Source organism: Rhinoderma darwinii, chromosome 3 (genome assembly GCF_050947455.1).
Source record: "Rhinoderma darwinii isolate aRhiDar2 chromosome 3, aRhiDar2.hap1, whole genome shotgun sequence".
Taxonomy (NCBI): domain Eukaryota; kingdom Metazoa; phylum Chordata; class Amphibia; order Anura; family Rhinodermatidae; genus Rhinoderma; species Rhinoderma darwinii.
In genome coordinates this window covers 382917395-382989483 of record NC_134689.1, presented here as the reverse complement: position 1 = coordinate 382989483, position 72089 = coordinate 382917395, and the positions used below count along the sequence as shown (strand labels likewise).

The 72089-nt window shown below is 46.1% G+C and overlaps 1 protein-coding gene across 1 annotated transcript; it reads right to left on the bottom strand.

Moving 5' to 3' along the window:
- Positions 1-40361: 40361 nt before the first annotated feature.
- On the bottom strand, positions 40362-53556 carry LOC142748321 (uncharacterized). The gene is made up of 11 exons (XM_075855413.1): positions 53452-53556; positions 53122-53164; positions 52317-52391; positions 51872-51931; positions 51392-51439; positions 50485-50541; positions 48175-48294; positions 46421-46477; positions 44870-44956; positions 43215-43500; positions 40362-40723 (listed from the first exon to the last, which is right to left on the bottom strand). Exons 3-10 carry the CDS (start codon positions 52383-52385, stop codon positions 43264-43266), a joined length of 735 nt encoding a protein of 244 aa, XP_075711528.1. The 5' UTR covers positions 52386-52391; positions 53122-53164; positions 53452-53556; the 3' UTR covers positions 40362-40723; positions 43215-43263.
- Between the last annotated feature and the right edge of the window lie 18533 nt (positions 53557-72089).

Here is a 72089-nt window from a genome sequence, read left to right as displayed (position 1 = left end):
ATGGATGAACTTCTGGATGTTTCTCCCATCTTCACACAGGATCCTTGGAGTTCAGCCAGAGTAACCATTGGGTTCTTGGTCACCTCTTTTACCAAGGGCCTTCTCCTCCGATTACTTATTTGGTGGGGCGGCCAGCTCAAGGAAGAGTCCTGATTGTTCCAAACTTCTTCCATTTAAGAATTATGGAGGCCACTGATCTTGTGAACTTTCAGTGCAGTAGATATGTTTTTGTACCCTTCTCCAGATCTGTGCCTCCACACACTTCTGTCTCTGAGCTCTACAGTTCTTTCCTCCTCATGGCTCAGTTTTTGCTCTGATATGCATTGTCAGCTAGTATAGACAGGGGTGTGTCTTTCCAAATCATGTCCAATCAAATGAATTTACCACAGATGTACTCCAATCAAGGTGGAGAAAAATGTCAAAGATGATCTAGAGAAATAGGAGGCCCCTAGAGCTAAATATCATGTGAAGGGTCTGAATACTTAGGTCCAAGCAAAATTTGAGTTTTTCATTTTTAATAAATTTATAAAAAAATTTCAAAAATTCTATTTTCACTTCGTCATTATGGGATATTAAGTGCAGAATGATGGGGGGAAAGTTTTTGTTTTTGTTTTTTTTAGCACAAGGCCTCAACATAACAAATTGTGAAAAAAGTGAAAGTATCGGAAAACTATCCGGATGCAATGTATGTATATATGTATGTATTTATATGTGTGTGTGTATATATGTATGTATGTATGTATGTATGTATGTATGTGTGTGTGTATATATATATATATATATATATATATATATATATACTCACACACAAAAATACATGCATCTTTTAACCCCATCCCGCACCTTGACGTAACTGCAAGTCCATGTGAGCAGTAACTTCACGCACCTAGATGTGCAGTTGCGTCCGTACTTTAAATGTTAACTGGCATTTTTTTTTTTTGAGGCGTATGAGATGCTCACATCGGACACAGAGACTGCGAGTGATGTAGGTTCATCCTTTGCTCGGTCCTCCTCTTCAACTGATACAGAGGAACCGCCTTGCAGTCACAAGAGGGTTAGCGTTCAGGTTACACCTACACCTGAGCCTAATTGGTTACCCCAACCTCCTACACCCCCCAAGTAATGGACTTTACTGCTGCTGCAGGGGTCCAAGTACAGATAACAAGGTTGTCAGAAATATAATTTTTCCAGGTGTTTTTATCTGACAGCCTTGTTGAAAAAAATTGTTGAGCAGACGAATTTATGTGCTCAACAATTTATTGCTGCGAATCCCAGTACATTTTATGCCAGGCCCCACAGGTGGCATCCCACCAATACAGAAATACTGGTGATTGGTCCTAAATATGGGCCTCGTTTTGAGGCAATTCAAATGTATCCATTACAATGATAATTCCAGGTGCCCCCCCAGGATGACCCCAATTTCGACTGACTCTTCAAAATTAGACCCCTTATTTCTTTTTTGGCCCCAAAATTTTCCACCTTATACCCCCCTAGACAAGAAATTACCATTGACAAGTCCCTGGTGAATTTCAAGGGGAGGGTAAAATTTAGGCAGTATTTGCTCAACAAGTGTGCCAGGTATGGCATAAAAACTTATAAATAGTCTGAGTCTGGCTGCACGCAGTTTTAAAATTCATGAGGGGAGGGACAGTCACATTGAGCCCCCAATCTGTCCCCCCATCCTGACCACAACTGGGAAAATAATGTGGGATCTCCTGCACCCACTAATTGATCAGGGGTACCACCAGTGGCGGATTATCATTAGGGTGGTTCGGGCGGCCGCCTGGGGCCCAAGGCTCCCGGGGGACCCATGGCCGGCCGAACCGCACATGATCGCACGGGCTCCCTCATGCCCAGTGGTGTTGCTAGCAACGGAGGGGGCCCCGGTGCTAGTGGCAGCCACATCAGTGGCGTAACTATAGGGGTTGCAGCGGTCGCAATCGCGACCGGGCCCAGAAGCCAGGGGGGCCTGCGGCCCCCCCGCACCACATCAATGAGAAGTTACTATATTAACTGGGGCTATGTAATAAACTACATGGGCCCCTGTTACTATAGTAACTGACAGTACTTACCCCTCCTCTTCCTGGAGCGCATCGAAGGTTGCCGCCATCAGGAATTTCAGGGCCCCATACAGCTACATTTTCTGGGCCCCCCTACCGTGGCACCACCTGTTAACGGTGCTCCGTCCAGCACTATATCATGGTACCCAGGGCCGCCATCAGGGGGTGTATTAGGGGTACTGATGTGAGAGGCCCGGCCAAACCTAATTGAAAGGGGGGCCCGGCAACTGCCGCGACTTGCCTTTGGTAGGAAAAAAAACAGGCCCCTGCAATGGGGCCCGTTTTTTTCACCAAAAGAATGTCGTGAGCTGCGGGCCCCCCTTTCAATTAGGTTTGGCTGGGCCTCTCACATCAGTACCCCTAATACCCCCCCTGATGGCGGCCCTGGGTAGCATGGGGGTCGTCATGGGGGCCGTCAAACACCGCCGCCCGTGCGACCGATCGCGTGCACCGGCAAACTCCCGCGTGTGCGCACTCGCGAGGGCGCACCCGCGATCGCCCGCGCACCCGCGACCGCCTGGAACCGCGCACCGAATTTTGAGGCATATTTTGACCTGCCCACACTATCTTGCCGCATTTTTTGCTGCGTTTTTTGCCCACGGCGATTGAGGACAGCAGACAAAAAACGCAGCGAAAAATGCATTTTCTGCCTCCCATTGATTTCGATGGGAGGTCAGAGGCGGAACAACGGCAAGAAAGGACGTGCTGCTTTTTCTTTTTTCTGGCTCCCATTGATTTCAGATTAAATCAATGGGAGGCGGTTTTGGAAGTTGTTTGGTGCTGATTCTGGCGCAGTGTCCGAGTCAATATCAAGGCCCAAAAACTCTGTGAACTGGGCCTTATTGTTAGGGCTTATTCAGACGATCGTGTAATACATCCGTGCAACGTGTGTGATTTTCACGCGCCTCGCACGGACCTATGTTACTTTATGGGGCCGTGCAGACTGTCAGTGATTTTCACGCAGCGTGTGTTCACTGCGTAAAACTCACGACATGTCCGATATTTGTGCATTGTTTGCGCATCAAGCACCCATTGAAGTCAATGGGTGCGTGAAAATCACGCCCAGCTCTTCCGCAGCAGTATAAACTATGAATGAAAACAGAAAAGCACCACGTGCTACAAACATACAAACAGAGTGTCATAATGATGGCGGCTGCGCGAAAATCACGCAGCCGCGCATCATACGCTGCTGCCACACGGAGCTGTTATGGACCTTTTGCATGCGCAAAACGCCACGTTTTTTTTGCACGCAAAAAGCACACGCTTGTGTAAATCCGGCCTTAGGGTAGGAACACACTAGGCATGAACACTGCGGATTTTATGCAACACATTTTATTGTGGAAAATCCACAGCGTATTACAGTCGCAGCAGAGTGGATGTGATTTGAACAAATCTCATCCACACGCTGCAAAAAAAATTGACCTGCAGTGTGACTTTTTAAGCCGCATGTCAATTTATTCTGTGGAATCGCTGCTCCTCTGTTGCGGAAATGCCGCGGTTCTGCCGCAAAAATCACAAATGAGAAAAAAAAAAAAGGCACTTTTTTAAATTTATAAAAAAGTTTAGACTTACCCCGGCCGTAGTTTAGGTGACGCATCTCTCTCTTCTGAATGTAGCCCCGCCTCCTGGGATTTGTTCAAATCTCATCCACTCTGCTGCGACTGTAATACGCTGTGGATTTTCCACAATAAAATGTGTTGCATAAAATCCGCAGTGTTCATGCCTAGTGTGTTCCTACCCTAAGGCCGGATTTACACAAGCGTGTGCTTTTTGCGTGCGAAAAAAACGTGGCGTTTTGCGCATGCAAAAGGTCCATAACAGCTCCGTGTTAATGGGAGCCAGTCGCGGAAAAAAGAAAAAGCAGCACGTCCTTTCTTGCCGTTGTTCCGCCTCTGACCTCCCATGGAAATCAATGGGAGGCAGAAAATGCATTTTTCGCTGCGTTTTTTTGTCTGCTGTCCTCAATCGCCGCGGGCAAAAAACGCAGCAAAAAACGCTGCAAGATAGTGTGGGCAGGTCAAAATCTGACTCAAAATTCTTTAAGGAATTTTGAGGCTGATTTTTTCGGCCTGCAAAATACTCTGTGTGAACAGGGCCATACACAGCACTTTGAGACATTTTACTCACTGTGTCAGAAGAACTGCTTCCACTCCAGTCCTCGTCAGGCGATGTCTTCGGTCCAGATGTCCAGTCCTTCACCTCCAGGCTCCAGAAAATGGCGGGGACCGTAGAACTCCTGCCGCCGCGCAACAACTGGACTCCTCCCCCTCTCCTTGCGCAGCTACGCTCTGGAGGAGGAGGAGGCCGAGGCGGCGGAGGCGGAGGAGGAGGAAGAGGCGGAGGCGGGCCATCAGGTAAGTAGTCTGTGCGCCGCTCTCCCTGTGTGGCTGTCCTTGCCAGCAGTTCGGCGATGTTCCTGTGGTGCGGGCACGAGCAGGTTGCGCACCGGCACGCCCGGTCGTTCGCGCGCGCGCATGCGGTTGTTCGCGTCTCTGGTCCTTCATGCGCGCGCTTAATCGGTCGCGCGGGTGCGCGTTTGCGGTCTAGCGCGCGCAAGCGGGCAGTGTTTCACGGCGGTGTTTTACGAGAGGGGGGGCCCGCAGCTCACGTCGGTGTTTTGGTGAAAAGAACAGGCCCCATTGCAGGGGCCTGTTTTTTTCTACCAAAGGCAAGTCGCGGCAGTTGCCGGGCCCCCCTTTCAATTAAGTTTAGCCGGGCCCCCTACAGTAGTACCCCTAATACCCCCCTGATGGCGGCCCTGGTTCTGAGATCACAGCGCTGTGCGCAGCGCGTAACATCCCGACACTTGATGGAGTGAGGACCTGCGGCTGAAGAGGAGGTAAGTTTAATTTTAGTGTCTTGCTGAAGCTGATGGGTCAGGGTCCGACATCCAGGATTCCCGCCAATCAGCGGTTTTGAAGGGGTTGCAGCCGCTCGTACGAGAGCTACTTCCCCTTCATTCCGGTCACTTTCTCACACTGAATCGCCGACACGGACGTGTTAGCGATTCACAGTGTGAGCAAGTGAGGGAAATGAAGGGGAAGCAGCACTCGTACAAGCTCTGCACCCCCTTCAGGACAGCTGATTGGCGGGGGTCACGGGAGTCTTACCCCAACCCATCAGCTATTCATTGCCTACACCGTGTGTTAGGCTTAGATACAGGGCCCCAGCTTATACTGCATAAGAATACTGTCTGCTGCACCCTGTATCTAAGCCTACCTTAGGCTTAGATACAGGGTCCAACAAACAGTATCACACATGCACATGGGCCCTGTATCTAGGGCCCTGTATCTAAGGCCCTCTTCACATCATCGCTGCCCTTCCATTGAGTGGTTCCGTCTGGTTAACCCCTCAACGGAAAGGCAAACGGAAACCTTACCTTCCGTTTGCATCACCTTTGTTCTCAATGGTGATGGAAACTTTGCTAATAGTTTCCGTTTGTCACCGTTGTGAACGGGTTCCGTTGTTTTGGCAGAAATCAAATGCGCAGTCGACAATGCAAAACAACGGAATCCTGCCACAACGGTGAGCAACGGAAATCTTTAGCAACATTTCCGTCACTATTGAAATCAATGGTGAGGGAAACGGTAGCGGAGGTTTCAGTTTGCCTTTCTGTTGAGGGGTTAACCTGATGGAACCCATCAATGGAAGGGCAGCGGTGATGTGAACAGGCCCTTACTAATGTTTTTTTTTTTGTGTTTTTTTTTTTACAGGTTCGGTTGTTGGACTACGTCGGATTCGATGACCGCTTTTTTATTCTCAATAAAATGATTAATGAGGGTTGTGTGGGGGTGTGTTATTTCAATAAATATATTTTTTCTATGTCTTTGTATTTTTTTTCAACTTTATCGCTACCAACTTACTAATGGCCACTGACAGGTTGACAGCGTCCATTACTAAGGCGGGGCTTAGTGTTAGACGGTGAAAAGGCTAACGCTAACCCCCATTATTACCCACCGCCACCAGGGGTGCCAGGAAGACCCGGGTACAATACAGTACCCGAATATCTGTAGTGATGGCCGGGCACTAGAGCGGCCGCAGGCCGGTATTATTAGGCTGTGAAAGGCCAAAAACGGTGACCCTTCCCAACCTGGTAATGCTAGCCTGCTGCTGCTGTGTTGTATCTGGCTGGTTATGAAAAATGGGGGGGACCCCACGTCATTTTTTAAAATAAATAATTGGACAGCACGATGTGGGGTTCCCCCATTTTTATAACAAGCCAGATACAACATAGCAGCAGGCTAGCGTTACCAGGGTGGGAAGGGCCACTGTTTTTGGTCTTTCACAGCCTACTAATGCCTGCGGCCGCCCCAGTGCACCTCCGTCACTACAGATGGTCAGGTACTAGATCGTACCCGGCTCTTCCTGGTTGCGCTGGGTACCAGGGTAATAATGGGGATTAATGTTAACCTCTTCATGTCTAACATTAAGTTCCCCCCCTTAGTAATGGGCGTTGTGAATCAGCCAGCGACAATTACTAGGGCGGTAGTTATAAAGTTTAAACAAATACAAAGACATAGATAAAATATTTTATTGAAATAAAAATTCCACACAACCCTCGTTATCCATTTTATTGAGAATAAAAGAAAATGCAGTTATCGAAGTAGTCTTCGAATCTGAAGTAGTCCAACAACCGAACTTGTAAAAAAACACAAACACACAAAAAGAATTAGTAACACATCAAAAAGGAAAATAATTCTTATACTTAACTTTCCTGGGTCCAGGCCCTGGAAGGTTCACTTTCCAACAAGACAATGACCCTGCAATGTCAGCGAGCTGGGCCCTATATCTAATCCTATAATGTGTGATACTGTCTGCTGGGCCCTATATCTAATCCTATCATGTGTGAATACTGTGTGTTGAGCCACTGTATCTAATCCTATAATGTGTGCTACTGTCTGCTAAGACGCTGTATCTAATCCTATCCATAGCTAAAGGGTCGTAGTGCTATAGATATGCTGTCTCATGCATATATATATATATATATATATATATGTATATATATATATATATATATATATATATATATATATATATATATATATATATATATATATATATATATATATATATATATATATATATATATACAGTGGAGGAAATAAGTATCTGATCCCTTGCTGATTTTGTAAGTTTGCCCACTGTCAAAGATATGAACAGTCTAGAATTTTTAGGCTAGGTTAATTTTACCAGTGAGAGATAGATTATATAAAAAGAAATAAAGAAAATCACATAGTCAAAATTATATATATTTATTTGCATTGTGCACAGAGAAATAAGTATTTGATCCCCTACCAACCATTAAGGGTTCAGCCTCCTCCAGACCAGTTACACGCTCCAAATCAACTTGGTGCCTGCATTAAAGACAACTGTCTTAAATGGTCACCTGTATAAAAGACTCCTGTCCACAGACTCAATTAATCAGTCTGACTCTAACCTCTACAACATGGGCAAGACCAAAGAGCTTCCTAAGGATGTCAGGGACAAGATCATAGACCTGCACAAGGCTGGAATGGGCTACAAAACCATAAGTAAGACGCTGGGTGAGAAGGAGACAACTGTTGGTGCAATAGTAAGAAAATGGAAGACATACAAAATGACTGTCAATCGACATCGATCTGGGGCTCCATGCAAAATCTCAGCTCGTGGGGTATCCTTGATCCTGAGGAAGATGAGAGCTCAGCCGAAAACTACACGGGGGGAACTTGTTAATGATCTCAAGGCAGCTGGGACCACAGTCACCAAGAAAACCATTGGTAACACATTACGCCGTAATGGATTAAAATCCTGCAGTGCCCGCAAGGTCCCCCTGCTCAAGAAGGCACATGTACAGGCCCGTCTGAAGTTTGCAAATGAACATCTGGATGATTCTGAGAGTGATTGGGAGAAGGTGCTGTGGTCAGATGAGACTAAAATTGAGCTCTTTGGCATGAACTCAACTCGCCGTGTTTGAAGGAAGAGAAATGCTGCCTATGACCCAAAGAACACCGTCCCCACTGTCAAGCATGGAGGTGGAAACATTATGTTTTGGGGGTGTTTCTCTGCTAAGGGCACAGGACTACTTCACCGCATCAATGGGAGAATGGATGGAGCCATGTACCATCAAATCCTGAGTGACAACCTCCTTCCCTCCACCAGGACATTAAAAATGGCTCGTGGCTGGGTCTTCCAGCACGACAATGACCCGAAACATACAGCCAAGGCAACAAAGGAGTGGCTCAAAAAGAAGCACATTAAGGTCATGGAGTGGCCTAGCCAGTCTCCAGACCTTAATCCCATCGAAAACTTATGGAGGGAGCTGAAGATCCGAGTTGCCAAGCGACAGCCTCGAAATCTTAATGATTTACAGATGATCTGCAAAGAGGAGTGGTCCAAAATTCCATCTAACATGTGTGCAAACCTCATCATCAACTACTAAAAAGTCTGACTGCTGTGCTTGCCAACAAGGGTTTTGCCACCAGGTATTAAGTCTTGTTTGCCAAAGGGATCAAATACTTATTTCTCTGTGCACAATGCAAATAAATATATATAATTTTGACAATGTGATTTTCTTTTTTTTTTTTTTATATAATCTATCTCTCACTGGTAAAATTAACCTAGCCTAAAAATTCTAGACTGTTCATGTCTTTGACAGTGGGCAAACTTACAAAATCAGCAAGGGATCAAATACTTATTTCCTTCACTGTGTATATATATATATATATATATATATATATATATATATATATATATATATATATGTATATGTATATATATATATATATATATATATATATATATATATATATATATATATGTATATGTATATGTATAGAAAAAGCTTGAAATATAGTAACGGCACCAGGACTCCAAGACAGATGAAAAACAGGGTGGATTTATTCACCTCAAGACACAGCAACGTTTCGGTTCAACAGGAACCTTTCTTAAGCTATGACAAACTCACAATGGTGTCAAGTTTAAATAGAGGGAACATACATCTGCTAACAATCAAGTTATTAAATGTACAAAACCCATTACATGTGTGAACACAATATCCAACATCATTATAAATATTAGTGCAAAAGTGCATCTCTTTGCATTTAAAAAACCAGGCATGAACAGTGTTAGGCTGGGTTCACACGAGCACATTAACGTCCGTAATGGACGGACGTATTTCGGCCGGAAGTCCCGGACCGAACTCAGTGCAGGGAGCCGGGCTCCTAGCATCATAGTTATGTACGACGCTAGGAGTCCCTGCCTCTCCGTGGATCTAATGTCCCGTACTGAAAACATGATTACAGTACGGGACAGTTGTCCTGCAGAGAGGCAGGGACTCCTTGACCTGCCTAAGTAGAGTCGTGTGTTAATGAACCTTCCCTTACCCATCCTATCCCTCCACCCCCACCTTTAGGAAAGACACGTGACACCGAGGTTGGATGTGAAATGGCCACAGCAGCCGTTTATTAATTTCACAGTTTTATAAAAACAATTTAAATCCGAAACATTCGGATAACTAGTTAGGAATCCACCAGAGAATTCCTCCTAATAATTCACATGACCCAACATGGGTCAGAATCGTAAATAACAATTTTAACGTTAACATTAACCCGAGCAGAGGAAGTCCTTGAAGCCCTTTCAGATATTCCTTTTTTAAGAACACACCGAGTTAGCCATCTGCAACCACCAATTACCTCCAGCCGTAAACCAGCTCGGAAGCACCGTTCACCTCTGCAGATGGATCCAACCACTAGAAGTCCACTTCAAAGGGATAACGCCCGATGAAGCCCTCAAGTGATATACTGACCACTAGAAGTCCACTTCAAAGGGATAACACCCGATGAAGCCTTCAAGTGATATACCTTCCACCAGAAGACCACTTCAAAGGGATAACACCCGATGAAGTCTTCAACCATGTACCTTTTTTGGGGGACGCATACCCCCGATGCGACCCCCCCACCATTATGTACTGACTGGCCTCAAGGACTCCCCCCGCCAGCTGCCATGACAGCAGAACCTACTCCGGAAAAAGGAAAAAACATGTTAAATAAGCACACAAATAAAACACAACACTCATAGACGGACGTACATAAAGACCCACAGGGGTAACAAACCAAGGGCGGGAGGGTGGGAGCTTGTCTTTCCCTGTGTTACTCCTCCCGCTGCTTCCGGCTCAATGCCGAAAACAGCGGGAAGCTCAGCAACGGCCCCCTGACTCCTCCTTGTCCCTCCTCCAACTCCCTCCAACTCTCCCTCCACCTCTCCCTCACCTATTAACCCTTTCCCTACCAGGGCGGTCATGGAGGCTTCCCCTTAAGCCCTGCAGGCTGCGTCCAGCCTCTTCTTGACCTGCCTAAGTAGAGTCGTGTGTTAATGAACCTTCCCTTACCCATCCTATCCCTCCACCCCCACCTTTAGGAAAGACACGTGACACCGAGGTTGGATGTGAAATGGCCACAGCAGACGTTTATTAATTTCACAGTTTTATAAAAACAATTTAAATCCGAAACATTCGGATAACTAGTTAGGAATCCACCAGAGAATTCCTCCTAATAATTCACATGACCCAACATGGGTCAGAATCGTAAATAACAATTTTAACGTTAACATTAACCCGAGCAGAGGAAGTCCTTGAAGCCCTTTCAGATATTCCTTTTTTTAAGAACACACCGAGTTAGCCATCTGCAACCACCAATTACCTCCAGCCGTAAACCAGCTCGGAAGCACCGTTCACCTCTGCAGATGGCTCCAACCATTAGAAGTCCACTTCAAAGGGATAACGCCCGATGAAGCCCTCAAGTGATATACCGACCACTAGAAGTCCACTTCAAAGGGATAACACCCGATGAAGCCTTCAAGTGATATACCTTCCACCAGAAGACCACTTCAAAGGGATAACACCCGATGAAGTCTTCAACCATGTACCTTTTTTGGGGGACGCATACCCCCGATGCGACCCCCCCACCATTTTGTACTGACTGGCCTCAAGGACTCCCCCCGCCACAGCGAAACAGGCCTTGACCACCTTAAGCCTGTGAGTTCCGCCACACCACCACCGCCCTTTCTATTCCTTCTGCTATCGCCAAGCTCCAAAGATCAATGCCAACCTCGGTCAGATGAACCCCATCACTCCTCCAGAAGTTCCCCACTCCTGACTCCAAATCCCTGTGCCGCACGCAAATGCCCCCGTTTTTTGCTACAAAACGGGACACCGCCCGATTAACTTTAATGCGAGCCTTATTGACTCTCTCCACTGACCTAGCCAACCGCCAATGTTTCCTTGGGACTATGTCCGACCACACTATCACCAACTTGGGATAAGAAACCCACAAACACAACATATCGTGTTTGATATCCCGCACCAACTCACGAAAGGGGCGGACTCCTAAGTCATTCCCACCCACGTGCAACACTAAGACCTCCGGAACCCTATCAAGCCGGGCATATGTCTGGAATTCCGCCAACACCCTGCTCCATGACATACCTCTAAATCCCAGCCAATGCACAACCGCATCCTGTCACGGAATGCGCAACTGGCGACCGTCCGGGCGGACGTCCGCCCTCAAAGCCCCCCAGTGCACGTAAGAATGACCCAGCAACCACACCAAACACGGAGGTGAATCTGAAACGGAAAAAACAATTAGACACCACCATATAAAACATTTCTTAAGCGTTAACAACAAACCTCATAACAAATGGGGGCGGATATAGGACTTAAATCTGTTGGACTCCCAACGACCAATGCGCCGCACCCCTTCATCATCCAACCCCCAGTGCCCCGCTTCAGTTGCTGCGCCAATCCTGAAGGAATGAGATGAATATGAGCCCGCCGCGACACCAACCGCCTTCAGACATTTTTTAAATACAGCTCCAAACTGAAACCTGGACAAAAACGACCCGTCCACATGACGTAACAAAGGCAAATCTGGAGACCCCGCTTGTGGCTGAAAACCCTGCATGCACTCTACTGGGCACATAACCGACCCCGGGAGGGCGAACAAAACTATCAGCTTACCCTTCCCTAATTGGTCAGTTTTTGACCGACGCAACCATACCTCCAGCCGATCTGCGAATAGGCTCACCTCCCCAGATCTCAGCCCCCCTGCCTGTTTGGTACTTGGCGGCACCAACTCACCTATCCTAAATGCCCCAAAGAAAGCTAACGAAAAAGCTAACCGAAACAAATCCATTTCGTCTGAAGAACGACAGACCGATGCTAATGAACCGCCCAACGAGCTAAGCAAAGCAAACGACACAGGCCTTCTACTATCCGCCTCCACTCTACCTCTGCGCAACCCCTTCAAAGCCTGTAACACCAGAAATTCCTTAGATACATCCTGAAAGCCTCGCAACTTAAAACCAAACGCCACCGCAGACATGAACCGGTTCACCTTTGCCAATGAAAACCCCCCCTCCCAGGCGTCCCCTAACCAGTACAAAAGTGCCACCAACCTGTCTCTATCCGTATTGACGTCACCCAACTCTCTTACCCACTCCTCCCACTGCCTCCAACAAGCAGAATAAGCACTCCACGTCGTGCGTGCCAAAGACCTTTGTACCAGTTGTTCTACGGGACCGAGACCAGATCCCAAAGATGTTCCGGACAAGCCAAACCGAGACGTTCCGCTCCCGGTGCCAATTCCCGAAACCGGCCCCACTGCGAGCGAGAAAGAGCATCAGCGATACAATTCCGTACTCCCGGCACATGCACCGCCACCACCCACGCGTTTAACGACAAACACACCAACACTAAATGTCGCAACAATTGAACTACCGGAGGAGAGGACGCCGTGATGTTATTAATGGCCAGCACCACCCCCATGTTGTCGCAGTAAAAACGAACCTTCTTATCCCTGAGCCTGTCCCCCCAAATGGTCGCCGCCACCACGATGGGGAACAGCTCGAGCAGGGCCAGATTCCGCGTGAGTCCACTGGACACCCAACTAGCCGGCCATTGACCTGCGCACCACGGACCTCCCCCGTAAGCTCCAAAACCGCCCGCCCCAGGCGCATCCGTAAAAATATTCAAATCACTCGTATCCTGCGCTGTGGCCATCCATAGCGAGCGACCATTGTACTGGCCCAAGAAGTCATCCCAAACCTGAAGATCAGCTCGATGCTCCTCCTTGAGCCGCACAAAATGATGCGGCGCACGCACTCCCGCCGTTGCCGCCGCCAACCGTCTACCAAACACCCTCCCCATTGGCATAATCCGGCAGGCGAAATTCAACTTCCCCAGCAGCGACTGAAGCTCCCGCAGCGTCATTTTCCTCAGTCTACAAGCCCGCCGTACCTCCAGCCTCAAAGCACCCAGCTTATCCGCAGGGAGACGACACTCCATTGCCACCGAATCTATTTCAATTCCCAAAAAACAAATCGTCGCTACCGGGCCCTCCGTTTTTTCTGGCGCCAAAGGGATCCCAAAATCCCTCGCCACCTTCTGTAGTGCATAAAGCAAATTACCGCAAACCGGCGAACCCCCCGGGCCAACGCACAAGAAATCATCTAAGTAATGGATCAACGAGTCGACCCCGGCTACTCCCCTCGTTACCCACTCCATGAAGCTACTAAACGCCTCGAAGTATGCACAAGAAAGGGAACACCCCATTGGAAGGCACCGATCCACGTAAAAAGCCCCATTCCAAAAACAACCCAACAGCCGTTGGCTTTCTGGATGAACTGGCAACAACCTGAACGCCGCCTCGATGTCGGTTTTTGCTAGCAGCGCGCCTGGACCCGCAGCCCGCACTAAACCCACCACCTTATCGAATGAGGTATAGACTACGGAGCACAACTCGTGATCAATCCCGTCATTTACCGACGAACCCTTGGGATACGATAAGTTTTGAATCAAACGAAATTTTCCGGGCTCGCGCTTAGGAACAATACCCAACGGGGACACAACTAAATCTTTTACTGGTGAATCAACAAAAGGCCCCGAAATGCGACCCAATGAAACTTCTTTTAACAATTTTTCCGACACGACCTTGGCATGCAAGTAAGCCGATTTTAAATTCCTCCGCGTCACCGGAACCTCATAAGGAGGCGGAGGAATAACAAAACCAACGCAAAACCCCTCGTAAAGCAACTTAGCCGCCGCCCTATCCGGATACTCATTTAGATAAGGGGCCATCTTTTCCACCCTCACCGGTGACACCCCCTTGACCAGCCGCGGAGGACTGGTTCCCTGACCTCTTTTTTCGCAGACATTTTGCCGCCCCGTGTGATGCACCATTACACTCGGAACACACGTGCTTGAACTTGCACGTGGCCCCGAACTTACACTGGCCTTCATTAAATTGCCAGCAAAAACCCGCCTTTCCCCCGCCGCCTTGTCCAACCTGACTAGACTGGCCTCCTTGGCCGGTGCTCCCGGGAAAGGACTGCCTAACCGGAGCCGTAACCCGTAACCAGAGAGCAATATCCTTCTGGTCCCACCGAATCGCCGGCCGAACCGCTTTCCGCTGACGGAATTGCTCATCGTATCGCAGCCACGCCTGACCCCCATACGCCCTATGAGCCTCACCAATGGCATCAAAATAACAAAACAACGCCGAACAATTTTCCGGCGCCTTTTCCCCTATCACACTGGCTAATATGGCGAACGCCTGCGACCAATTAACGAACGTCTGCGGGATAAGCCTATACCGCCGCCGTTCCTCCTCGTCCTTTTTACTCTCGTCCCGCTTGCTCTTATCCAAATAAAATTTAGCGAGCGGCAAGAGAGAAAAAATCTCAACATATTCGTCCTTCCAGATCCGCTCACGCACCTCCTGCTTTAAATGCTCCCCCAACGGACCTTCGAAACAAACATACACCTCCCCACGAGCACGATCATCAATACGCACCCGATCGCCATCTTTTTGTGCCTCGGTCTGTACTGACACCGCGACCGCCTCTCTAACCGCCGTCACGGGCCGCGCCTGTAACAATCCCACGTCCCTGGGGCCTTCCCAAAGTACCGCCGGGGACACTTCCGTGACTACCGGCGCCGCCGCCCTATCTAGGCGCCCGACCAGCTCTCTCAAGCAACCCACTAAGTCTGCCAGACCCGCGCCATCGCGCCCGCCCGCGTCACTACCGGCCACCGATGCGACGCTAGCAGCCCCCCTGCCGACACCCGACATAAAAATCGCTGGATATGACAATGATGGAGTTATACACTCACCAGGCTGCACAGGCGCTGTGTTCCCATCAGCCGGACCATCCTGACCTCGACGATACGCGTCCAGTTCACCTTCCTCCAGCTCTTCTCTCGCAGACGACTGGCCATTCCACCGACATCTTCGGAACGGAGATGATGAAGCGCTGACCGATGGGCCGGCAACCTGCCGCCCGACCGCTGGAACCCAGACTTCCGTCCGGACCTGTTGCCTCGACGTCGCTGCAGATCTAGGCGTCCGTCTTGATGATCCTGAAGAAGCCTGCCCCCTGGCCGGAACATCACCAGGCGGGGCGGCCGTACCTTGTCCTCCAAATCTTCCATCCGATGGGGGAGGGGTGACAGGGAGCCCGGCCTGCGACTCCCTGCTTACCGCCGGACCCCGTCGCGGCTTGGGATTCCTGCCAGGACGCAGGGCCTGGGAAGGGGCGGTCCTCCCAGCTGCCTGGCCTGCAGCGTCCATGATCGGGCTCCCTCTGCGACGCCGTGTCCGCGGGACTGCCTCAGGACTGAGGCGCTCTGGAGGTCGGGACCGCCGGGAGGGACGGGTCGACCCGGCCTGAGTCGCCGTCACCCCGGCAACGCTCTCTGCCTGCTCCGAGCAGGAGCGGTTGTTGCCGACTCCCCCCCCGCCGCCATAGTAATGCTAGGAAGGGGGCCGGGGGAGGGGAGCCTGTCCCCTGCAACAGACCCCGAACGCCGGGCCTGACGTGGCGAAACGGCGTCCGGGATCCTCGTTATTGCAGCCACGGTCTCTTCCAGCCATCCGGGACCGTGGTGCACAGCAGCGGCACGCAGCCGCTCTAATAATACTGCCTCCAACATGGTGAGTAGCGCGGGCAACGGGGAGCTTGTCTTTCCCTGTGTTACTCCTCCCGCTGCTTCCGGCTCAATGCCGAAAACAGCGGGAAGCTCAGCAACGGCCCCCTGACTCCTCCTTGTCCCTCCTCCAACTCCCTCCAACTCTCCCTTCACCTCTCCCTCACCTATTAACCCTTTCCCTACCAGGGCGGTCATGGAGGCTTCCCCTTAAGCCCTGCAGGCTGCGTCCAGCCTCTTCTAGCATCGTACATAACTATGATGCTAGGAGCCCGGCTCCCTGCACTGAGTTCGGTCCGGGACTTCCGGCCGAAATACGTCCGTCCATTACGGACGTTAATGTGCTCGTGTGAACCCAGCCTTACATTTATATTTAAATCCCGTATAAACAACATGAATAGTGACAAATAAGGAGAATTAGACTGATAAGGAAGGAGGTAGGGGCCAATTGTATCCAGGTGTAAATCAATACACTTACAGTAAGAGGTCAATCTGTAATGTCCGCATAGCCAGCGTATGGAATAGGCGCGCATCAACTGCGCATGCTCCAAGATGGCGTCCAAACCGGATATTCAATCCGGTGGAACGCATCGAACAGAGCAGTTGTCACTGCGCATGCGCGGACATGGAACTTGCGTTCCAGCCATGACACGCAAGTGAAAATATCACCACAACCGCAAGGTAAATGGAAAGAATACCAAAATATAAATGGCCTGCAATTAGAGCATCATCTGTAGAATAAAATGAGCACTGCGATGCATCATCAGAAAAAATAGATAACGCAACGCAGCGCTCATAATACGCAGCAATTCATCTAAGTTAGTGACATTGAAACTGCAATCGCAGAGTCTGGGAATGCCCACAATCAACTAGTATGCAATGTGACAATAGTCACCATGAACACAATTAGAGGAACCTCTCTTGGCAAAATAATGCTCATCCCAACCAGGAATGTAAGATATATCGGACAAACCATGTCACGATGAAGAAAAACCATTGGTTCCACAAGTGTAAATTAATTAGTGACAGTGTGACAAACACTTATAATGATAATATTAAGTTAAGAACATAAAAGAAAAGGTTTTACAAGGAAATCTTGAGATAAACCCTAGCTCCAGTTCAAAATTGCAGTACAACCCAATAATTTAATACATAACATCACAAAGGTCTAAGCAGGACATTACAATGACAGATTGATAGAAAAAATTCGGAATATAGTTTGATGATCCCAGTACACCGGCCTCTGCTACCTTCCAACATCCTTAAGAAAGGTTCCTGTTTTAAGAAAGGTTCCTGTTGAACCGAAACGTTGCTGTGTCTTGAGGTGAATAAATCCACCCTGTTTTTCATCTGTCTTGGAATCCTGGTGCCGTTACTATATTTCACGCTGTTTTTCTATCTAAAAAGAAGGGGAATTGATTCATCCCCTGGTGACGAGCACATGGCCTGATTTCCTGGATCTGTGGAGTGCTGTGTTTACTTGCTTCTGTTTATATATATATATATATATATTCATACACGCACACAATTTGAGGGAGGGGGGGGTACATATGTTTTGGGGCTATTCCCCCTGATGTTTTAAGTCCTTAGTGACACCCCTGGCTGCTAGTTCTGCATTGTTGGATCACTTAGGAGACCCAGCGATGCAGCTGAAAGTTGAGGGCCATCGGCCATGAGAAGTTTGGGGGGAGGGGGGCCCATGAGCCTTTAGCTACGCCCCTGGCCACATTCATTTGTATCTGAGTCCTCAGGACTTAGATATGAATGAATACTATAGGCTTCAGGTCACGTTCGGCTTGCAGCCTATAAGGTGCTGGGAAGACTCCCTACGCAGGCCGACGTGATGAGGTACCGCATCACGCCGGTCTGATCGCATGTGTCTAGTCCGGAGGATTCACACGCGTCCGGCTGGAGCGGCTGCCATGGGGTAAGGTAAGTACACTGTATTTATTTTTTTAGGTGGGGACTATCGCTGTGTATATGTAATGTCCGAGACTGCGGGCTGTCAGCTCTGTTCTCCCCCTGACAGCCGCAGGCACGAGTTGGCAAGCGCTGGCCCCAGCCTCCTCCTCAGGAGAAGCCAGTGCTCTCATCTACTCACCGCAGCCGGATCCCGTAGGTTGCGCGCGCACGCTCGTGCCCGCTCTTAAAGTGACAGCGCGCGCACTGGACCTCGTTCATGAACCTTGACCTGTGAGTACTCTAGACTATATGAGGGGTCCAGCCCCCTAGTTCTATGCCTAAGCTTTGTTGTGTATTCCTAGTTTGTCTTGCATATGGCCCCCTAGTGTTTTCCTGCTCCCAGTGTTCCTGTTCCTCTATCCTATACTTGTATCCTGATCTAGTGCCGTGCTGTGCTGTATACCACGCTTGTCCTGCTTCTCCACACCTGATGTCCACCTGCTGCCAAGTTCCTGCCAAGCCTGCCTTGCTACTGTCCGAGCTGCCACAGGTACCCTATACGAACTATAGACTTTGACCTGCATCCTGTTGGCCAGCTGCCTTACCGCCAAGAGGGTGCGGCCCAGTGGGTCCACGAACCCTACGTGACAGTATATATTCAAGGAGGGGGGGATTGCTCCGTTACGCTATATACAAGGGGGAGTGCTGGGTGGCCCTATATACAAGGGAGAGGGTAGCTCTTTGTGGGCCTGTATACAAAGGGGGGGGGGGAATGCTCTGTGACACTATATACAAGGGGGGAATTCTGTGTGACACTATATACAATGGGGGGGAGGGATTGATGTGTGCACCATATACAAGGGGGGAGCGCTACGTGGCCCTATATGCAAGGGGGAGCACTGTGTGACACTATATACAAAGGGGGGAGCGCTGTCTGACACTATATACAAGGGGGGAGTGCTGTGTGAAACTATGTACAAAGGGGGAGGGCTGTGTAGCACTATATACAGGGGGGCTGTGTAGCGCTATCCACAGTGGTATGTGTGTGGCGCTCTTTATAGGGGGGGCTTTTTGGCGCTATTTACAAGAGGGGGAGGGCTGTGTGGCGCTCTCTACAGGGGGGCTGTATGGCACTATCTATAGGGGGCTGTGTGTAACACTCTCTACGGGGGGATGTGTGATATCTACAGGGGGCTGTGTGTGGCGCTATCTATGGGGTGTGTAATATCTACAGGGGCTGTGTGTGGCCCTATGTACAGGGGGCTATGTGAGGCACTATGTACATGGGGGCTGTGTGTATGTGGTATTTTACAGTGTGTGGTATTATTATATTCAGGCGCGCTGTGTTTGGTGCTATTATATTTAGGGGCACAGTATGTGGCACCATGATAACTTTATTTTTTTTTATAGGTGTGGAAATGTTGGAAAAGTGAGGAGCCGAAGACATCTGAGTGGCAAATTCTGCAGAAATGAGTCACGGCCGGGAAAAGTCGTCATGAGCTCTGGACCGGATGGAGAAGAAAAGAGGAAAAAAACTACTAGAATCTGAGACGTCGTCACCTGTGAGTCACTAGATTTATAGAGAATCTGTCATCTCTCCTGACATGTTTATTATAGGAAATCCTTGTATTTCACAAAAAGTCTTTCTGCAGTCCAGGACTGTATGCATATAGCAACATCTACCCCAAGAGTCTCCCCCCCCCCATACTAAAATAATATAACAACCGACACGTAATTCTCTTTTAAAGTGGGGTTGACCCGGGGTTCGGCCACAGCTTTATTAATACAATAAAAATTTAAATAACATATTTACAAAATATATAAACACAATGACCTTAACAGAGGTCAATAAACAACCTTTATGCCTGCCTAAAGCAAGGACATGTAGGTAAATCCCCTTCTACTACCGCCCACTGTGACATAAAACACCATAATACAAAATATCCCAAGACACCATTGTGCCCAGAACAAACCAGTAAACAACTCTTTTTTTTTTTTTTTTTAAATTTCACTCTTTATTCAACTTTTGTGAAACATGAAATACAATGCCAACAATGAGGCCAACATAGCCGTACATAAATGTCACAGAATATTATGCATTACAGTGTTGACATTTTCACATAGTAACATACCATTTTAGAAAAACTACAACTTATGAACCAAACAAATAAATAATATTCCAGGAAGCAATCACATATTTTCAAGGTCATAGGTATCAGAGATTCCAAAAGTCGTTTAATTTCAAACACCTTCAAGGTTTAGGGTTGAGTTTCCATAAACATCCTAGTGAGGGAGAGTCCCGGAGTTCAAGTAGTCACACCATATAGACCATTTTACAGTGAACTTTTCAACCTGGTTGAGTCGTACCGCCACCATCCTTTCCATAACATAATCAAATTTAACCAAGTTTACCAGTTCTGCCACCGTTAAGGGAGCCGAGGACTTCCATGACCTAGCAATTATCAACCTAGCAGCTAGGATAATATGACCTACTACATATCTGAATTGTGCAGGGATATCCGACAAGCCTATAAAACATAATGCTAAGGCAGGAGAGGCAGATATCTGAGTAGCCAATATAGAGCTAATAAGGGCAAACACCACCTTCCAAAATATAAACACCAAGGGACACTGCCACCACACATGCATATAATTCCCCGGGAAACCGCATTGCCGCCAACACAGAGGAGAGTACTGAGGATTAAATTTGGCTATCTGGGAGGGAGTTCTATACCAGCGTAAGATAATTTTATGTGCAGTTTCCCAATGGCTAGCTCCCCTGGAAATTTTTCTAACCCAATGAATAGCCTTATACCAATCTTTGAGCGGGACCTCTTGTTCTAAATCCGCTTCCCATTTCAGGAAATAGCCGGGTTTTGATGCGGACACTGTGCTACTGAACCCAGAGTAAAAGAACGTTATGCCCCTAAGTTTCTGGTTCTCATTTGTAAAGAATCTATATGCAGTAGCTGGAAAACAGGGCGCGTCTAATGCTAGGGAGTGTAAAGCATGACGGAGTTGTAAATATTTATAAAAATCCCTCTGGGGGATTCCATACTTGAGGACCATTTGTTGGAACGACAATAGAATGGCGGAATCATACATAGAACCTATAGTGTTCACCCCAGCTAGTATCCAGTTTTCGACATGAAGGTCCGGCACTAACGAGGAGATATATCCCAGCGGTAATAATTTCAAAGCCACGCATTCTGTTATAGGTTTGGAAGCCACTAAAAATTGCCATGAAGACAAGGATGTAGTGATCGAGGAAAGGCGAACCAATGGCACCCACCTGGAGGGTCTACCCACATACAGCAAGGAACTCAAGTGTTGAGCTGCAGCAACCCGCTCTATCTCCACCCATCTAAGATCTGTATTCCCCTTCCACCAGTGCTTAAGATGAGACAGAACTGTTGCGTGGTAGTATTTTTTAACATCCGGGACTCCCATTCCTCCACTAGAACAATGCCTAGTCATAGTGGAAACACGAATTCTAGGTTTCCGTCCCGACCAGATAAAGTTAGTGATAATTCTCTGTAAATTCGTGAGATAGTTACTAGGCACAGAAATAACTACAGTACGAAAAAGATACAACACAATTGGTAACACCATCATTTTCACCACCGCCACTCTCCCCGCCCATGATATCATTGTCTTTGTAAACCCCTCTAACATTTTACATATTTTAGACAAAATGGGCATATCATTTTTAGAGAAAAGTGCGGAGCTGGGGCTAGTGATATACACCCCCAAGTACATAATACTGCCCTCCTGCCACTTATATGGATACTGAGATGTCAGCCTACTTTTAGTTTGAGAATCAACCCCCAGGTTCAATATCTGTGACTTTGAAGCATTAACCGAATAGTAAGAAACTCTTCCAAACTCCGCTAAAGAGTTTTCTAACGCAGGCAATGACGTACAAGGGTCAGTTATGGCTATGAGAACATCATCTGCATAGAGGCCTATCTTATGTTCCGCAGATCCTACTTTAATACCTTTTATGTCAGAATTGGTCCTAATTACTTCCGCCAACGGCTCCATCACCAAAGCGAAAATGAGGGGGGACAGAGGGCACCCCTGCCGTGTACCATTGCTAATTGTGAGGGGGTCAGAAAGAAAGCCAGAGGTCGAAACCCTAGCCGAAGGACTAGAGTACAATGCCGATATTGCGGAACCAATATTACCCGTCAGTCCAAAACGCGACAAAATGTGAGACAGATAACTCCAATTTACCCTGTCGAACGCCTTCTCCGCGTCCAAGGTTAACAGCAGAGAAGGCGTTCGAGAGGCCTCCACCCACTGCACAAGATCAATAAACCTCCTCTCTCCCATCCGGAGCCTGCCGCCCGGACACAAATCCCACCTGATCAGATTTAACCAAGTTTGGAATTATATTGTATAATCTATTGGACAGGATTTTCGCATAAATTTTTATATCCGAATTTAGTAATGATATTGGGCGAAAATTTGCTGGGTCAGTGGGTTCTTTCCCCGGTTTTGGGAGAGTAACTATAGTGGCAGACAACATTTCAGCAGGAAATGCGCCCTCCGAGACCGCTTTATTAAACACTGCTAGTAAATGTGGGGCTAGAATAGAGGGGTAACACTTATAGTAATTATTAGTAAATCCGTCCGGACCCGGTGCTAGTAAACAACTCTTTGACCACCATGTGGAATTCCTTTTTCTCCTTTTGTTTATTATTATTATTATTATTATTATTTTTATATTTTTTTTAATTAATTTCTTTTATTTATTTATTTTTATATTTTTTTTGAAACAACACCTTCCAAATAACCGTAAAGTTTGAGGCCTCTTTTTAAAAAAAAAAAAAAAAAAAAAAAAATATATACACATTCCACCACCCACCAACCAACTCAGCCTTTAATATAACCATACCTAAGGGAGGGAGAGAGGGAAAAATCCTGGAAAAGAGGCCGCACTCCAGGTAACCAGCCCCTATATACCTTCCCCCATTACCCTAAGCCCACCCCTTCTCCTCCCCTAACGCCCCCTAAGTAACTCTGACTCACCGGTGCATAAGGCGGGCCCAATTTTGGGTAACAGCCCAGGGCCCATGGTCTACTTAATCTGCCACTGGGTACCACCTGTACATTGATAACTGGTACACAAGTGTATCCCTGTTCAAGTGTCTGGCGGAGCAAAAAACGGAGCCGTGGGTGCATAAATGCATTGTGTGTGGTTGTGTCCCAGGATTGCACCCTTTTGGTTGGAGGTAGTGGAGTTTCTTCACACTCACTTTGAATTCCTGCAACTTCTTACCCCTCAGATGTGTCTTTGGGGTATCATGAATGATGTTATACCAAACTACTATGGTAAAATATTTTTTCGTTTTGTTCTTTTCTGTGCTAGAAAGATTGTGATTATGGCTTGGATGGCCACGAAGGGTCCTAGTTTGACACACTGGAAGCAAATAAATGAAGATGTGCCTATGTTTAAAAAATGATAGAAAAAAAGGAGGAGGAGAACCTCCAGCTCACCTTGTGAGTACAAAATGGGTGTACTGAAGTCTTCGCACGGATCCTCGCGTCGGCACGCGTCGTGTGGAGTACAAGAGAAAACAGGTGGTTTGGATCCAGCGTAGCTGTAACTAAAAAGGAACTTGTTCCAAGTTTAATGAATTGTATTAAAAGAGGTCAATCGGCATGATGTCCTCGAGTGCTGGGAGAGAAGTGGGAGGATAGATGAAGCCTACGCGTTTCAAACGCTAGCTGCGTTCTTAGTCATGGCTGTAATGAACTGACTGACAGGTCTGATGTGTTTATATGTAGCATGTTTTAATTGTGTTCCAGGTGGTGGCACTTTCCTTGTACGAGGACCGGAAGCACTGTGACTACACGCCCCCTTCTCTCTGATGTACGGTGAGTGTAATTATTATGGGCTTTTAATATTGAAGCGTCGGTATGGGATAGTTTTAACCTGAGCGGTTCATTTTCATGTATCCATATTACAATATTACGAGTGTAAGGCAAGAGGAGCTGGGTTGCGGTGTCACAGTTGTAATGTTAGTCTCCTTGGAGACGAGAGAACACTTCCGGTTAAATTTGCATAATGTTGTTTTGCGTTTCAGGGTCATGTGAGTCTGCTGGAACGCAGACCGGAAGCGTTGCTACTCGCAGATGCCACGGAACAGACATCATGCTATGTGACAGCCCGATCGTGAGTATGTTATTCTTGTTTTGATGTGTGTTCCTAGAAAGTGTGTGCAAGGAAATGTCTATTCAATGGATAATTTTAGGAAAATAGTTTGTTCGTAGATATAAATGAAATTATGAATGAGATAAACACGGGTTTTAATGTGTTATATTGCCCCTATGATAGAAAAATGGAGAAGATAAAGAAATTGGAAAAAAATGGCAATTGCAAAATAAAGATAGTGAGTTGATTGTATTTTTACTGTCTTAAGTTATGTATTTTTTTATATATATATTTTTTTATATATATTTTTGTTTTCTTAGAAGTATAGGTTTGTATTTTTTCTTTCCATTTTGTGGTTATCTCTTACTATTTTCTGGGCTAGATGTACGTTTGTACTGGCTTGTCAGTTAGAAATTATTATTTGGGTGGTTAAGCCATAATAGAAAAATAAGAAGAGCATTAGGATGGGTATGCGGTATGGGAAAATGGAGGGGGTTGTGAGCTAAAACCTTTTTGCTAAGCAAAAAATGTTGCTTTCTATCCTCACGATCGAGGAAAGGATATACTGGGAAAAATAAATAAATTTTATTTGTTAATTGTTGCTAAGAGTAAAAAATTTTAAAACCAAAAAAACAACAAAAAGGAAAACAAACAAACAAAGCAAAAACTGGAGATCAAACAGTTGAACTGGATTGGTAGTGTTTTTATCAGTGATTTGTATGTGTGTATGTCTCTTGATAAAGTTTGTCGAGAGAGACTATAAAAGAGCATATATTTATGTACCAAGAATGAGGTTGGGGAAAGTACAGAAAGAGTGGTATTAACTTTAGACGTAGAAAAAGCCCACTGCGAGTAAATTGTGATATATTGAATGATAATTGGTTTGGGCTGATCAATTGACCAAACATGAAAATGAATGGTGATTTTTTGTGACTGTCTATCATCTGTGGCCAGATTTAAATTTAGGTTGGTGATGGGTAGAAACTATAGTACACCTGCCTGTTTTGACATATATTGTATTAGATATTTTGAGCATCATATTTTTTTGTTTATTAGTAGTGGAACATAAGTTCCTTTTTTAAGTTCAGGCCATTGGGGACTCTGGTGTTAAGTCTATATATCCAGAAAGCCTCTCTCTGGTGGACTTTATGCTGTAGATCACCACCTCTTTTTGGAGAATGTACTTTTTCTATGGCATAGCAGGTTAGTGACTTTATTGTTCTGTTGTGACATAGTATAAAATGTTTAGCCACGTTTGATATGTTGCAAATATTGGGGTTTCGTATGTAGCCTAGGTGTTCTAGGATACGGGTTTTAAATTTTCTGCTGGTGCAGCCTATGTATTTCAAGTTGCATGTAGTACATTCGATTGCATAAATAACTGAGGTGGTGTTACAGTTGATGTAATTATGTATTTTAAACGTTTCAGAGTTGTTGAAATTTGAAAAAGATTTGATTGGTTGGGCTAGAGTACATGTTTTACATGGGTGTTGGCCACATCTGAAAAAACCTTTACTTTCTAGCCAAGTTGTTGTGTGTTCTTCTGATACAAACATAGAGGGAGAGAGGATGTTGCCCAGCGTAGGTGCTTTTCGTGCCACTATTTTACAGCCTCCTTGTAAAATGGACCGTAGTCCATCGTCTTCCGTCAATATGGGTAAATGTTTGTTTATGATTTGTTTAATTTCCTCAAACTGGTTGCTTTGTTGTAATACTAGGACTGGTGTATTGGGATCTAGCTTTTTCTTTTTGCAAGACTGTTCGAGAAGATCGGCTCTAGGAATTCTTTTGGTGATGTGATTGGCTCGATTGAGAGACCATTTTGGGTAACCTCTATTTTTTAATCTTGATTGTATTTGTTGTTGTTCTTTTGTATATTGTTCTTCTGAGCTGCAGTTTCTTCTTGCTCTATACATTTCGCCAACTGGGATGGCCATAATAGTTTTCTTCGAGTGGTTACTATTGGCGTGTAGTATGGTGTTGGCAGTGGTAGGCTTGCGAAAGGTTTTAGTTTGTATGATTGATCCTATTTTGCCCTCCAAGACTAGATCTAAGAATGTTATTGTAGTTCTGTCATGATTGTGAGTAAAGTGTAAATTGTATGGGTTGCAATTCAGAAAGTCGACGAATCTTTGAATGTTTGAAGTGTCGCCCCTCCATATAAATAGGAGGTCGTCGATATATCGACCAAACCATGCGATGTTATGTCCAAATGGGTTATCGGTTGAAAAAATATACTGTTCTTCCCACCATGCCATGGTTAAATTGGCTATGGATGGGGAGAATTTTGCCCCCATTGATACCCCTCTTAATTGTAGGTAGTATTTATCATTGAACTGAAAGTAGTTATTTGTCATTAGGAACATAAGGATATCAAGTATGTAATTTTGGAAATTTTTGGTAAAGGTGCTGTATTTGGCTAGATGGTGTGTTAGTGCAGCATATGCGGTTTGATGAGGAATGCTTGTGTAAAGTGCAGTGACATCGCAGGTGAGCCATGCGTTATTTTCATTCCAAACTCTATTCTTGAAAGAGACTAGGACGTCTTTGGTGTCTTTTATAAACCCCGGTGTTCTTTGGGCTAAAGGTTGAAGTACCGTGTCTAGCCACTCTGATAGTCTTTCTAAAAGGGAGCCTATACCCGAGACAATCGGTCGCATAGGTGGTGGAACCTGATTTTTATGGGTTTTAGGAAGAGCATGGAAGATTGGTGTGATTGGTTGTTCCACGAAAATATAATCTGCTTGTTTCTGATTGATGTGTCCTTCTCTTATACCCTCATTTAAGAGGTTTTTCATCTTGTTCTGAATTTTTGTTGTGGGGTTTTTTTCCAGACATCTATACGTATTTTCATCCGATAAGAGATTTAGGATGGAGTTTTTGTAGTCAGATTTATTCATTACAGTTATCCCTCCTCCTTTGTCAGACATTTTGATAGTTATTTCTTTATTGTTTCTGAGCGTTTTTACTGCGTTTTTTAGACGGAGGGGAAGATTGTGTTCAATTTTTGTGTCTTTGAGTCTATCAGATAGATTATGGAGTTCTTTCTCTACAATGGTCTGAAAACAGTCCATTGACTCTGTCCTTGATTGTTTGGGATAATATTTAGGATTGTTTGTGTGGAAGTCAATATTATTATCTATGAGCATATCTATATCCTCTGTGCGTAGACCATCTAGGCAAACCATTGTTTGTAACTCTTCAAAAGACAGATCTTTTGGTGCTTGATGACACTCTTGATGAGTTTTTCTAGGAGATTCTGATGTTGTATTTATTGCTGGAGATGGTAGCAATATATCCTCCTCTTCCGGATTCTCGAGAATGTCATATGTTTGTGTGAGAAAATGTCTTTTGACGGTTAGATTTCTGATAAATTTATTTACGTCAAGAAGAGTGGTGAAAGGGTCGAAGTTGTTGTTGGAAGCAAAATTAAGTCCCAATGAGAGTACTTCAATTTGTGATGATGTAAGCGTGGTGGAAGATAGGTTGGTGACGTTCATATCTACAGTTGGAACTTGTGGGACCGGAGGTGACGGCTCATGACCTGATCTTGTCGGTCTATGTTTCTTGCCGCCCCTCCTTCCTCGTTTTTTGACATAACTTGTCTATCATCTTGTCTATAGTTGTATTTTGTACGTGTCCTGGTGGAATCGTCCTCCGAAAGTCCATCGTATGAGTCTGGCTCTGTGGAACTGAAACTTACTCTGTGAAGAGTGTCTCTTTGTTTTTTGCGCTGGTTTCGTGGTTTGAGAATAGGTTTGGGTCGAGTTCTATTTCTGTCTCTGTTGTTCCAATTATAGACTTCATTTGAACTATAATCTCTTGTATCTCTTTGAAATTTTGTTTTTTTAATTTCTGCTATTGCTCGATCAAGCTTGTCTATGTATTGAGAGGTGCGGGTCTCAAGAGTTACAAGATCTGGTGAGTTAGGGAAACTATCTATTTTGGACCTGGTTTCAGAAATTTTGGTTTCTAGTTCTGTTAATTTTATTTTTTCTTCTTCTGTAATTAACATCATAAGTTTTATTGAACAGTCCGATAAAGTTTTGTTCCATTCTTTGTTAAAGGTTTCTGAATAATTAAACAATGGTATTTTCCTTAGCCTTAGGCCTCTTGGAATCATGTTCTTGGTTATATAGTTGTTCAAGGTGGTCAGATCCCACCAAATTTTGGCTTGTTGGGCCATATCTTTCTCGAGACCATGAAACAGATTTTCCAAGTCCTGGTCCTGTATATTCGTGTTGTTTGAATTTCCAAAAACTTTCACGGCCATTTGGGCTCTAGTGAGAGGTATTTCTAGAGTCATTCTGGTAATTGAGATTGATACTTTCTCCCCACTGATAATGTCTCCAGTTAGAGTGTGAGTAGTTTAAAATCAGAAATAAGGTTTTAGCCACTATATAAACTTTTTGGTAGAAAATTTCGTTAATGCTTTTGTTTCTAGATGGCTCCCGTATATAGGACTCTCCTACAGCACTGTTGTACGCAAGTAGTTTGATGCGTTTGTCGTTTTCATAGGAAAAAAGTTATTTGTATATCTACGTATACAGGTTTCCAGTAATTGGTGAGCACGTGAGGTGCGTAGCCGAAAAATATATAGAAAAAAAGGAGGAGGAGAACCTCCAGCTCACCTTGTGAGTACAAAATGGGTGTACTGAAGTCTTCGCACGGATCCTCGCGTCGGCACGCGTCGTGTGGAGTACAAGAGAAAACAGGTGGTTTGGATCCAGCGTAGCCTACTTTAATACCTTTTATGTCAGAATTGGTCCTAATTACTTCCGCCAACGGCTCCATCACCAAAGCGAAAATGAGGGGGGACAGAGGGCACCCCTGCCGTGTACCATTGCTAATTGTGAGGGGGTCAGAAAGAAAGCCAGAGGTCGAAACCCTAGCCGAAGGACTAGAGTACAATGCCGATATTGCGGAACCAATATTACCCGTCAGTCCAAAACGCGACAAAATGTGAGACAGATAACTCCAATTTACCCTGTCGAACGCCTTCTCCGCGTCCAAGGTTAACAGCAGAGAAGGCGTTCGAGAGGCCTCCACCCACTGCACAAGATCAATAAACCTCCTCGTCCCATCCGGAGCCTGCCGCCCGGACACAAATCCCACCTGATCAGATTTAACCAAGTTTGGAATTATATTGTATAATCTATTGGACAGGATTTTCGCATAAATTTTTATATCCGAATTTAGTAATGATATTGGGCGAAAATTTGCTGGGTCAGTGGGTTCTTTCCCCGGTTTTGGGAGAGTAACTATAGTGGCAGACAACATTTCAGCAGGAAATGCGCCCTCCGAGACCGCTTTATTAAACACTGCTAGTAAATGTGGGGCTAGAATAGAGGGGTAACACTTATAGTAATTATTAGTAAATCCGTCCGGACCCGGTGCTAGTAAACAACTCTTTGACCACCATGTGAAATTCCTTTTTCTCCTTTTGTTTATTATTATTATTATTATTTTTATATTTTTTTTAATTAATTTCTTTTATTTATTTATTTTTATATTTTTTTTGAAACAACACCTTCCAAATAACCGTAAAGTTTGAGGCCTCTTTTTAAAAAAAAAAAAAAAAAAAAAATATATACACATTCCACCACCCACCAACCAACTCAGCCTTTAATATAACCATACCTAAGGGAGGGAGAGAGGGAAAAATCCTGGAAAAGAGGCCGCACTCCAGGTAACCAGCCCCTATATACCTTCCCCCATTACCCTAAGCCCACCCCTTCTCCTCCCCTAACGCCCCCTAAGTAACTCTGACTCACCGGTGCATAAGGCGGGCCCAATTTTGGGTAACAGCCCAGGGCCCATGGTCTACTTAATCTGCCACTGGGTACCACCTGTACATTGATAACTGGTACACAAGTGTATCCCTGTTCAAGTGTCTGGCGGAGCAAAAAACGGAGCCGTGGGTGCATAAATGCATTGTGTGTGGTTGTGTCCCAGGATTGCACCCTTTTGGTTGGAGGTAGTGGAGTTTCTTCACACTCACTTTGAATTCCTGCAACTTCTTACCCCTCAGATGTGTCTTTGGGGTATCATGAATGATGTTATACCAAACTACTATGGTAAAATATTTTTTCGTTTTGTTCTTTTCTGTGCTAGAAAGATTGTGATTATGGCTTGGATGGCCACGAAGGGTCCTAGTTTGACACACTGGAAGCAAATAAATGAAGATGTGCCTATGTTTAAAAAATGATATTTAAATGGAAACTGTCCTGATAAATTCGATAAGATTTGCTCCAGATGGTTATAGACTTTGGAAACTGCAGTTTAAATGTTACATACAATGCTGACTGGGTTGGGTGGGGTCGGGAAGATCGGCGCATGGGATGAACGTAGTATGAATGTTGGTTTCTATTGTTATGCATTGCAAGATCGACTTTACTCTTAATTAATTGCAGATTCACAGTACATATGTGATGCTTCTCTTTAGGTAATGTCTCTGCTGTCGCTTGACAATATATCTACTGTATTGGTGCCTTATGTGTTTTTTTTCTTGTACTTATTTTGTACTGCAACAAAAGGAACACAATTTGAAAATAAAACCTTTTTTTAAAAAAAATGGTGCCGTGTGGGACGGTCCACAAGAATCAAAAGTACCTGCCAAAGACACTTCTGAGCCAAACCCTGCAGCTTGGGGAGAGCGGGGCGCTCCATAGTGAAGGGGTACTTTTATTTTTAAAGAGGCTCTGTTACCACATTATAAGTGGCCTATCTTGCTTGTACATGATGTGATCGACGCTGTAATGTAGATTACAGCAGTGTTTTTTATTTAGAAAAACGATCATTTTTGACTGAGTTATGACCTATATTAGCTTTATGCTAATGGTTCTCTTCTGGCTCCCAGGACCTCTCCTCAGGACCAAACCCTCTCCAGTCCACCAAATAGAAAGTCCTTCCTCCTACCCTTTTGCAGTCCAGGATCTCTTTTACATCGAATACATCAGAAGGACCGCTGGGGGCAACTGTGGAACTAGAAGTCTTGCTGTAGCGGTTCAGGACCACTGGTTTCAGGAGGGACACATGGAAGGAGTTAGGGATTCTGAGGGTAGGAGGCAGCCGCAGTTTATAGATGACAGGTTGATCTTTTGCAGAATCTCGAAAGGATCAAGGAACCTTGGGGCGAACTTGTATGAAGGTACCTTCAAGCGAATGTTCCAAGAGGACAGACAGACTTTAGTCCCCGAAAGATACTAAGGTGGCTCTCTTCTCTTAGTATCTGCCTTTCGCTTCATGCGATCCACTGCCAGCAAAATAGAGGACCGGGTCTGTTGCCAGATTTGCAGGAAGTCCCCATATGCAGAGTCAGCAGCGGGTACCTGAGATGAAGTCAACACAGGAAGAGGGACTCTGGGATGTTGACTGTACACGATGTGAAACGGAGTGGAAGTGGTGGACTCGTGTGGTTGTATGAAAACTCGGACCATGGAAGAAGCTGTACCCAGTTATCGTGTGGTGAAGAGATGAAGTGGCGGAGATAATTTTCAATGATCTGGTTGATCCTCTCAACTTGCCCATTGGATTGGGGGTGATAGGCAGAGGAAAAGTCCAAACTCACATCCAGGAGTTTACAGAGGGCTCTCCAGAACTAAGAGGTAAACTGAACCCCTCGGTCGGACACAATTTGAAGAGACAAGCCATGCAAGCGAAAGATGTGCTGAATGAAGAGACTCGCCAGTCGGGGAGCAGAAGGTAGGCCGGTCAGCGGGATAAAATGTGCCATCTTAGAGAACCGGTCCACCACCACCCAGATGGTGTTGCATCCTGCTGAGAGAGGAAGGTCTGTGACGAAGTCCATAGCGATGTGCTGCCAGGGGGCACTGGGTACAGGCAGAGGTTGAAGCAGGCCGGCAGGCTTGGAGTGAGTCACTTTGTTAGAGGCACACACAGAGCAAGCAAGCAGAGACAAAGTCCAGAACATCTGTAAAGGATCTGCCAGGCACAGCTTCGGGGTTAACTCCCAGAACTAATCAGTCAGCACCTGAGAATACATCCCTGAGACTGACTCCTGCTTCCACCATTCAGGCTGGCAGGCTTAGGAGTGGGAGAACCTATCGTAACCTGGCCAGACTCAGCTAGCTCCCGCCCTCGGTCTATTTAAGCCTGCCCTTCCTGTCCCTCGGTGCTTGTGATTCTTTCCTTGTGGTTTCCTGGCCCAGCTACAGCTCCTGCTATTTTTGATCCTGCTCCATACAGACCCTGGCTTACCGACTACTCTTCTGCTTTTCGTTTTGTACCTCGCACACTCCTGGCTTGACTCGGCTCGTTCACCACTCTGGTTGCTCACGGTGTTGCCGTGGGCAACGGCCCCTTTTTCTTGCTTGTGTTCCTTTGTATGTTTGTCGTGTTTGTCGTGCACTTACTGAGCGCAGGGACCGCCGCCCAGTTGTACCCCGTCGCCTAGGGCGGGTCGTTGCAAGTAGGCAGGGACAGAGTGGCGGGTAGATTAGGGCTCACTTGTCCGTCTCCCTACCCCCTGCCATTACAACATCTTTAGGTAGCGTGGGCCACCAGAAGTGACGGGCAATCAGGTCTTGGGTTTTACGGACACCAGAGTGCCCATCTAGTTTAGAACTGTGTCCCCAGCGGAGAATTCTTTTTCTGTCTGCCAACCGAACAAAAGTCCTCCCCGGAGGGATATTTCTAAGCTGCAGAGGATTAGCGGTGACAACGCAGGATGGGTCTATGATAGTCTCAAGAGACTCCACCGTGTCTTCCGTCTCAAATGATCTGGACAGGGCATCGGCCCTCACATTCTTGTCAGCGGGACGGTAGTGGAGCAAAAATTGGAAACGGGTGAAGAACAGCGACCACCTGGCTTCACGGGGATTTAGTCTTTGAGCGGACTGAAGGTAGGTGAGGTTCTTGTGGTCGGTGAAGATCAGGATGGGGTGAGCAGCGCCCTCCAGAAGATGTCTCCACTCCTCCAGGGCCAATTTGATAGCCAATAGCTCCCGATCTCCAATGGAGTAATTGCGCTCAGCAGAAGAAAACAGTCTTGAGTAGTAGCCACATACCACTGCCTTTCCTTTGGAGTTCCTCTGGAACAGAAGTGCACCTGCACCAACAGAGGAGGCGTCCACTTCTAGTGAGAACTGCCGAGACACGTCAGGGTGATGGAGGATTGAAGCTGAAGTGAAGGCTTTCCTGAGGCTAATGAATGCGGACTCTGCCTCTGGAGTCCACACCTTGGCGTTCACACCCTTCTTGGTAAGGGTAGAGATGGGAGCCGTCAGAGAAGAAAAGTTCGGAATAAACTGCCGGTAGAAATTGGCGAATCCCAGGAACCATTGTATAGCCCTTAGGCCTTGAGGACGTGGCCATTCCAGGACAGACTTTAGTTTCTCAGGGTCCATCTTGAGGCCTTGATCCGAGATAACGTAGCCCAGGAAGGGCAAATACCTCTTTTCAAAGGTGCACTTTTCCAACTTGGCATACAAGCGATTCTCTCTTAGTCGCAGAAGAACTTGACGAACATGCCTCCGATGGGTCATCAGATCTGAAGAGAAAATTAAAATATCGAGATAAACTACAACACACATCATTAACGAACTCCTGAAATACTGCGGGAGCGTTACACAGTCCGAAGGGCATCACTAGGTATTCGTAGTGCCCATCGCGGGTGTTAAATGCCGTCTTCCATTCGTCACCCAGCGAATCCGGATTAGATTATAAGCCCCCCGCAGATCTAGCTTAGAAAAAATGTTGGCTCCTCGTATGCGATCGAAGAGCTCGGAAATAAGTGGCAACGGGTATTTGTTCTTGACTGTGATCTGATTGAGACCACGGTAGTCAATGCAGGGTCGAAGAGATCCATCTCTCTTTTTAACGAAGAAGCCTGCCCCGGCCGGGGAGGAAGATTTTCGAATAAAACCCCTCTCCAAGTTCTCCTTGATATAGGCTGACATCGATAAAGTCTCTGGCAAGGAGAGAGGATATACTCGTCCACGGGGAAGAGAAGCATTGGGGACCAATTCAATGGGACAGTCATAATTCCGATGAGGAGGCAACGTCTCAGCCTCTCGTTTGCAAAAGACATCCGCAAAACTGGCATACTGAGATGGTAGACCGGAAAGTGACTGAGGCAGAGGGGGCACAACTGGACGGACTTGTGACAGGCAATGGCTATCGCATCTGGAACCCCATTGAAGAACCTCTCCAGAATTCCAGTCAAGTGTCGGGGCGTGTAGACAGAGCCATGGCAGACCCAGCAGGATAGGATTGATAGCCTTGGGTAGCACCAGGAAGGTAATCTGTTCTGAGTGAAGAGCTCCGACCTGTAGTGTCAATGGCTCTGTGATGAGCATGAGCGGATCAGGCAATGGTAGACCATTCACGGAGGTAACAGCCAGGGGTCTCTCCAGACGGACTGTGGGTAGACGAAAACGATCCACCAGATCCTGCTGGATGAAATTAGTAGCCGCTCCAGAGTCAAGATAGGCGGAGGAAGGATGTGATGTCTCTCCGGTGACGATGGCCACAGGAATCGATAATCTGGAAGGGGTTTTAACATTTGGAGACGTTCCACCTAGAGTTGCCTCTCCAATCAACCCTAGGTACTGGAGTTTCCCGGTTTCTGTGGGCATTGGCGCACAAAATAACCCTTGAGGCCACAATACATACATAGTCCAGAGGAGCGTCTGCGCTGCTTCTCCTGTTCAGATAACCGGACTCTGTCTACCTGCATGGATTCTTCAGGTAGCGCACTAGGAGTGGACAATAGTGGTCTCTGGACTGATGGTGCTGGTCTGTGGACCCGGCTCTCCTGTCGAACCTCTTGAGAGCGCTCCCAGATTCTCATATCAACCCGGGTGGCTAACAGGATGAGGGCATCCAAGGTAGAAGGAAGGTCGCGGGCTGCCAGTTCGTCCTTGATGTGAGAGGACAGTCCGTGCCAGAAGGTCGCCACCAGTGCCTCATTGTTCCATGACAGCTCAGCTACTAGGGTACGGAAGGAGATAGCATACTCCCCTACAGTGGAGCCTTCTTGCTTGAGGGTCAACAGAGTGGCTGCAGCAGAGGATGTTCGACCTGGCTACTCGAACACGGCACGAAAGGACTGCGGGAACAAGGCTAGGTCCGCGGATACAGGTCTTTGTTGCTCCAATATTGGGTTCGCCCATGCGAGGGCCTTGCCAGCGAGGAGGGAGATGATAAATGCCACTTTGGCCTCCTCGGAGGGGAAGAGATGAGGCCGTAGCCTAAAATGCACCATGCATTGATTGAGAAATCCTCTATCTGCTCTGGGGTCACCTTCGTAGCGAGGAGGAAGAGGCTGAGGAACTGTGGATCCGGGACAAAGAGGAGCACAGCAACAGCTTCAGGAGGAAGAACCGGAGGTGGAATAGCGAGTCGATCCATGCGGACCATGATAGAATTCACCACCTCAAGGAGTTGATCCTGACGTGTGCGTAGGTCATACATCTCTGTCTGAATCTTCTGGACTGTGGTCTTGGGCTGGCCAGCAGGTTCCATGGCCTGAGCGTACTGTCACGGACACAGGGTATGTGGACCCACTAGGCCGCTCCGCCGTAGCGGGGAGGCAGCTGACCTGGTCACAGTCTATGCGAAAGTCAATGGCAGACAGTAATGCTTGGGTACCTGAAATAGTCCGGAGGGTGGCTGTGGCTACAGCACGGATGGAGGCTGGTGCGGCAGGTGGCGCCAGACGTGGCGGGCAGTATGCGATGAAGCAGAAGACACTGGACGTGGCAGACGACACTGGACGTGGCAGACGACACTGGACGTGGCAGAAGACACTGGACGTGGCAAACGACACTGGATGTGGCAAACGACACTGGACGTGGCAAACGACACTGGACGTGGCAGAAGACACTGGACGTGGCAGAAGACACGACTCCAACGCTGGTAGGCACAGGAACTGGAACAATACGGAATACAGGAACGGGTAACAGGGCATGGGTAACAGCTGGAACGGGAAACACTAAGGGACCATTTGCGAGACAGACTGGGATAGACTAACAACGCTCAGGCAAGGATTAGAAGGCCTGGGGCCTTCTTATAGACCAGGAAATCGTTGCAGTTGATGATGATGACGACTTCCTATTTGCGCGCGCTGGCCCTTTAAGGCCGGGCCCGAGCGTGCGCGCGCACCCTATGGGACACAGCTGAATGGAGCGGAAGTGAGCGCTGGCGTCTCCTAGGAGGGAGACGGGAACAAGCGCTCACGGATCCATGGCTACGGGCGTCGGGAGGTGAGTAAACCCGACGGCCCGCGGCCATGGACGCTACACACTGCAGATAACGATATAGCTATATCGCTATTTGCAGTCACATAAACATACTATCACGCTACTCATGTGTCCTGACAATGAATATACATTACCTCCAGCCAGGACGTGATGTGTCTCTGAACTCAGAAGAAATAGCCTAATAAATGTTGAAGTGTTTTTCTTCACTTGCATGCTTTGTGTTTGAAAAAGCAGTCCTATAAATGAGGCATTTGTGAAAAAAATGAAATGTTATTTTTCCTGTCAGATTTCCACAAGATTCTGCAAAAAAACTATGGGGTCAAAAAAGTGATCACACCCCTAGATAAATTCTTTCAGGGCTGTAATTTTCAAATTGGGGCAATTTCTGGGGGTTTTAGATCATTTATTCACCTTCAGTGCTGTTCCCAAGTGGCTAGGTGCATAAAAATAAGTTCCTCCTAAATTTGAGAAAAATTACATAATTTTTAAACCATTGTGATATACCCAAAAAGTGACAAAAGGGTTAAAAATTGTTGTCAAAATCTAGTAGACAAAGGGTAAAACAAATTTAATAACCTATTTATACAATATACTACATATATTTCTCCCATGTTGGAGTTGAAAGTAGGATTATTTTTTTTCCCGCCATTCTTGGTGGTTTTTAATACATAAATGTAAACTGTATTGACATAAATTTTACATCAAAAGAAAGTATAATATTTGACGAAAAAACATTGTCAGAATTACTTAGATATGTAAAACCATTGGCGAGTTATTCTCAGATAAAGTGACACATACCAGATTTAAAAAAAATCTGGCTTCGTCCTATGGCTCTAAAATGGCATGAAGGGGTTAAAGGTGTTTTCTAGCTTCTGACAACTAATGACCTATTCTCCGCATAGGTCTTCAGTACATGATCTGTGGGGGTCTAACACCCGGGTCCCACACAGATCAGCTGCTCTGGTGCCTCCGTGCACCGGATGTACATGCCGGAAGCAGTTAGCTCTGGCCACGGAATAGCGGCCGAGCTGCAGCACTGCAGTTCTGCTCCTATTTAAGTGAATAGCAACAGAGCTGCAGTTCGGCAGCACGGCCTCTATGCTATGTATGGAGCCAACTGCTTCCGGGCTCTGTACATAGCATTATGTGCCACAACATCCGGTGCCTGCAGGCCACCCGAGCGGCTAATCGGTGAGGGGTCCGGGTGTCAGACCTGCACTGATGACATACTGATGACCTATCCGGTGGATAGGTCATCAGTTGTCAGAAGGTGGACAACCCTTTTAAGGAAGTTGCAAAGAGCAGGAACGAACAAAGCAAAATTCACCATGCTGGGTTGCTTTTTTCAGCTGTTTCCTAGGTTTTAATCCTGAAACTTTGTCTGATTGGGTTTTTTGTAGTTTCAGCAGTATTTCCTCACAACTATCTAATAATCAAGAATGTGCGATATACCAGCAAGTTTCATGGTAAAGGGGACATATATACAAAAACACAGAAAAAGGCCATACTTACAAATGGACACAGCCAGGTCAGAAACACTGATGAAGGAGAGTGAGCAGGTGCTTTAAATAATAATAGCTACTCCCACTAGTCTTGAGGGGAGTGGTGTGTGATGCATGGGATGTGTAGTAATAAATAATAAATGAATAGTGTATGTGCAAGTGTAATAATATAAGTGAAATATAGGGGGCATTAATGAGTAAAGTGCCTCAATAACAAATAATGAATAATGGAGTGCAAGTGTGTGAAACATGGAGGGATAGTGTGTAAGTCATGAGGCGCAATGTGTATAGCCAGGTAGAAGCCTATTTGTGACGCCTTGATAATTCATAGAGCGGGCTACCCTGCTTGCTAAGCTAAACAACAACACACCATGATCTCCCAGCATCAAAGACCCGGCTGTGTCCAAAAGAAGCAAATATAAGTAATAATGAAAAATACCTGGGTTATTAGTGATCATTTTGGCCAAAAGGACGCAAGCTCGCAATCCACGACAAGGATCCCCAGACTTGCGAGTCCCTAACTCCCTAACTGGAACGAAAAGCTCCTGATGCACAGACAAAACAGATAAAAACAAGGGGACATATATACAAAAACACCGAAAAAGGCCATACTTACAAATGGACACAGCCAGGTCAGAAACGCTGATAAAGGAGAGTGAGCATCAGGAGCTTTTCGTTCCAGTTAGGGAGTTAGGGACTCACAAGTCTGGGGATCCTTGTCGTGGATTGCGAGCTTGCATCCTTTTGGCCAAAATGATCACTAATACCCCAGTTATTTTTCATTATTACTTATATTTGCTTCTTTTGGACACAGCCGGGTCTTTGATGCTGGGAGAGCATGGTTTGTTTTTGTTTGGCTTAGCAAGCAGGGTAGCCCGCTCTATGAATTATCAAGGCATCACAAATAGGCTTCTACCTGGCTATACACGTTGCGCCTCATGACTTACACACTATCCCTCCATGTTTCACACACTTGCACCCCATTATTAATTTATTGTTATTGAGGCACTTTACTCATTACTGCCCCCTATATTTCACTTATATTATTACACTTGCACATACACTATTCATTTATTATTTCTTACTACACATCCCATGCACCACACACCACTCCCCTCAAGACTAGTGGGAGTGGCTATTATTATTTAAAGCACCTGCTCACTCTCCTTCATCAGCGTTTCTGACCTGGCTGTGTTCATTTGTAAGTATGGCCTTTTTAGGTGTTTCAGTTTACTATAGTAATGTGCTAATTATATAATAATACGCTATGTTTAGGTTGTAAGGTTTTAATTAATATAGCATGACTGCAATATTTTTCCCACACAGTTGGTATACATGTATAAATAGAAGCAGTCACAAACATGCTGGTCTTGAAAATCCTCTTTTCATCTGGAGATGGTCTATAACTGCTGTACTTTAGTCATGTTGGTAGTTTCCATAAATTGGTGGCAGGTGGCATTCATAATATCTAGGTATGAACTGTGACTCGCAGGACAGGCACAGGCGGCGACATTTATCATTCTTTGTAAGGTTTTTCACAAAGACTCCGAATCTGGATTGGCACTGTGACTCAGCCAAGCCACAGGCAGGAACATTTTTCATTCTTTGTGGTTTTATTTTTCAAATACTCCAGTTCTTGATTTGCACTGTGACTCAGCCGAGCCACAGGCAGAGACCATCTTTTGAGAGGTTACCACATAAAAATTGAAGTAATAGCACTGTGACTCAGCCGAGCCACAGGCAGAAGCCATCTTTAGAGTGGTTACAGCATAAAGATTTAAGTAATAGCACTGTGACTCAGCCGTGCCATAGGCGGTGACATTTGCCATTCTTTCTGAGTATTTCATAAACACTTCAGGTCGAGTTTGGCACTGTGACTCAGCCAAGCCACAGGCAGCAATATTTTTCATTCTTTGTAAAGTTATTTTACAAAGACTCCTGGTCTGGGTTGGCACTTTGACTCAGCCGAGCCATAGGCCATTATTTTTTCCTAAATACTTCAGGTCTGTGTTGGCACTGTGACTCAGCCGAGCCACAGGTAGCAACATTTTTCATGAAGTGATATTTCAAAAACTTCAGTACTCTTTTGAGAGGTTACATAACAAAGATTCCGGGAATGGAACTGTGACTCGGCTGAGCCACAGGCAAGTGACATTTGTCATTCTTTGTGAGGTAATTTTGTAAAGACTCTGGTTCTGGATTGGCACTGTGACTCAGCCAAGCCACAGGCATTGAAACATTTTTCTTTAAGGTGGACCTAGATTTGCTTGTACTCCTTTCCTCAAAAGAGACCAGTACAAATTCATTGGAATTTTTTGGTGAGGAAGAGGTCAGTAAAAGTTCCATATAAATGAGTCTGTAAGGTTGGTCTTGTTTTCTCCCTAATGCAATTTAAGAAATTTCAAACATTCCAGGTCCAGTTCCCTCAATTGTCGGTGCAGAATCAATAATATTTGAACCACTGGAATCAGTAATAGGGTTGGTCATGGCAGTTTTGTAATCCTGACTACCACTATCCTGTCACAGGTCAGAGGTGAAGCATGGGTTGGATGAATAAATTCACTTTATTTGAGTGCTGCTTCAGGTTCTCTTTTTTGGATAACTATCCTGTCACATGTATACATTAGCACTTGTGGAGGACGTGATGTGTGGTGTCCTTGATTTTGTGTGCAGGGATTCCATTTGTGGTTTTTTGGAAACATTAGAGTTGTGTCTTGAGCAAAGCAGAGCTGCTCATTATGGTGAATGTCTGAAGATCTTCAAATTATTTGCAGTTGGTTAGTCCAAATCTGTCTTTGTGTAGAGAATAAGTCCAGGGTCCTCTGTTCTCTAGAACCACTGCAGCCATGGACAATCCAAGATGACATCGCCTGATGTTGAGGAATGGTAAATTATAATACAATATCCACGGCTTCATCCTGTTGTAGAGATAAAACACAATGATAACCTTGATGAGGTAGGAATACATTATCAGATCAGTCACATTGTATAGTGTTCTACTTTATAACACTAGCTGGTCAATAACATGAGTAGTTACAGATTGTAAAATATTAACAGGTTCCCGACGGCTGGCTGTGTTTTTACGGTCTCTGAAGTCCGCCGTATGGACTAATTAGGAAGGCACTTCAGAGAGTGTTTACGCCCGGTCTTATGCACACAGACCTGTGCCCTGACTGTTGCCAACAGCCCTGAGCACTGGGCAGAGTATCAGGGACCAATCTGTTGGTCACGGATCATGTGATCGCTGTGAAAATCTATCACAGCGATCACATTTGTTTTTTATTTTGAAAAGTTCTGGCTGTGGTCAGACTCTGAGACTGCATCAGAGATGGCATCAGAAATGGAACCTGTTGTAGGCCGTGACGATGATAGCGTCACTTCAGGTTCATCTTCAGGGGACGTTATCCCTGACGCAGTTGACATTGCTGAACATGGAAGCACCGGAACTAGTAATGCTGTAGCACAGGACAGCCTGGTCCCTCCAGTTCAGGCTCTCGTATGGGCACCTGCTCCGTCTTTTAGGCCTAGAATCCACACATTTTCTGCCAGTCCTGGCATAACTGTGGACAATTCAAATTTTTGCCCAAATATATTACTTCAGTTTATTTATTACTGACGACCTTCTAAATATAATTGCCCACTAAACCAATTTATATGCCACGCAGTATATAAGGCAAAAACGTTCATTCACCCATGCTGGAGATTGGATGCCCACCAATTTGCCTGAATTAAAAAAAATATATTGGTTTTGTAAAAAAGCCCTCCATTAGATCTTACTGGTCAACAAGACCCGCCCAAGCCACCCCAGTGTATTCTGCAGTAATGCCCAGGTCTCTTAACGAAACGTTAATGAGGTTCCTCAACTTCAATGATGACTCACAGGCCCCCCCCCCCCAGTACTGATGCAAACCGTGATCGGTTGTGTTCAAAATAATACCGCAAATAAATTTACTCAATAATTTATTTCTGCACTTTTACACCCCAGGGCAGAACGGAAGCGTGGACGAATCCCTCCTCAACTACCATGGAAGACTTAGCTTTTCGCCAATATCTACCTTCCAAAAGGGCAAGATATGGCATTAAGCTTTAAAAATTATGCGAAAGTGTGTCAGGATATACCACCGCCTTCAGAATTTATGTAGGGCGGGACTGATCAATAGATGCTCCAGGATGCCCCCCTGATCTTTCCACCAGCAGTAAAATTGTGTGGGAGATATTGCAGCCTCTGCTTCACAAGGGGCACCACATGTACTGCGATAACTTTTATTCCAGTTTGCCCGTTTAGGCATTTGCATGCTGCAAGGACTGGGGCATGTGGTACCATGCACAAAAAGTGTGGGAAGATAAGCAGCTGCTCATGTAGTCACCTCTGTGCCAATTAGGTCATTTAATGACTCCACGACTCAGACGTTGACCAGCGTCCACATCACGACATTAAATGAGTCGCACCAAGCAATCGCACCACACGCGCACACAAATATCAATAAAGTGTTTACATTTTACACTGTCCATATCCTGTCCGTATCCGATCTATAGCATAAAATCCGCTGACCATTTCTCTAGTGATACCAGCTACACGCGACCGTCATAGCGATAACGATTATCACGAGAGAGGAACACCTAAAACATTTCTGTTGGATGGAAAAGATTTCCATCAGTCAGAAAAGTCGTTTACGATTTAGGTCGCCATAAACGATCATTTCCAACTAGTTCCACTAAAAAGTCAGTATTAGTTAACGCATTCGATTAGGTTTAGGGATTTGTGATTATTATTACATGTTGCGCTCATTTTGTGATTTTTGACGCGATTTTTGCAGAATCACAGCACAATGGCGCGGTTTTCCCACAATTGTTTTTTAAAATCGCTGCTAAAAATGCACTTTGACCGCGACATGTGAACACAACCTTAGAGTTCGTATAGGGGGATGGAAAATTATGAACCTATATAATCCCCAAATTAATTTGCAGGCAAAAATTGGCATTTCAGCGGTTTTGGCGTTTCTTTAACACACGCACCGCGGTGAACATAGACGTGTGTGGTATGTCTGAACTCCTCACATCTTACAGTTTTATGTACACTACATTTTATTTGTATAAGGGGTTCCGCTGGGGTACGAAATTAAATCACAAAGTTGAATTTTCATGCAATTTTTGCTTATAGTCACGGTTTGATGTAAAGCTAGTTAGTCACAAGGTTACGTGAAGGTGGAAACGGCTGCCAACACCCCGTCAAGACAACCGGTATGAATACTGCACATCCTGGACTTTTATTTTTGGATGTGTGGCGCATCTCATTTCTGCTTGGATGACAATTTTCGATTTTGGTACCAGATATAAAATAATCTGCCCAGTAAATAAGTGATACAGTATAACAAGTCTGTAGAGATACAAGAAATATACTGCACTTACCTTGAATTCTCCCACTTAATATGATGAAGTTGGTGGCGCAGCGGAGTTGTTAGTTGGTGGCACAGCGGAGGGCCCCCCTTATTCTTCGAGCAGCCCTTCTGCACCGGGACCTGAGACCATGATACAGACGCCTGAATAGTTTGGTTGACAATGTGCATCTGAATGTACAGGTTAGGTCTACAGTTATGACATCGTCAGGTGGTGCTGTCTGTGATGGCTCTGGTATAGGATTATGTTGGTATGGGAGGAAAGCATTTCTATTCACTTCCATATGCTCTTTAATAACCTGTGATAAATAAAGCAGTTATACATTAGTGTTATGTGTGACCTGCAATATATCTAACTTTAGGTTCGGTTGGATATTCGTTTAGATTTATAGATGAATTCCTTTTACAGGTGCCCCAAGGAGAATGGGGAGCGTCCAGATGTAGTAGACAGGGGCAGCTTTCTATGGGTAATACACAGGTAAGAAAGAGAGAATTATTCCCTGCATCTTCCCTTGCCCATAGAGAATATGACTTTGTTTGGGTATCCCTACAGGGGCATATTTACTAATATTAGGGCACTGCCAAGTAGTATGCCAGTGTTTCACTTGAATTCAGGACGCAACATATTTTTCAACATGGCACATGCTACTAAGGCTATATTCACATTTGTGTTTGGCGTTCCATTTGGAGGGTCTGTTTAGGTTTCTGTCACAAGAATAGTGCAGTACGCAGAACTACTCCTGCCGACAAAACAAAGGAAACCTAGACAGAACACCGCTGGACCCCATTAGTTATATCAATAGGGTTTGTCAGGCGCCACTAGGGGTGTACTGGGGGTAGTTAGTACCGGCAGTTGTCTCGCTGTACCGGCGAAGTGACTGATCACGTGCTGTTACCTTTATTCAGTACACAGCGCTTATTGAGCACGGTGTATGGGAAATCAGAGAAGACAAACCCCCTGACGTGTCTGTTTTACTAAATCAGCTCCCCATAAAATAATAATACTAGAGCATCTTTTATTAGAGCTCTGCGTTGTGATGTTCCCCTTCTATTCCTCCTGGAAATGTATGAATAAATTGACAAGTAGTGCTATTATTCCCTTTGTCAATGGCCACAGTCTGATCCTGTCTAATCAGTGCTGACAGCTTCAGAATGTGGAGGGACACGCCTGATTGACAAGAGGAATGCTATCCCCCATATTTATACATTTCCAGGAGGAATAATAAAGGAACGGCAAAATGCCCAGCGCTAACAAGAGGTTCAACAGCATTGTTATTTTATGGGGAATAGAAATGTAGTTACTAAAACAGAGATGTCAGGAGAGCAAACAAGTCCTTTATAACAGGACGATATGACCGGTATTATATACATAGGAGGGATAAGAGATTATCTACGGGATTGGAGTTTAATCCAAATGAAATATTATAAGATTATACTTCATGGAAAATTCAACGCGACAGTTATAGATTTGGGCAGCAGTGGATTTGGGATCACTATAAAGCAGGTAATGGAGAGCTATATATTTTTCTTGGTATAAACCATCATTCCTGACGTCTTCTCTGTTGTGTGAAATGTATATTCCAACCAGTGTTCACTGTCGGTAAGCGCAGCGGTTACTACAAAGCATTGCTTGTCTGGTGCCTGTCATATGTGTATTATAGTACATACCTCAGGGTTTATGATGAACCAACGATCGATCGATTCATAATTGGGTCTCCCGATCAGATCTGGTATCTCAGGCCCATGAAACCACTCCTAATACACAGAACAGAAGAAATACATACATATTGTTACACACAGTCCTCTGAAAAGTAAGAAAAGAGGAGAAAAACAGAAAAAGAATCTGACCTCTGGGATGATAAATCCAGGAGGAAATGAGGAAAATCTTAGCGGTTTCTGAAAAACTGTGTGCCTTTCACCGCATGTATTTTACTGTTAATTACCGCAATTATTCAATGCATGGTAATTACCGTTAAAATTAAAAATAGTCAAGCAAGGGCGCACATAAAAGAGAGAGAGACCAACATGGCTCCTATGGCGCCCAGCCCTGGTTGGTCCTATTCTCTTTGCTGCTGGATTGGTCCTATTCTCTGTGCTGGACTCCTCTCTCTCTCCAGAGGAACTACATTGTTAGCAAGCAAAGGGGTGGGGAATTGGCCCAAATAACTGGGAAGGGAATGGACAAACACCACTCCCGTCTATGCTGAGTAGTTAAATTGGGGCATCATGATGCAGGGCCGAGGATGATCTTTGGTATGGGACCCCTCTTTTCTTTTATGGCACTGTATTCAAGAGTAAGATTACGTGACTGGTGAACTTTTTTTGTGATAAAGACTGAGGGGGAATTTATTAACCTTTCTACAAGAGTTTTCTGACGTAACAAAGTTTTCAAAAGGGCCCAAAAGTTTCAAAAAGGGGGCGTAACTTCGCAAACATGGGAGGGATCACAGTGACCCAACCAATTTTTTTATATTTTACGCCAAATAAATTATGTCAATTATAGTGGTAATCCCAACCTGTGGTGCGTAGCAAGATAGAGGCCTCTGTCCCGGGGCACAAATCTTGACCTCCCTATCGGACTACCCCCCCACCCTTTGGACAATTAAAAAAAAGAAAATTTTTTATATGCACCTTACTACTCCTCTTCTCCCCTCCAGGTCCCATCAGGCTCCCGCTGCGAGTGGTGGCCAATACAACGTACTGACGATGGGCAGTGTCAGGACATTGAATGTCACGCAGCAGTAATATAAAGTGGTGCGTCGCATATAAGTCGCTGATGCTGCTTGGCGTCAGGACCTTGTATGAGCGGACGCACGCTGGGAGGGTAGAGGAGAAAAGAAGAGGAGCGGCGAGGTGAGTATCCTGCTTTTTTATTTTCTTCCAAGTGGGGATAGATGGAGCACGGTGACGTTCATTGCGCCACACGGCCAGTGGGAAGATGTATTAGACTTATTCAAAGGAGTGCGCCTCTTAATAAATCTGTCGCATCTTACTCCAGCGGAGCAGAAAGCTAAGACTGGTGTATAAAACGTCAGTTTTAGTAAATCTGCCCGTAAGAGTATTCATGATTACTATGACTGCTTCCAGGTATCAGGTATCTACAGATCGGTGGGGTCCCAGCGGTCAGACCCCACCAATCTTGCATTTATCCCCTATTCCAGTTGGTAGGTGAAAAATGCTGTAGGCTGGAATACCCCTAAAAAGAAAAGTAGATCAAACCTGATCATATACAGGAATCTGCCCTGGCAGCAGCAGTTCTGGAGTAGATCGAGGGACCTGTTTAGACAAAATCCAAGAATAAATTACAAAACATTTAATCACAGGGTAGATATAAGAGTAGATGTCAAGTTACACGAAAGTTAAAAGATAATTTATTTGTTAGAGAAGTTCTCCACCTTATACAAGCAGCCACGAACCCCCTGGATGGACTGTAGGAGGACTATAGCATTCTTACTAAGTCCACCATTGGGGAGATTCCAACAAAAGACTAAACAGGAATTTATTAAAGGGGTTTTCCCACGAGCGTCGTTTGTGACATATCCACAGGATATGTCATAAATGTCAGATAGATGCGGGTCCCACCTCTGGGACCCGCACCTATATCTAAAACATGGCCCCTAAACCCCATTGTACCTCTGTGTGTGTCGGCTGATTTCCGACCATGAAGGTGAAAACACCTTAGCTCGCAGAGCTGCGCTGTTTTTGTAACCCCCATATAACTGAATGGTGGTTACGGAAATGTACTATGGGAGTTATGGAAACCACGTAGCTGGCATGCTACGCTGCTTCTATAACTGCTGTTCACTACTATGGGAGTTACGAGCTACAAGCGAGCTACCCTGTTTTCGTAACTCCCGACCATAAAGTCAGGAAGTGGCCGGGAGTCAGCGATAGTAGACAAAGCTAAAACGGGGTTTAGGGGACCCCGTTCTAGAGATAGGTGTGGCTCCCAGAGGTGGGACCCGCATCTATCTGACATTTATGACATATCCTGTGGATATGTCATAAACGTCCCTGGTGGGAAAACCCCTTTAAACACTGAACGCCAATATTCTTGCAAAAAAATCTGTAAATTTTGGCACTTGCCTGTTTTGCACAAATATTTGTACGTTTTTAAACTTGCATCTGGTACTTTGTTAACAGGTGAGCGTGGATTATCAAAAGGGGGTGTAGTCACCACAGCCGGAAAAAAATTCATGATTTACTCCAGAAACTGGCGTAATTTATGGCACAAATCTACGCCAGCTCATTGCTTGAGTATATTTGACTCTATGGTTCATGGATGGCCAGAGATTCCTTATTCAAGGCCATGTAAACCTTAGAAAGGCAATTTTTTATCAATGAAAATGTTCGTCAGTGTGATTAGTGAAACTTTCTAAAAATTATTTTTACTTTTTGAGATACAGCTACTCTATTTTCTCTATACAGAGCAGCTGTATCGTTCGCTGTTACCTGAATCTGTCAATCCTGTGGATCTGACGGGTTCATTGTTAGCGGGTCCTTCGTGTCTGTGACATGCAGGATCTACCTGTAATCTATCACATCTAAGTTATGAACCTAGATGTGATAGATTACAAGTGGATCCTGCGTTTCAAAGACATGAAGTACCCCCGTGATCACTGAACCCGTCAGTCACGTGGACCTGACGGGAGCAGGATTTAGTGAAAGATACAGCAGTATAGAGAATACAGAGCAACTGTATCTTAAAAAGTAAAAATCATTTTTAATAAAAACTATTTAGAAAGTTGCACTAAGTAAAGTAAAGGTTCAGTTTTACACTCCAAAATTTATCTTTGGATAACTTATGGAGTACCTGGACCCATAAAAGATGCTTAAGGGTGTGTTCAAATGTAGAGGAGCCTCTACTAACCTGACTACAGAGGAGACTGTTTGTAGTCAGAATCCACTAGTTACCACAGAATTCTATACACCAGAGGCAAAATATCAGATTAAGATTAGAGTAGTTATGTTACCTGATAATGTACAGGAGCAATCCCTTGATTTGAGGCGATGGACCAGCTGCTGGTGGCGGATGTTGTGGTAGCATCAGATCCTGAACTCTCGTCTATATCTGATGATGAGCCATCATTTATCTGAGTATAATATGAGATAAAGGAGAGACCCATAGTTAGAGTTACCCTATATGTTACTGTGGTAGAGTAAGGAAATGCTGAGGAAGCTCAGAAAAAGAGTTTAATAAGGACTTAGTTCCCCTTGGCAGCTAAAACACCCTCCACTCTTCTGGGAAGGTTTTCTACAAGATTTTGGAGCTTCTGTGGGAATTTTACTGATTTATCCAGAAGAGAATTTGTGAGGTCAGACACTGATATTGGATGAGAGGCCTGGTTGCAATCTCCATTCTAGTTCATCCCAAAGCAGGGGCGTAACTACCATAGTGGCTTCTACGGGGCCAGCGGCGTGAGGGTACATTCAATAGTATCTGTGTATTTACCTACTCTGTCATTTACTAGGCTACAGGCTACGTTCGGCCTGCAGCCTATCAGGCGCAGGGACAGGATCCCTGCGCAGGCCGGCGTGGTAACGTCACTGATCCACCGGCCTACACAAGGATCTCATCGGCATTGAGGATGCTTTGGAGCAGCTCCGTTCGTTGCAGGATTGGGTCCTAGGTGAGTATAGTTTTTTTGTTTCATTTATTTGGAGGGGCACTATCTACAGGGGGCTGTATGGCACTATCTACAAGTGGGAGGTGGGGGGGGTCACTATTTACAGGGAGGCTGTAAGGCCCTATCTATGGGGGGGGGGTGCTCCATGGCACTATATACAAGGGGAAGGTGGGGGCACTATCTACAGGGGCGGCTAGATGTCACTATCCACAAGGGGGAGGTGGGCGCACTATCTACAAGGAGGAGGTAGGGGCACTATCTTCTGGGGTGGCTGTATGGCACTATCTACAAGCGGGAAGTGGGGGGCACTATCTACAGGGGGGCTGTATGGCACGATTTACAGGGGGGGCTGTATGGCACTATCTACAAGGGGGTGGAGGGGGGGTGCTTTCTACAAGGGGGGCTGTATAGCACTGTCTACAGGGGGACGGAAGCTCTATCTACAGTGGGAGGGGTGGCACTATCCACAAGGGGGGTGTGACACTATCTACAGGGGCTGTATAACACTGTCTACAGGGGGGGCTGTATGGCAGAATCTACAGGGGGGCTGTTTGGTAGAATCTACAGGGGGCACTATCTACAGGGGGGCACTATCTACAAGAGGGGCTGTGACACTATCTACAGGGGGCTGTATAACACTGTCTACAGGGGGCTGTATGGTAGAATCTACAGGGTGGCTGTATGGCAGAATCTAAAGGGGGGCTGTATGGCAGAATTTACAGGGGGCACTATCTACAGGGGGCACTATCTACAAGGGGGGCTGTGTGTGCCACCCAGGTGAGGGTGAACCCAGTCAAAAGCTTTCTATGGGGCCCAGTCTTTCCTAGTTATGCCCCTGTCCCAAAGGTGTCGGGTGGGGTTGAGATCAGGGCCCTGTGTGGCCAGTCAAGTTCCTCCACACCAAACTCACCCAACCAACCATGTCTTTATGGACTTTGCTTTGTGCACTGGGACACAGTCATGCTGAAAAGAAAAGGGCCAAACCACAAACTGTTCCCACTAAGTTGGATATTACAATTGTCTAAAATGTCTTGGTATGCTGAAGCATTAAGATTTTCCTTCACTAGAACTAAGGGGCCAAACCTCTGAAAAACAACCCCATTTCATCATCCCTCCTCCACCAAACTTTATAGCTGGCACAATGCAGTCAGGCAGGTAACGTTCTCCTGGCATTCACCAAAGCCAGACTCGTCCATAAGACCACGAGATAGAGAAGCGTGATTCATCACTTTACAGAACACGTTTCCAATACCCATAAAATGGTAAAGACTATTGCCCCAATAAAATCAGAGATTACGAGAATGAGTTACAGCAGAGCTGGCCTTTTGACATTACTTGCACCCCGTGATCCCACAATTGGTGGCCGGACTTTTAGAATGGAAGCTGCACAGGACGTGTCTTCTTCTCTAGTTTATTGTTTGGGCGGTGTTATCTGTATACTGTATGATTGTACAAATAACCTTATATACATATTAGTATGACTGGACTATATAGTAATCCAATGAGGGGGGGCATCAATAGAAGGTTCTGCACAAGGTGCCATCCAAAATAATGGCGGCTCTGGATTACAGGTCAGTAGTAAGGATTGTATTTCACATGTTATTAACATTAGCGCAGCACAACTGCCAAATCCTGATAAATGAGAACTGCTATTACCTCAGGGGAGCCATCCCGGTCATGTAGTGTTGGTGGCGGTGGCGTCAACTCATTCTCCTATAGTAAACATAGAGAACAGGGAGAAAACATAAGAATACATGACTATACACGACTATAATCTAGTGTTCTCGAGAGATCACGCTGTGACGTCACTTCCTGCCCCAGGTCCTGCATCGTGTCGGACGAGAGAGGACACATCGGCACCAGAGGCTACAGTTGATTCTGCAGCAGCATCTGCGTTTGCAGGTAAGTCGATGTAGCCTCTGTCGCCTGGTGCCGATGTGTCCTCGCTCGTCCGACACGATTCAGGACCTGGGGCAGGAAGTGACGTCACAGCGTGATCTCTGGAGAACACGCTGTGTGTCTGTGCACTGCCAGAAGCTGGGTGTTGACGAAGAGAAGTGGATGATGCTGATTCGTCAGCATCATACACTTCCATTCACAACGCCCAGCTAGTAAAACAAGTAAAAACGCCCAGATGTACATACACAATACACGCCCACTTGTACATAACTTTAAACACGCCCAGATGTACTTAAGAACGGCGCATTTGCATAAATATAAAAATGCTCATAACTTGGCCAAAAATGCTCATTTTAAAAAAAAAACAAACGGTACTGTTATCTACATTGCAGCGCCTATCTGCTGCAATAGGAGATAGGGGTTTGAAAATATGGTGACAGAGCCTCTTTAACCTGATTCCCCACCTGCTAAACGCTAGACCACCACATAAGATCAAGTATTTGTAGAAAAACTTAAAAATGAGAAGGAAGCAAAATAGTCTAAGATAGATAGATAGATAGATGGATGGATGGATAGATAGATAGATAGATAGATAGATAGATAGATAGATAGATAGATAGATAGATAGATAGATAGATAGATAGATAGATAGATAGGTACAAACCTCAGAGGTGTAATGTTCAAAGAGCTGAGATGTAACGCTTGGTTGACGCTGAAATAAAAGCATGAATGAGTTTAATCCATATCTATATAATCTTTACATCAGATGTTCTTCATTATTTATTGTAACATTGACCCATATGACGTCTGGTAAAGTCCATGAACTCCTTCTTGGAATAATGTTTTCTGTTGTGGAGTAGTGTTCTGTATAATAACATTTACTACAGGGGATTGTTTCTTACATTCATAGTTGGAAATGTTAAATTCAGATCTGTTTTTGGACCATGTGAAATCTATCTACATATCCATTGCCCCCTTAGGCGGGGGCCTGGCTTTGGGGAAGAGGATTGTAGGGTTGTTGTGGAGGAATATAACCAGCGTGATTTTTCGGTTTACAGAATCACCTATGATATATTTTTCCAAACCGAATGACGTAATGATATATACATTATAAGTAATGACATAAAAAATAAATGAATCTAACCTGTTCTCTGTATTCAAGGCACTGGCCAGGAAGTTGTGGCCCTGGGTCTTGTGCTTTTATCTGTAGAGACAATATGGGAGAATATCATATAAAAGTCAACAGCCACACTTTCACTTTACATGTTTGTAAGTTTATTATCAGCGGCTATTAGATCCATCTCAGTGAAAGTCTAACAGCAACGTCTTCTACGGAAAGCAAATGTAAACTTCCTATGGAGGCTTATGCTGCAGCTTCCTGGCCTTGAGGAGACCTCTACCCCCAGATACATGCAGTTTATATTCACTGTAGCCTGAAATGTGCATCAGATCTCAGCAGGACACAGTATAGAAGAACGTTGTGTATTACAGAGGAGCCCTGTTATAAGATCCAGCCCTATACATAATATGATTCCTCTTACTAGAGCACTTTATATTAGTCTTCATATATTAATGTCCATAGAAAATACCTCAGCGTCATTCTCCATGATGGAGTCATTTGGTGAAGGAGGTGGAGGTGCTGGTTGTGACCTCATCATATTCTCCTATAATGAAAATAGAGAAGAAAAAGCAACGATCAGAGAAAACCTCTGTAATCTGACAAATGTGGAACATGAATATTAAAGGGGAATGGTAAATAGGGGATTTTATAGAAAAGACAGTGCACCCGACTATCCTGGTATATAAATGTACATATCAATGAGAACTGCCCCAGTATTGAGGTAAATACATAGACCCTTTCCAACCAGTATATCTGCCTGTATTAGGCTGGGGCTCCATGGTAACACACAGTTGCCCGCGCCTTGCTGTAAAATATTGGCATTAACATGCCTCGTAGGCGACTTCAGTGTTTCTCCAAGGCAAAAAAAGTTGCAAGGAACCTTATAAAAATTGGTTGTAAGCTTCCCAGCAATTCTTTCTCTACAGAGAAACATTGAAGTTGTCTGTAAGTCCAAGTAATGCTGCAAGTTTACAGCAAATAACGGGCAACTTTAGGTCACCATGGAGCTCATATTCCTCATCATAGTTCTCGTAAGTCAGCAGAATACAGGCTATCCTGTCAGGCTATACTATGCCGCTCTATGTATAGACTTTGTTATTACAGCCTATAGTCTGAGAATAGGACACGGTCACAGGATGTCATATAACTGAGGATTATCACGTGCTTAGGAATAGAGCGTCTGATAATAGTTATAATGAGAGATTTGCTGCTTGTACACACATGTAACTTGTTATATAAATATCTAGATAGAGAGGCAGTGAAAGAGAATTTACCTTATTGGAAGAATCTCCTCTCCCCAAATTCTCCCCAAAGTGACTGAGAAAATAAAATAATGTCCTTGTTATTAGGAGATAATAAAATATTAAACAGTGAAGATACAAGAAATCAGGGAGTTTCCTCGTCAACTAAACAGGACAAGCAGACGCCATACCGAAAAGTAAAAAAAGTATAAAATAAAGAGGATCTGTCACCTCTCCTGACAGGTCTGTTCTAGTAGATACTTGAGAACTGCCATTTCCATCCACACATTATTGTGTCCTGTAACATGTATAACTAATAACACTGACATCATAGCTGAGAAGTGATAAAATGCTGCGTCTCACCTGTCAATCACAGTTCTGGTCAGGATATTATTGTCAGAAATTATATAAATAGCCAATAAATAGCAAAAGGAAACACACTGATCAAAAATCAAGTGCAAAGTGATGATAAACCTGCTGCACATGTAAACTAGTACTGTCTATGACATCATATGGAAGCAGTAGCTATTGCATCATAGATGATCTCCTACTGTCTGGATAGGCTGGCTGTTACTGGATGGATTTTAACCCCTCGTGGTCACGGTCCAGTTTTTCTAATCTGATGTGTCACTTTATGTGTTAATAACTTTGTAATACTTTAATTTATCCAAGCGATTCTGAGAAGACGGATAGTAATACCACACAAAATAGTAACTAGTTAACATTTCCCATATGTCTACTTTATGATGGCATCATTCTTTGAATGTCCTTTTAATCTTCTAGGACGTTAGATAGTTTATAAGTTTAGCAGCAATTTCTTACGTTTTCAAGAAAATTTCCAAAAGCAAATTCTTTAGCGGCCAAGTCAGTTCAGAAGTGGCTTTAAAGGCCTTTATATAAGAAACCCCCCAAATATCACTGCATTTTAAAAACTGCACCATTAATGTATTCAAAACAGCATTTAAAAAGTCTCCTTACCCTTTAGGTGTTTCACAGGATTAAAGCAAAAGTGCAGGTGAAATTTACCAATGAAATATTTTTTGCAGAAATTCAATTTTAGTCCATTTTTTTTCCTGTAACATGGCAAGTGTTAAAAGAAAAACACAACTCAATATATCAGAAAAGACCCTAAAATGGCAGATTCACAGAATAGGGGCGCAGCTGGTGGACACTAGGTAATATTACTCCATATACCACATCACATTTAGAATTTTGTCCTGAGACCTCGGCATTCAACAGCCAATCATAGCGGAGCCATTCTAAACAGCCATTCTCTCCTGAAGACGCCACTTAGCGTGGTGAAACATGTAGGGAAGCTGAATAAGAATCAGATCATTTTTAATCACATCCATGTAATTCCATTACCTGCTATTCTAATAGAAGGAGAACCTCCAATACTCACCTGGAAAAATAGAAGAAATACTTCCAGTACCACATACTAGTGTTTAAATTTGAGCATCCATTATCTCCGTGACTGTGGGAAAATATATAAAATATTAGTACCTCTGCTACCTGACCTATGAAAGGAAAATATTTATAAATATAATAACAGCGGTCCATGGACAAAATATTTAAATGAACACTTTTTTGTGCTTTTGTGTCTGTGGTTTGACACTGTAATAACCTTTCAGATATTAGCATAAAACAATGTTGGGTTTCAAATTCCGCTATACACAAAAAGTCACACACTTAGTGGGAGTATCCAATTGGGTTGTGTTCACACAACCTTTCTGTCCAATACAAATATTATAGTGTAATATAGTGTAATAACCCCCATTAATACCCGGGTACCCACCGCCACCAGGGGTACCGGGAAGAGTCGGGTGCGATCCAGTTCCCGACCATCTGTCGTGACGGTCCGGCACTGGGGTAGCCCCAGGCTGGTATTATTAGACTGGGAAAGGCCAGAAACAGTGGGCCTTCACACCCTGGTAATGCTAGGCTGCTGCTATGCTGTATATGGCTGGTTATGAAAAATGTTGTAGACCCCACATTGTTTTTTCTAATTATTATTATTAATAAATTTTTTTTTTCTAAATTACGTGGGGTCCTCCCCATTTTTCATAACCAGACAGATACAACATAGCAGCAGCGGTCTAGCATTACCAGGGTGGGAAAGGCCACTGGTTTTGGGATTTTCTAGCCTATTAATACCAGCCGGCAGCCTCCCCGTTACCCGACCATCACTACAGATGGTCAGGTATTGGATCACACCCGGCTCTTCCCCGTACCCCTGCTGGCGGTGGGTACCAGGGTAATAATGGGGGTTAGTACCTTTTCACCGGCTAACGCTAAGCCCCACCTTAGTAATGGACGCTGTCAATCAGCCAGTGACCATTACTAAGGCGGTAGTAATAAAATTTTAAAAAAAAATACAAAGACATAGAAAAAATATTTAATTGAAATAAAAAAAAACACACAGCCCTCGTTAACCATTTTATTGAAAATAAAAAAGCCGTTATCGAAGTAGTCCTCGAATCCCACGTAGTCCAAGAACCAAACTTGTAAAAAAAACAAAACACAAAAAAAACATTAGTAACACATGTGGTAGGCTTGGATGCAAGGCTCATATGTGATATTTTCAGTTGAACCCTGTATCTAAGCCTATACATGTTAGGCTTAGATACAGGGCCCCAGCAGACAGTAAACTTATACAATATAAGATTACTGTCTCCTGGGGCCCTGTATCTAAGTCTACTATGTTCTAGGCTTAGATACAGGGCCCATCATACAGGATCACACATGGGCCATGTTTCTAAGCCTACCATGTGGTAGGCTTAGATTCAGGGCCCAGCAGACAGGATTGCACCATATGTGTGATCCTATCTGATGGGCCCTGTATCTAAGCCTACCACATTGTAGGCTTAGATACAGGGCCCCAGCAGACAGCAATCTTATACAGTATAAGATTACTGTCTGCTGAGGCCTTTTATCTAAGCCTACCATATGCTATGCTTAGATACTGGGCCCTTTTAGACAGAATCACACATAGGCCATGTATCTAAGTCTACCATGTGATAGGCTTAGATACAGAGCCCAGCAGATAGGATCACATCATGTGTGATCCTATCTGATGGGTCCTATATCTAAGCCTACCACATGGTAGGCTTAGATACAGGGCCCTAGCAAACAGTAATCTTATACAGTCTAAGATTAATGTCAGCTGGGGCCCTGTATCTAAGCCTACTATGTCTTAAGCTTAGATATAGGGCCCCACCAGACAGTTATGTTTTACTTAGCCTCCACTTCGGCTCTGGGCGCAGCAAAGGTCCTGACGCCATCCTGCGTCGCGCTGTGTGTGGCGCACAGCGTTGTGAACTCATGACGCGGGAAGACATCAGGACCTCCCCTGCACTCGGGAATAAGGAGGGTAAATCTATTGTTTAACACTATAGTAATAGGGGCCTGTGTAGTTAATTACTTTGGCCCCAGTTACTATAGTAACTTTTTATAGACTTAATGGGGGGGTGGCCGCGGGCCCCCTGGCTTCGGGGACCGGTTGTATTTGCGACGACTGCGACTCCTATAGCTATGCCACTGGGAACAACACTGTGCGCCTGACCATGAACAATGGGAACACTCCTAAGAAAAAAACAGGGGGTTAGACCTTCACCTATTCCAACCCCTTCAATGGCTATCCCGCTCTTGGCAGAGCTTACTTATACTGGGGACAATACTCCACCAAATCTGTCACCTCTGGGCAGTCCTACGACTACTTCAACCATGAATCAACAACCTGCTACTGTAGTGGCGGAAGAAGTGTATCTTGTTATTGACACTCTTCGACAAACGGATGGATTTAATTCATATCTCTATTTACTCTGCACTGGCGCAAATCACGACTAATGTGCAAAGAATAGCGGATCTGGAAAATAGGGTACTCGCTTGTAAAACCTCATTGTCTGACCTGGATAACTCCGCAGGGGGAGAAAGGCAACAGACCTCGTCCAGTTATAGCAAAGTACCTCTACTGAGCGATTAAAAAACACATTCTACGGGCGTACAGGAATACCGATACTCCACAAGTCAGAGGATAAAAGATGCTTATCTTTTAGGACTTCTCCTCTGCGTTTTCTTTGAAACGAATGGCGTTTACACCAATTTTCTGCCATCTGCATGTTCAGGGCATACTATTCCAACTTCTTTATCCAGCACAGCTGCAAGTGTCTGAGAATGGAAGGATCAGGATCACCGTCTATGAAGATCCGGGAGTGGCCACACATAAACTTCTGGGCGACAACCCTGTCTGACTTGTTCTTATTTTGTGACATGCTGGGGACGTGTCTCCCTTTTCTCTTCTAATGTTTTTTTTCCCATTTCATGAGTTTTTTATGGGCACCTCCAGTGCCTTTATTGTTCTATACTGCTGAATTTCATTGTCATAAGATGCTGATATTGTTTTCTCTAATTGTTTGTCTCTGTTTTAACCCAGGCCTTTCCTTACCTCCTTCTTCCTTAGACACGCGTCTCTCCATTCGATTGCGGTCACGTGACTCCCTGCTGGCTGGGACAGTGGACCCCGACTCTACTAATTCTAACTACTATGCCCTCAGATCACTGCTTCAGGAATAGGATGAGTACCTCTTCCAGCACTCTAGACCCACCAATCACCATACTACCTACATTATGAATGGTTAGCCGGAACAATGCCGATCTTAACACTGTATTCAAGCGCAAGATGGTCGTTTCGCATCTGAAGCATTTGCGCCCTCATGTTGTAATGATGGGGTAGCGAGACAGACAGGTGAGCCCTGATCTACCCGCCACTCAGTCCCTATGTAATGACGGGGTAGGGAGACAGACAGGTGAGCCCTAATCTACCCGCCACTCAGTCTCTGCCTACTTGCACGGCCCATCCTAGGCGACGGCGTACAACTGGGCGATGGTCCCTACGCTCAATAATTGCACGACACACCAACAGAAAAGGGTACACAGAAGCTAAGGGAAATGGGGCAGTTGCCCACGGCAACACCATGAGCAACAAGAGTAGTGAACGAGCCGAGTCAAACCAGGAGTGTATGAGGTACCAAACGCAGAGCAGGAGAGTAGTCAGTAAAGCCAGGGTCAATTTGAAGCAGAGGACAATAGTACAAGCAGGAGCAGCAGAGCCAGGAAACAGAAGAATCACAGGCAAAGGAGGAGCAGGAAATGAGGGTATAAATAGACAGAGGGCGGGAGCTAGCTCCGTCTGGCCAGGCTGTGATAGGTTCTCCCACTCCTCAGCCTCCCAGCCTGAGTGGTAGCAGATCGAGTCACTCTAAGGTTATGTTCACACGCCCTATTTACGGACGTAATTCGGGCGTTTTAGCCTCGAATTACGTCCGAAAATATGGCACCAAAGCGTCGGCAAACATCTGCCCATTCTTTTGAATGGGTTTGCCGACGTACTGTGCCCGCGACCTGTCATTTACGCGTCGTCGTTTGACAGCTGTCAAACGACGACGCGTAAAATGACTGCCTCGTCAAAGAAGTGCAGGACACTTCCCCAATAAGCCCCCCGAAGATCAAACTTAGAGAACCATTGGGCCCCCTCAACCTGATTGAAGAGATCAGGAATCAAAGGAAGGGGATATTGGTTCCTTACAGTGACCTTATTCAGGTTCTGGTAATCGATGCATGGCCTAAGACCACCATACTTCTTCCCTACGAAGAAGAAGCCAGCACCTACCGGAGAAGTAGAGGGGCGGATGTAACCCTTGGCCAGGCTTTCCTGGATATATTCTCTCATAGCTTCACGTTCAGGACAAGAGAGATTAAATATCCTACCTTTAGGGAGCTTAGCTCCTGGTACCAAATCGATTGCGCAATCATACTCTCTATGAGAAGGTAACTCTTCGGAGGCTTTTTTTAGAAAAAACAGCAGCGAAGTCCTGAATAAACTCAGGTAGAGTGTTTATCTCCTCAGCGAGAGAAACCAAATTAATAGAAAAATAGGAAGTCATACATTCATTACCCCATTTAGTGAGATCCCCTGTATTCCAGTTAAACGTGGGTTTATGCATCGGCAACCGATTAAGGCCTAAAACCAAATCGGACGATAATCCCTGCATCACCAACACAGAACACTGCTCCAAATGCATGGAGCCAACCATGAGTTCAAATACAGGGGTATGCTGTGTAAAATAACCATTAGCAAGTGGAGTGGAGTCGATACCCACTACCGGGACAGGTTTAGGCAAATCAATTAAAGGCATAGCTAGAGACATAGCAAATTCCATAGACATAATATTAGCAGAAGACCCTGAGTCCACGAAGGCACTGCTGGAGGCAGACCTACCATCAAAAGAGACCTGAAAGGGAAGCAAGATTTTATTAGGCTTCATAATTACGGGAAATACCTGTGCGCCCAAGCGACCTCCCCGATGGTCACTTAGGCGCGGAAGTTTTCCGGCTGCTTATTCTTACGCCTAGGACAGTCGTTCACTTGACGCTTGTCATCCCCACAGTAGAAGCAGAGACCATTCTTCCTGTGGAACTCTCTACGTTGTTAAGGGGACACGGAGGCCCCGACTTGCATAGGTTCATCTGAGTGGAAGAATGAAGCAACGGAACCTCTGGAGCCATCATAGGGGAGTCAGAGGAAAAGGCACAAAAACGTTCGAGTCGTCGTTCCCTGAGACGTCGGTCAAGACGTACCGCTAAAGCCATAACCTGATCTAGAGAGTCCGAAGAGGGATAACTAACTAACAGGTCTTTCAGGGCGTTCAACAGACCCAATCTAAACTGACACCTCAGGGCAGGGTTATTCCACCGAGAAGCTACACACCACTTCCTAAAGTCACAACAGTACTCCTCAACGGGTCTCTTAGCCTGACGTAAGGTCACAAGCTGACTCTCGGCTAAGGCAGTCTTGTCAGTCTCGTCATAGATGAGCCCGAGAGCGGAAAAAAACATCAACAGACGAAAGTTCAGGGGTGTCAGGAGCCAAGGAGAAGGCCCATTCCTGGGGGCCGTCCTGGAGCCGGGACATAATTATAGCCACTCGCTGGTTCTCAGAACCTGAGGATTGGGGCCTTAAACGGAAATAGAGCCTACAACTCTCCCGGAAGGAGAAAAAAGTCTTCCGGTCCCCTGAGAACCGGTCGGGCAACTTGAGGTGGGGTTCTAGAGGTGAGGTGGGGGGCACTACCAGGGTAGCATCATGCTGGTTGCACCTCTGAGCCAGGTCTAGGACCTGTAGGGAAAGACCCTGCATTTGCTGAGCCAGGGCCTCAAGGGGGTCCATAGTGTGTCAGGGACCAGGGTAGAAAAGGTATTTGGGCCTGTGATTATGTAATGACGGGGTAGGGAAACAGACAGGTGAGCCCTAATCTACCCGCCACTCAGTCCCTATGTAATGACGGGGTAGGGAGACAGACAGGTGAGCCCTAATCTACCCGCCACTCAGTCCCTGCCTAATTGCACGGCCCGTCCTAGGCGACGGCGTATAACTGGGCGACGGTCCCTACGCTCAATAAGTGCATGACAGACCAACAGACAAGGGTACACAGAAGCTAAGGGAAATGGGGCAGTTGCCCACGGCAACACCATGAGCAACAAGAGTAGTGAACAAGCCGAGTCAAACCAGGAGTGTACGAGGTACCAAACGCAGAGCAGGAGAGTAGTCAGTAAAGCCAGGGTCAATTTGAAGCAGAGGACAATAGTACAAGCAGGAGCAGCAGAGCCAGGAAACAGAAGAATCACAGGCAAAGGAGGAGCAGGAAATGAGGGTATAAATAGACAGAGGGCGGGAGCTAGCTCCGTCTGGCCAGGCTGTGATAGGTTCTCCCACTCCTCAGCCTCCCAGCCTGAGTGGTAGCAGATCGAGTCACTCTAACAGATCTAGGCACAGATGCAGGCTGATTAACCACGGGCGTTGACAAAGAAGCTGTGTCAGGCAAATCCATTACACATGTGGGCTCTTTAATGGCTCCTTGGTTGGGAGACTGTTACACTGCTTCATATACCTCTAAATCTAGGGGACTGGTAACCCACAAATCCCTAATACTTGACGTTCATGAAATGAACTCAGACCCTGACAGACAGTTTCTATATATTGATGCAACTATTAATGCCCACCGCTATAATCTTCTTAATGTATATGCCCCCGCTTATCCCAATGTAGAATTCTATTCTTCTCTTGTGTGTGGTGATTTCAACCTGATTCTAAATTCTGAAGTAGATAGATCTAATCCAACCCTACAAGACTGCATGGGGGCATCTGCCTTTCTTTCATTAATGGAACTATTTTCTCTTTGTGATCCCTGGCGTATCATACACTAGAATTGCGGGGACTACACACATTATTCACACGTACCGTACACAATACCCACTCTGGAATTGACTTTTTCCTACTGCCGAACTCTCTTTTCCCATCACTCACCAATGCTGACATCACAAACATATTTATATCTGATCACGCCACCATCTGTATAGAATTCACCATAGGCACACCTATATGTCATAGTTGAAACTGACGGTTTCCCTTCAGTCCTCTGATGACTTCCACAAATATCTCTCTACACACTGGTCAAACTATGTAGATTAGGGGTCTCAAACTCGGCCGGGTAAGTGTGCCACATATAGAAAAAATGGGAAGTTGACGGGCCACATTACTTTCAAATTTGATACAATACAAAATTATTGTTGATCAATTAGTTATTTGAACTACTATAACACTATATTACTATAATAATAATACTACATTTCTATAATAATACCGCTAGGTTTAAAATTTGAGCGATTTCTCCACGTGCTTATTTCAACAATCCAGTTTTACAGTTTAAGTGACGCTAACTGCAGTCCGGCGGCTCAGTTAGCAGTGTATGGCAGACACACATGTCAAGATTGGGCAGCCACTTTTTAGGTAGTGCCACAGTGCCCTCTGTGGATGCTGCCACAGTGCCCTCTGTGGATGCCGCCACAGTGCCTTCTGATGATGCTGCCACAGTGCCCTCTGCAGATAATGCCACAGTGCCCTCTGTAGATAATGCCACAGTGCCCTCTGCAGATAATGCCACAGTGCCCTCTGTAGATAATGCCACAGTGCCCTCTGTAGATAATGCAACGCACCCCTAGATAATGCCACAGTGTCCTCTGTAGATGTTGCCACAGTTCCCTCCGTAGATGCTGCCACAGTGCCCTCCGCAGATGCTGCCACAGTGCCCTCCGCAAATGCTGCCACAGTGCCCTCTGCAGATGCTGCCACAGTGCCCTCCGCAGATACTGCCACACACACCCCAAGTAGATAGCTCCATTGGGGCTCCCTCTAGGAGTGGAATCCCTAGCCAGAGGGTTGCCGTCGCTTTGGCTGGGGATTCCTCTACTGTTGGAGCCCCTGACGTCACTGTCCATATACAGTGATGTCAGGGGATCCTCCTGGACCGGAATGTGATATCAGGGGCAACCCCAGAGCTGGAGTCCCGGAGCAGAGCACTAGTATAGGCTCTGTGCCGGAGCTCTGGGGAAGCCATTAACATCAGTGTTCATATATGGACAGTGATGTCAGGGGCTTGCCCAGAGCTGGAGTCCCAGAGCAGAGTCACTTCTAGCACTCTGCCTGGGATTCCAGCTCTGCTTCTGACATCACTGTCCATGTATGGACATGGATGTCAAGGGCAAACCCAGAGCTGGAGTCCCGGGCAGAGCTCTTCCTTGGACTCCAGCTAGTGCTCTTCCTGGGACTCCAGCTGTGCTCCTGACAACACTGGGACTCCTGCTCTGGGGAAGCCCCTGACATCACTGTCGATGTATGGACAGCGATGTCAGAGGCTTCCCCAGAGTGCCAGAGCAGAGACTATACTAGCGCTCTGCTCGGGACTCCAGCTCTGGGGAAGCCCCAGACATCGCTGTCCATATGTGGACAGCGATGTCAGAATATTCCACAAAGTCCTGGAGCAGAGCATATACTAGCGCTCTGCCCGGGACTCCGCTCTGGGGAGGACCCTGACACGCTATCCATATATGGACAGCGATGTCAGGGAATTCCACAGAGTCCCGGGGGGGGGGGAGACTATACTAGCGCTCTGCAGGGGACTCCGGCTCTGGGGAAGCCCCAGACATCGCTGTTCATATGTGGACAGCGATTTCAGGGAATTCCAGAGTCCTGGAGCAGAGCCTGTACAATGGATGATATAGATGATAACATAACTCATCTGGATGATGTGGCCTTATTTTGGTCAACCTCTAAGGCAGTTATGCGAGGACATATAATCTCCTATCTTAAATTCAAAAGGAAGGAATATCAAAAGAGATTTAATGCCCTCAATGTGGATCTTGTTGAGGCACACAGATTGTTTTTGGACACTCAAACTTCAGATTCCTAAACTAATTTCTTGACTGCTAAATCTTTACTGGAGACCGATGTGCAGGTACAGGCCTGTGGGGGGATTGATGCGACTCGGTATAGATATTTCAGATGGAGTAATCGCATTGGCTCGTTGTTAGCGAGGGTACACAGACCTAAGCCCTTGAATCATACCATAGTAAAAGTGGTGGATCCAAGGTCTTTTTCTGACATATTGAATCCCGAACTTATCCAAAATGTATTCACAAGCTATGTGGTCACATCTGCCATTTCTCATCTACCTAATAATAAGACTCCGGGTTCTGATGGCCTATTTGCAGAGTGGTGTAAGCTTCTACTCCTTGATATTGTCCCTACATTGACAAGGACTTTAAAGGCCGTATATAGCGGTGACATTAACCCCCCCCCTGATTTTCATTAATCTAGGTGTAATGTCCGTGGTCGCTGACCGCAGACTCCTTTCATCCTGCAGACGTCTTCCTCCCTAGAGATGCAAGCACAGGCGGCCGTCCTGTCCTGCAGCGAGCACTAGGGTGCATGTTCGAGCTCATTCCCGGCCTTGATGAGTGCACACATGTTTTAGATTGACTGATTGCTCCCATGATTCCCTGGCCTGTAAAAGGGGCCCTGCTCTCCTGATCCTTGCCTGAGCGCTGTTAGTGCATCCCATGACAGTCTTGCAAATGGTCACTTAGTGTTTTCCTGTTTTAGTTGTTACCCGTGCCCTGCTACCTGTTCCTGTATCATGTGCTGTGTTCTTGTTCCTGTGCCTACTAGTGTTGGAGTCGTGTCTACTGCACCTTCTGTCATTTGCCACGTCCTGTTTCATATGCCACATCCTGTGTCGTCTACCACGTCCAGTGCCATCTTCCATGTCCAGTGTCATCTGCTACGTCTGGCGTAACCTGCTGCACCCACATTCATCCATGCCAAAGCCTCGGCCACTGTCTGGACTATTCAGATACCCTAGTGCGGGACTTTGAATTGCTGGGATGCTCTGTTGTTTGACCCCGCTACCGCGGTGCGGCCTAGTGAGTCCACATACCCACAAGCCGTGACAGTACACTAAGGCCATGGACCCCACTGGTCAATCTGAGACCTTGACGACACAAGCCATGCTGGCCGAGATGCAAGACCTACAGTCATGACAAGACCAACTCCTCATGTCGGTGAATGCCATTGCTCATCGGCTGGTTGCTCCAACCACAGTCATCACCACACCCATTTCTGCTGTTCCTCCTGGTACACTTCCTGTCAGTACCAGTGCCGATCCCCTATGCTTCTTGCCACTATCTCCTCGCTATGACGGAGACACGAGGACCTGCAGGGGATTTCTGAATCAGTGCCAGATCCACGTCAGACTACATGCCAGGGCCTTCTCTTCTGATGACGTCAAGATCGCCTTCATCATCTTTCTCCTTACTGGCAAAGCCCTGGCATGGGCAAATACTCTGTGGGAACACCAGGGACCAGAGACCCATGACTTGCAGTGCTTCTTACGAACTTTCCGCTCGATATTTGTGGAACCTGGGAGAGTTTCTTTGGCTGCTGCATCCCTGCTGACCCTACACCAGGGAGACCTCTCCGTGGGTGAGTATGCCATTCAGTTCCGTACCCTGGCTGCTGAATTAACTTGGAACAATGAGGCTTTGGTGGCCACATTCTGGCAGGGACTGTCTTCTGGGATAACAGACGAGCTGGCCGCTAGTGATCTGCCACCTAGCCTACTAGCCACTCGGGTTGACATGAGGATCCGGAATCATTCTCAAGAGGATCTCTGGGAGAGAGGATTTCCTAAGCTGGATTCTACTTTCCAGCAATTCTTACTATCCTCCTCAGTCGTCCTACCAGAGGATCCTATGCAGATGAACCGAGTCAAATTGTCTACCCAGGAGAGACAATGCAGATGCACTTCTGGACTTTGTCTGTATCGTGGCCTCGGAGGCCATATTGTGCGTTTGTGTCCCCAGAGGCCAGAGAGACCCTAGTGCCTAGGATTGGTTGGAGAGACAACCCTAGGTGGTACAGTACCAAATAAAGCATTTTGTTCCAAGTTGACTATTCCTGTGACCATAGTATCTGGTGAGAAGACGCATCGGGTTTCTGCCTATCTGGACTCCGGGTCCGCAGCAAACTTCATCCAAAAGGAGCTAGTGGATAATCTCCAGTTGCCCACAGTTCCCCTGGAGACATCTTTGGCTGTTACCTCGGTGAACGGACTGCCTCTGCCGGATTCAATCATATCTAAGACTAAGCCGTTGAAGCTCCAAGTTGGAGTCCTTCATTCCGAAATAATTTAATTGCTTGTTTTGCCAAAGGCCATAAATCCTGTTCTGCTGGGCCTGCCTTGACTTCGACTGCATGCCCCAGTCCTGGACTGGAGTTCTGGAGAGGTTCTCCAATGGGGCTCCAAGTGCCTCGGTCGTTGTCTGTTGCAGATCCATCCTGTCCATCCTCCTCTGCCTCAGTCATTGGCGGGACTGCCCCACCATTTCATTCAGTTTGCAGATGTCTTCAGCAAGAGGGAGGCTGAGACGCTGCCTTCACATCGGACTTATGTCTGCCCCAATGAACTGGTTCCTAATGCCTCTCTCCCCCGTGGAAAGGGTATATCCTCTCACCTTGCCAGAGTCTCCATCCATGTCGGCCTATTTCAAGGAGAATTTGGAGAGGGGTTTCATAAGAAAGTCTTCCTCCCCGGCCGGGGCTGTGTTCTTCTTCGTTAAAAAGAAAGACGGATACCTTCAGCCCTGCATTGACTACCGTGGTCTCAACCAGATCACGGTCAAGAATAAATACCCGTTGCCACTTATATCCGAACTAACGCTATCTTGAGAAGGATCGAAGGGATACACATCCTACCAGACATGTACTTGGTTACATGCGATGTCGAATCACTTTATACATCGATTCGACATTGTGATGGTCTTAAGGCAGCACAATTTTTTCTGGCAATGGGGAACTTGGATAGGGGGCTTCAAGATTTTTTATTGAGAGCTCTTCAATTTATTTTGACCCATAATTTTTCCTTTTCAAGGAGTCTTTCTACCTACAGCTCCAGCTTGCGCACCCGCCTACGCCAATCTTTTCCTGGGGCTGTGGGAAAGAGATATCTTCTTGTCTAATCCTCTTCCCTTCATTGAAAAAGTACATCTTTGGGCCAGATATATTGATGACGTGCTGTTGATCTGGTAGGGAACATCAGTAGAGCTCAAAACGTTCATTGACCATCTAAATTGTAACGACATTAATATTAAGCTCACATATCAACTCAGTAAATCAGTAATCGAGTTTCTTGATATTCAGGTTCGGGTCGACGATCAGGGTCTCTTACATACGGACTTGTACAGAAAGAAGACCTCAGTGAACTCTGTACTACATTCATCCTCTGCTCACCCTCGACACCTCATCAATAACATTCCAGTCGGACAATACCTACGAGCAAGACGGTTGTGCTCAGACCAAGATACCTTTGAGATGCAAGCCCAAGACCTGAAGAAACGCTTCAGAGAAAGGGGGTATAGCAACCGTTCTATCCAGCGAGCCTACGATAGGGCAAGGTGTAGTCAGAGGACGAAGTTGTTACAGGGTTCCGGACGGAGTGCCATCTCTGATAACAAGGTTCGTATGATTACTGATTTTAACTGCAAATCTGAGCAAATTCTAGGGGTAATGAAAAAGTTCTGGCCAATACTCAAACAAGACCATACTTTGGGAAAGTTGTTGCCACCTGTCCCCTTGAGAGCTAAAAACCTTAGGGACCTTTTAGTACATAGTTACCACCGGGGCTTACAACCTCAATACGCTTTAGGTTCTAAAGGTCCTAAATGGGGTTGCTTCAAGTGTGGGCGCTGTGTTGCCTGCCCTAACATCGAACAGGCAACAACATTCTATGATTTTGATCATGGGCATGAATTTAAGATCACTCACCACATCGATTGTGCTACCAGAGGAGTTATTTATTTTGCCATATGTCCCTGCGATAAAATCTATGTGGGTATGACAATTAGACAACTTCGTAGGAGAGTACGTGAACACGTGCTGAGTATAGAAGCGGCCACTGAAATTGAAGATGTGTCAGTACTCAAAACGATTCCTCGCCATTTTAGTTTACACCACAATTGCGATGCATCACTCCTGAAAGTAAGAGCCATCGATCGTGTACTAATTGGACCAAGAGGATGGAATTGGAAGAAGACTCTGGGTCAGAAGGAAACCATGTGGATTATTAGGTTGGGTAGGCTATGCCCCTATGGCCTTAACGAATACAACAGCTTTGTTCCATTTCTTTAGGGTCGTCGCTTATATTCAACTTTGATTCATAATTGCCATCCTCCTATTGGTGTCCACCAATATTTTAATCTTTTTTTATTCTAGTTTTTATATATTTCGGACGCTGTTGTCTTATCTTTTAATATTTTTTTACTTTTCATTCTACCCACGCCCGGGCCTCCTCTTTATATAAGGTCTTTTGATTGGCTTATACTACTGAGGCCAATTGTGGCTATTGATGCATAATTACTGGGATTCTCTCATACATGTTTGTGTCACGGACACTGGGTTTGTGGACCCACTAGGCCGCTCCGCCGTAGCGGGGAGGCAGCTGACCAGGTCACAGTCTATGTGAAAGTAAAATGGCAGACAGTAATGCTTGGGTATCTGAATTAGTCCGGGCGGTGGCTGTGGCTTCAGCACGGGTGGAGGCAGGTGCGGCAAGTGGCGCCAGACGTGGCAGGCAGTATCCGATGAGCGGTAAACACTTGATGTGGCAGATGGCACTTGACGTGGCAGATGGCACTTGCCGTGGCAGATGGCACTTGACGTGGCAGAAGACACTTGAACGCAGGTAGGCACAGGAATAATACGGAATACAGGAACGGTAACAGGGCACGGGTAACAGCTGGAACGGGAGACACTAAGGGACCATTTGCGAGACAGACTGGGAAAGACTAACAACGCTCAGGCAAGGATTAGAAGGCCAGGGGCCTTCTTATAGACCAGGAAATCGTGGCAGTTGATAGTGATGACGATTTCCTAATTGCGCGCGCTGGCCCTTTAAGGCCGGGCGCGAGCGTGCGCGCGCACCCTACGGGACCCAGCCGGACGGAGCGGAAGCCAGATCCATGGCTGCGGGCGTCGGGAGGTGAGTAAACATGGGCGCTACAGTATCCCCTCTCTTATGCCCCCTCTTCTTGGGGCCAGAGTGAGAGGAACTTTTTAATAAGAGTAGGGGCGCTGAGGTTCTCTTCTGGCTCCCAGGACCTCTCCTCAGGACCAAACCCTCTCCAGTCCACCAAATAGAAAGTCCTTCCTCCTACGCTCTTGCAGTCCAGGATCTCCTTTACCTCGAATACATCAGAAGGACCGCTGGGAGCAACTGTGGAACTAGAGGTCTTGCTGTAGCGGTTCAGGACCACTGGTTTCAGGAGGGACACATGGAAGGAGTTAGGGATTCTGAGGGTAGGGGGCAGCCGCAGCTTATAGGAGACAGGGTTAATTTGTTGCAGGATCTCGAAAGGACCAAGGAACCTGGGAGCAAACTTGTATGAAGGCACCCTCAAGCGAATGTTTCCGAGAGGACAGCCAGACATTCGTCCCAGGAAGATACTGAGGCGGCTCTCTTCTCTTGGTATCTGCCTTACGCTTCATGCGATCTACCGCCAGCAAAATAGAGGACCGGGTCTGTTGCCAGATTTGCAGGAAGTCCCCATATGCAGAGTCAGCAGCGGGTACCTGAGATGAAGTCGACACTGGAAGAGGAACTCTGGGATGTTGACTGTACACGATGTGAAACGGAGTGGAGGTGGTGGACTCACTTGTGTGGTTATTATATGAAAACTCCGCCCATGGAAGAAGCTGTACCCAGTTATCGTGCTGTGAAGAGATGAAGTGGCGGAGGTAATTTTCCATGATCTGGTTGATCCTCTCAACTTGCCCATTGGACTGGGGGCTCTCCAGAACTTGGAGGTAAACTGAACCCCCCGGTCGGACACAATGTGAAGAGGCAAGCCATGCAAGCGGAAGATGTGCTGAATGAAGAGACTTGCCAGACGAGTAGCAGAGGGTAGGCTGGTCAGCGGGATAAAATGTGCCATCTTAGAGAACCGGTCCACCACCACCCAGATGGTGTTGCATCCTGCTGAGAGAGGAAGGTCCGTGACCAGGGGGCACTGGGTACAGGCAGGGGTTGAAGCAGGCTGGCAGGCTTGCTGTGAGTCACTTTGTTAGAGGCACACACCGTGCAAGCAGAGACAAAGTCCAGAACATCCTTAGGTAGCGTGGGCCACCAGAAGTGACGAGCGATCAGGTCTTGGGTTTTATGGACACCGGCGTGCCCAGCTAGTTTAGAACGGTGTCCCCAGCGGAGAATTCTTTTTCTGTCTGCCAACCGAACAAAAGTTCTCCCCGGAGGGATATTTCTAAGCTGCAGAGGATTGGCGGTGACAACGCAGGATGGGTCTATGATCGTCTGAAGGGACTCCACCGTGTCTTCCGTTTCAAATGATCTGGACAGGGCATCGGCCCTCACGTTCTTGTCAGCGGGACGGTAGTGGAGCAGAAATTGGAAACGGGTGAAGAACAGTGACCACCTGGCTTGACGAGGATTCAGTCTTTGAGCGGACTGAAGGTAAGTGAGATTCTTGTGGTCGGTGAAGATCAGGATGGGGTGAGCAGCGCCCTCCAGAAGATGTCTCCACTCCTCCAGAGCCAATTTGATAGCCAGTAGCTCCCGATCTCCAATGGAATAATTGCGCTCAGCAGTGGAAAACAGTCTTGAGTAGTAGCCACATACTACTGCCTTTCCTTTGGAGCTCCTCTGGAACCGAAGTGCGCCTGCACCAACAGAGGAAGCGTCCACTTCCAGTGAGAACTGCTGAGATACGTCAGGGTGATGGAGGATCGAAGCTGAAGTGAAGGCTTTCTTGAGGGTAATGAATGCGGACTTTGCCTCTGGAGTCCATACCTTGGCGTTCACACCCTTCTTGGTAAGGGTAGAGATGGGGGCCGTCAGAGAAGAAAAGTTCGGAATAAACTGGCGGTAGAAATTGGCGAAACCCAGGAACCGCTGTATGGCCCTTAGGCCTTGAGGACGTGGCCATTCCAGGACAGACTTTAACTTCTCAGGGTCCATCTTAAGGCCTTGATCCGAGATGACATAGCCCAGAAAGGGCAAAGACCTCTTTTCAAAGGTGCATTTCTCTAACTTGGCATACAAGCGATTCTCTCTTAGTCGCAGAAGAACTTGACGAACATGCCTCCGATGGGTCATCAGATCTGGGGAGAAAATTAGAATATCATAGAGATAAACTACAACACACGTATAGAGAAGATCTCGGAAGATGTCATTAACGAACTCCTGAAATACTGCGGGAGCGTTACACAATCCGAAGGGCATCACTAGGTATTCGTAGTGCCCATCGCGGGTGTTAAATGCCGTCTTCCATTCGTCACCCCGGCGAATCCGGATTAGATTATAGGCCCCCCGCAGATCTAGCTTGGAAAAATTTTTGGCTCCTCGTATGCGATCAAACAGCTCGGAAATGGGTGGCAACGGGTATTTTTTCTTGACCGTGATCTGATTGAGACCACGGTAGTCAATGCAGGGTCGGAGAGATCCATCTCTCTTTTTAACGAAGAAGAATCCTGCCCCGGCCAGGGAGGAAGATTTTTGAATAAAACCCCTCTCCAAGTTCTCCTTGATATAGGCTGACATCGATAAAGTCTCTGGCAAGGAGAGAGGATATACTCGTCCACAGGGGAGAGAAGCATTGGGAAGCAGTTCAATGGGACAGTCATAATTCCGATGTGGAGGCAACGTCTCAGCCTCTCGTTTGTAGAAGACATCCGCAAAACTGGCATACTGAGAAGGTAGATCGGAGAGTGACTGAGGTAGAGGGGCCACAACAGGACGGACTTGTGACAGGCAATGGCTATGGCATCTGGAACTCCATTGAAGAACTTCTCCAGAACTCCAGTCGAGTGTCGGGGCGTGTAGACGGAGCCATGGCAGATCCAGCAGGATAGGTTTGATAGCCTTGGGTAGTACCAGGAAGGAGATCTGTTCTGAGTGAAGAGCTCCGACCCGTAATGTCAACGGCTCAGTGATGAGCATGATTGGATCAGGCAACGGTAGACCATTCACAGAGGCAACTGCCAGGGGTCTCTCCAGCGGACTGTGGGTAGTTGAAACCGATCCACTAGATCTTGGTGGATAAAATTAGCAGCCGCTCCAGAGTCAAGATAGGCGGAGGAAGGATGTGATGCCTGTCCGGTGACGATGGCCACAGGTATCGATAATTTGGAAGAGGTTTTAACGTTTGGAGACTTTCCACCTAGAGTTGCCTCTCCAGCCAACCCTTGGTACTGGAGTTTCCCGGTTTCTGTGGGCATTGGTGCACAAAATGACCCTTGAGGCCGCAATACATACAAAGTCCAGAGGAGCGTCTGCGCTGCTTCTCCTGTTCAGATTACCGGACTCTGTCGACCTGCATGGGTTCCTCAGGTAGCGCACTAGGAGTGGACAATAGTGGTCTCTGGGCAGAGGGTGCTGGTCTGTGGGCCCGGCTCTCCTGACGAACCTCTTGAGAGTGCTCCCGGATTCTCGTATCAACCCGGGTGGCTAACAGGATGAGGGCATCCAAGGTAGAAGGAAGGTCGCGGACTGTCAGTTCGTCCTTGATGTGAGAGGACAGTCCCTGCCAGAAGGTCGCCACCA

Bases quoted from the DNA above. Each gene is read 5' to 3' on its own strand.
- LOC142748321 (XM_075855413.1), bottom strand. From the start codon at position 52,385: ATGATGAGGTCACAACCAGCACCTCCACCTCCTTCACCAAATGACTCC. The intron at 50,542-51,391 runs GTTTGTACCTAT...TGTTTACTATAG, and splicing joins TTGAACATTACACCTCTGAG to GAGAATGAGTTGACGCCACC. The intron at 44,957-46,420 runs GTTTGATCTACT...TCTGTGTATTAG, and splicing joins AGATTCCTGTATATGATCAG to GAGTGGTTTCATGGGCCTGA.